Here is a 72,089-nt window from a genome sequence, read left to right as displayed (position 1 = left end):
GCGTAACAAATGTAGCGTAAAAATGCTTCGTAGACGGATGGTCTTAGCTGTCATACTACCGTCGCGGTCACATGCCAGTACCTCCCATTCCCCCCTGCTAACACATGGAAGCACTCTACGTAAGTAGCCAAAGATGAGATTGCAGCCAATAGAAGCTTTTAATCTGTATTATCTTCATCCATTGTACCAATGTTTCTAATACTATCGGACATGGATGTCTTTCTGAAAATGTTACGCAATTCGTTCGTGCTTGTAGTGCTACAATCAGAGTGAACAAAGTAAGAACTCATTGGCTGCTAGTGGATAGCATCAACAGACTTCAAATTAAAGTCTCTTACAGCGTTTGTGAAATGCTGCCGGACGTCCAGAGTCATCCGATGATGTAGGATTAATTCTGAGTACGTTTTGTATAACAAGAATAGTGTTTCGATCCGACATACCTCTATGAAGTTACATAGAGCTTTGAGATCAAAAAATTTCGGAAGAGACAGTTTGAGTACACAAAAGAGCTCATAATATTGCAGCACACTCGCAACGTTTTAATCGAGAAAGTGTCAAGAGAGAGTTGGAAAACTTTCGTCGTATTTCTATACCAATTGCAATTATTGCAACAAAGCCTTATCCATTTTCTGAAAACAAATCAGTTGTGGAAACGGCAATCGTTCTAGCGTGTTTCCTGCTTTTTTTTCCAAAAACGCTTTTCAGTGCTTCTGCCTTCTCGGTACTTTGTTACATGTCCGTAGGTTTGATCCAAGTAACAAACAAGCAAGAATGTCTTTCAGACATGCTTTAATAGGTAGCGCAAGGTCTTTGTGTCTAGCTGTGCTTCCCTCTAGTGTTCCAAAATTAAAGAGATGTGAAAAGTGGTTTATTCTTACTGCAGTTCTACTGGTTAAAAACCTAATGTTGTAATTCTGTATTTGTATTATCACACTTCATTATTAATAGCACATTCTTCCTGTGGTTTTTCTTTTTCTTTTTTTTTTTTTTTTTTTTTTTTTTTTTTTTTTTTTTTTTGTCGAAAACTAACATTTTTGAGTCCAATTGTTTCTTGATAAATTTAGAACCACACGTTTCCTGGTATGGGACTTAAAACTATCTTAATGCAGTATTTATTTCCTAATTTGTCTCACTATTTTTTGCGTTATTGCGGTGAGCTGCATAATTCAGTCGTACCCAAAAACTGTAGCAAATGCCTGAATACAAATCAGTTTTGTACACACAAAGATACACTATTTTCTTCATTATTGTCGCAATTGTCTCGATGAAGGAAACAGTGATCTGAAAGTCTTGCACTGTTATCCTGAAACATAGACGATTTCAGGAGGTATAACACATCTATATCCTCTTTACATGGTATAATTCCTTAGTATGTCGTAATGGCAGCCTTCGAAAACCAAATAAATATTCTCGTGAAATATTTGAAAAAATTGTATAAAAATGATTTAGAAGCAAGAAAAAGTACATTTGTTTAATAAATGACAAAAAATTTTAGCAGTAAATGTCAATGGATTTCAAATTTATTTACGTATTATACATAACGCTTTTCATTAGCAGATGACAAGTGCAGCTTTTGTTCGTGTAAACGAATAGCGTTTGGAATAAAGTTATACTTGTTGTGTGAGATAATAATTTTTATTTGGCATCGTTATTCGTCATTGGAACAAATTTTCGCCAACCCTGTTTCGGATGTGCTTGGCAACAAGAACACCGTAATTTATGATTATCAATTCCATTACCAGATGTAATGCGTACAGCATCGAATCGTTAAGATTGGTGCTACTTGCGCCACTATGAGGATACAAATCAAGTTTGCTTTAAATACGTGCTGTGATGGTAGTGAGCGTTGGTTACCTTTGAGATTGGAAGCGGTAAGTTGATGTTAGTCAAGAGTGCCTTTCAAGCAACAAAGACACCTTTATCAATACCTCGCCGAGTTTGAGCGTGGTCGTTTAAGAGGGATACGATAAGTTGGATGTTCCTTGTGCGATAGTGCAGAAAGACTTGGCAGGGATATGGCCACTGTATATGACTGTTGGAAGCGGTGGTCACGAGGTTGTACGGTTCAGAGAGACCGGACTCCGGACGGCCAAGTGTCACTACCGAGAAGAAAGACACTCGGTGTTCGGTGCATGGCAATTTGAGCAACCGTTGGCGCTACAGTGACACAACCAGCTGTTACTTCAACGAGAGCTCTGTACCAGAAGTCTTGTCTTGTTCCTTCCACTGACCCCAAATTACCCGCACGTGCGCCTTCAGTGATGTCAATTGAGATCTCATTGCAAGGCAGGGAGGAGGTCCGTTGTGTTTTCTGATGGAAGCTGGTTCTGCCTCGGAACCAGTGATCGCCGTATTTTGGTTAGAAGGAAGCCAGTTGAGAGCCTGCAATCAACCTTTCTGTGTGTTAGACACACTGGTTCTACACCTGGTGTTATGGTCTAGGATGTGGTTTCCTATGACAGCAAGTGCACTCTCGTGGTTATCTCATGCACCTTGCGTGCAAACTTGTACTCCAATCTGGTGATTCTACGTTTTATGCTGCCATTCATGAATAGTATTCCAGGCGGTGTTTTCCAAGAGAAAAACGCTCGCCCGCATGCTGCTATTGTAACCCACCACGCTCAACAGAGTGGTGACATGTTGCCTTGCCCTATTTGGTTGGCAGATCTGTCACCAATCGAGCATATATGGGACGTCACCGGACGACAGCTCCAACGTCATCCGCACCAACATTGACCGTCTCCATATTAACCGACCCAGGGCAACAGGCAAAGGACTCCATCCCACATAATGACATTCAACAGCTGTCAAACACGATGCATGCACGTGTTGTATTCATGTCGTGTCTCCAGCCGGGACATATCGTTATCTGGACACAATATTTCGGCCATCAATCTGGCCGCTAACTTCAGGTGAGTAGGCCGTCACTCGCAGGAACCGAAATCAGACACGCCATAACGCCACCCCATAACGACAGGCACAACAGCGCACCTGTGGTGAAATCTCGCGGAAACGATAAATCGCTGTCAAACAGTATTGACAGTTTTTGATGACCGAAACAAGGACCGTTATTTCTTAATATCAAACAGCACAGGGTTCCAACTCTTACTTAAAAGACACCCCTATATCTGTTTATAATATTGTAAGATAGCCGGATTTCGATAGTTTCTTTCACAATACAGTGCACATACCGCATCATACAACATTTTATGTCCTTCAGTAAGACAATGTTCAGCCACTGCTGCTTTTTCTGGCTGAAATAAATGCGTGTGGCGACCATGGTCCACGCAACAGTCCTGGAGCGTATGATTCGTTTGTCCAGTATAGGCTTCCCACAATGGCGGGCAATCTTGTAGACCCCGGGCTTTCTCAAACCCAAATCATCCTTCACTGAGCCCAGCACTGATCTGGTCTTAGCTGGCGGATGGAATACACTTTTAATACCAAATTTCTTTAACATTCTTCCTATTTTTGAAGATATGCTCCCCGCAAAAGGTAGGAAAGACACCGATTTGCTAGTATCTTCTGTTGGTTCCCGCGAAGATCCAATCTGTAGAGCACGACGGCTCTGACTATCCATATAACCATTCTGCTTGAACGCAGCTTTTAGATGATCGGGTTCTTGTGTCAAACTATCTGCAACATGAAATGTCACTCACAGAACATGCAGTTCTGTGCGAGTCGAATGCAGGTTATGTCACACAACTGATGCGTCTCGAAAAAACAAAGGAAAAAATGGCCAAATGAGCTACAGTGACATGTTCCTCTCTCTCTAGAATGCATCACCAGTCTACCATTAAATCCTACCTTGTTACAACTCCATCTCACCGAAACACTCCATCCACTCTCTATCACCCTTTAACGCATATGCAAGTAAGTTTAGAGAGAGATGGTTCTCTTTTTGCCACGAAAGGATCAATGACAGCAGTCAACTCGCGCGTTTCACTATTACCTCAGTTGACATACAGCATAATGACGGAAAATAAAAGATTGTATCCCCGGTTCAGGCTCGTTCCGTGTTTCAAAATTGCTTGTAAATGTAGTACAACTGCCAACACCTAGCGCAAATGCACTGTAACTGTTCACACTGTCGTTGTGTTGCAGGAGCAGGCTTCATTTGATGCTGACCTTACACATCGTACATAGGTGGCGGAGCTACGACAACATGTTCCCACTTCCATCGAGTGGTCAAAACACTCTCCTATAGCATTAACTCACCTCACTCTGTTTTTAAACAGGTTTCAGAATGTGTTGGATATTGCTCTCTCCGACTTCTGGGTAAAATTGCTGATACTGATCTCGCTATCAACTGTGGTGAGTATTACAGTACATCGCTCCATATCAATAGCCTCTTTCCAATCCCGACCGTTCACTCAGTACGCTGGTTATTACAGCATGATGATTGACTGACACCACTCCGTTGAGATGGAGAGAACCTTGACGGAAAACTGGATATCTGCCACTTGTCACTGTGGAACATGGGATTAAGTGTGGAGGTCGTCACCTTAATACAGACTTGTCCTATTTCCGTATGCTGCGATACCCTACACGTTTCTACTTTTATTTTTTTTTCAACAATAAGATTCAGTACCTCTTTTTATTTGTGCTACCTCACGCATGTTGTGAACGGCACCTTCCAGCAATGGTCAACATCGGAACAGTAATCACATACATGACTGGGAAATAAAGGAATAATGCTTTTCGAAACGGAGCAGCGAGACATCTGATACCCTGTCAACGCGATGATAAGATTAACTGTACAGATAATCACCTTCGAATAGTTGTTGGAAGCGCTCTACAACACCGCAAGCTCTTCCAGTTTCCATAGGTTGGAGTTCTTCCAAATTTTTGTGAATGACAAATATAGTGTCTATGTTTTATTTCTACCAGCCTGTGGTGTGGTAGCTGTATAGTTTATTCCATGTGATGTTCAGTTTTCTGTGGGAGCCAGAGGATCCAGACGTGTTAATGTCAGTTTAGCCGCATCTGACACGGGTCTCTGAGTCATGGTAGAAAAACAGTGTATGACGCTGTAAACTGATTGAGTGTGTTACAAAAAAAAAAACAATGTATTAAACTGCTTATGAAGGAGCAATACAGGAAACCTCTCGTCTGATTGATAGTCTGTGTGATATGGTCTTCCTACAGGACAGGTGATGAAACTTTACACCAGTCTGTGGGAGGGACTTTGATCACGAACCACCTTCTCCAACGGATAAATACCTGTATGTTTAATAGGATCGCCACTTATGAATGGGTGATAGACATGAATGCAACCTGAGAGACACAGATCTCCTTCGGACTACCTGTATGTTGTTTGGAGATGTGTCGGCAAATCTTCGTCCTACCTCCAAGCCATGTATGATGTGTAGTCTTCCTAATTTTCCCAACAAGAAACACCACCGTAACTCTCGTACTATCTCTTCTACCACATCATGTTGCAGGGGAAATCTTCATTTGGCGCTGGCCTTACACACTGTACAAGTTTGGCGAAGCTATGATACCATGTTCCTATTTCCACCTAGTGGTCAAAAAGCGCTCCTGTAGCATTAACTCAGCTGGTCCTGTTTCCGCACAGGATGCAGAAGGTCTTAGATATAGTGCTCTCCGACTTCCACACAGATCATACTTAAATTGAGACGATCACGTGGACTAAGCTGCTGAGAGGGCAGGGCAGAGGCTTAGGAGCTGTTACAAGATGCAAAGGCACTGTCTAAAAGCAGCACTGGAATTCATGATGTACGGGGTCCTTAGAGATCGGTTCGAAAAAAAAGGAAAATCGTTTCGAGACATGAGAGTGGCACGAATATGATTCACCAGTAGCTGTAGCCATTAAAAGACGTCTCTACAAGATACACCTTGCCTACGTGGTAGAAGGGATAGACTAGATTCCAAATCGCAGACAGCATTTCTACCTGAAAGCATAACTATCAGCGACTGGTGTGTGTGCCTGTAGACTCAAGACTGCTTTTTATGCAGGGTAACGGTAACATAGGCGTTATGATCGTGTTTTCATAGCGCAGTTATTGTGCGAAAGGTATGTTGTGGGCTGTAGAATCTCTCTGTGGCCAGCTTCAAATGTCATTTCTTAATAGTGTTCCTCGAAAGGAACATCGTCTTCCCTCCATGAATTGCCAGTTGTCCTAGCTGGTGAGTGGAATTCGACTGCTGGGAAAAAATATTCGCCAGGCAAAGTGACTCTCGTGATCAATTTAATCAATTAGCCTGTCGAACTTATAATAATGACGTGCCACTTGGCCAGTGGAGGATATGGCTAGGGCACCGCGGAATGATTCTTGACAAGCGTCCTTTTTTTTCGTTTTGGCGATATCTTATAACGAAATTTCAATCTTCCACCTACACGAGGTTTGTTTCGTAAACGCTAGTATGATTTAGCATCGCACTGGTAAAAGGGACCCTGTCATATTGAACAAAAAAGGTATGTTCTCTTGAATTATAGCCTCTAGCTGTTAAACGTAAACTGAATGTGTTTTTCTCCAACATGTGTGTAACACACACAGGCATGACAGTTTATTTACCGACACTGAAAACGAGAGACCTCTCAGGTCGTGTAATTTGTTTAACAAGCTGGAAGAAATTGCTTAATATAGATATTTTTCTTTGGAGTTAAAATTCTAGCTTTTTCTTTATTCCTAAGACGGTTTCGAAATAATGAGGACATTCTGTGGTGATCGGTAGTTTACGCATGAAAATAGTTTTTTTTCTTGATTTTACACGGGGTGGGCATGTCTCTACTGATAATTTGTGATCGGTGGCGGTACACTTCACTGGACATCACAAAATAATAGATGCGACTGCAGTCAAACGTAAAAACTCTACCAATTTGGCTCATAAAACTAAAAGAAAATGGTGGACTTAAGCTTTTTCGTGGAAAGAGGACATGTATTATGGTCGCAAATGTGCTTTGCTTTTTTTTTAAATACATGCTTGATTATAGATGCGTTGACGTCAAATACAATTGTTCTCCATTGCCGAGTGTTGGACTGCTAAGGGGGGGGAGGGGGGGGGGAGAGGAGGGGGGCGTGTCTGCTCGTCTGCTGTGGTGGTCGCCGGAAATACACTCCTGGAAATGGAAAAAAGAACACATTGACACCGGTGTGTCAGACCCACCATACTTGCTTCGGACACTGCGAGAGCGCTGTACAAGCAATGATCACACGCACGGCACAGCGGACACACCAGGAACCGCGGTGTTGGCCGTCGAATGGCGCTAGCTGCGCAGCATTTGTGCACCGCCGCCGTCAGTGTCAGCCAGTTTGCCGTGGCATACGGAGCTCCATCGCAGTCTTTAACACTGGTAGCATGCCGCGACAGCGTGGACGTGAACCGTATGTGCAGTTGACGGACTTTGAGCGAGGGCGTATAGTGGGCATGCGGGAGGCCGGATGGACGTACCGCCGAATTGCTCAACACGTGGGGCGTGAGGTCTCCACAGTACATCGATGTTGTCGCCAGTGGTCGGCGGAAGGTGCACGTGCCCGTCGACCTGGGACCGGACCGCAGCGACGCACGGATGCACGCCAAGACCGTAGGATCCTACGCAGTGCCGTAGGGGACCGCACCGCCACTTCCCAGCAAATTAGGGACACTGTTGCTCCTGGGGTATCGGCGAGGACCATTCGCAACCGTCTCCATGAAGCTGGGCTACGGTCCCGCACACCGTTAGGCCGTCTTCCGCTCACGCCCCAACATCGTGCAGCCCGCCTCCAGTGGTGTCGCGACAGGCGTGAATGGAGGGACGAATGGAGACGTGTCGTCTTCAGCGATGAGAGTCGCTTCTGCCTTGGTGCCAATGATGGTCGTATGCGTGTTTGGCGCCGTGCAGGTGAGCGCCACAATCAGGACTGCACACGACCGAGGCACACAGAGCCAACACCCGGCATCATGGTGTGGGGAGCGATCTCCTACACTGGCCGTACACCACTGGTGATCGTCGAGGGGACACTGAATAGTGCACGGTACATCCAAACCGTCATCGAACCCATCGTTCTACCATTCCTAGACCGGCAACGGAACTTGCTGTTCCAACAGGACAATGCACGTCCGCATGTATCCCGTGCCACCCAACGTGCTCTAGAAGGTGTAAGTCAACTACCCTGGCCAGCAAGATCTCCGGATCTGTCCCCCATTGAGCATGTTTGGGACTGGATGAAGCGTCGTCTCACGCGGTCTGCACGTCCAGCACGAACGCTGGTCCAACTGAGGCGCCAGGTGGAAATGGCATGGCAAGCCGTTCCACAGGACTACATCCAGCATCTCTACGATCGTCTCCATGGGAGAATAGCAGCCTGCATTGCTGCGAAAGGTGGATACACACTGTACTAGTACCGACATTGTGCATGCTCTGTTGCCTGTGTCTATGTGCCTGTGGTTCTGTCAGTGTGATCATGTGATGTATCTGACCCCAGGAATGTGTCAATAAAGTTTCCCCTTCCTGGGACAATGAATTCACGGTGTTCTTATTTCAATTTCCAGGAGTGTAGTTGCTCTCTGTCTGGGGGTGGCGTGTGGGGGCTCTGTCGCTATATTTTAGACGAGCAAGTTGCACTTGAGGCAGCCGTCCTTTTATGTCCTACTGCGTTGGCGTGGGAGCGTCGCCTTCAGGCAGTGGCCAGATGGTAGAAATCCGAGTTCTGTAGGCCATCTGGACCATGGGCTGGGTTATGCTACTTAATTTCCCTTTTGTGTTGTGTAGGATCAGATGGTGGCAGCAAAGACCAGACAGCGGCCTGCCCGCGCTGCGAGGCAGTCGGTGGGCAGCAGGCCATTTGTAGGAGCATGTGTCCCCTATTAGTTGGATAGAGGGAGGGAGGGCTGGACGGAGGGAGGAAGGGGGCTTCGATTTTCGGCAGTTTGTGGACGCCTGTCGTGGCCAACACACATTCAACTACTGCCTCTCTGCAGTCTTTTAGGACAACTATTTTCCCCAGTACTGCATTATGACCCATTCATTACGAGTGCTGGTTTTTCAATCAGTTATGGTAGCGTATATTGGCTTCGATTACCTGTGTGCAGGATGGTTTTTGAGCATGCATTTGCAGCGGATTCTGATGTAAAATAGTGATAGATACCATATGTTTACAGGTAATACACTTTTTAAAAAATCCTCTCTGTCCAACACCAACATCTCGTCAGCTGAACGTATTTCTCACCAAAAAGAATAAAGATAGTACCTTACACCCCAGCCTTTTTCCGGCCAGCTTGTAGGTGTAGGGTAGAGTTTGAGTGTATCTGTCGCTAGTTTCGAGTGGTATTGCGAAACTTTTCCCAGCAGGATAACAACAGTTGTATGGTATAGTCAGTTTTTGTGCTGTATAGCACTTTCATGCTATCCTTGTGTAGCGCTTTGCATATAGTTGCGTAATTAGGGGCGATCTTTGTGACTAAGTACATTATTAGGATCGATCTTTGCATCAGTTTCCCGACCAAAATAAATAAAGTACACTAACCTAACCTCCCTCTCCCGCATCTGGACAGTTTCCATGTGTTAGGGGGTGCACTTGGGCTTTCCATCCAGGAGCACCAGAGTTCAAGTCCCAGAAAGGGGACAGTCATTTTTAATTTACTGTCAGTTCCAACTGTCTCTGGTGCTTTAATTGTGTTAGGGGAGTGCACTTGGGCTTTCCACCCAGTAGCACCAGGGTTTGACTCCCAGAAAAGGTACTGCCAATTATAATTTCCCGTCAATTTCCGGGTGGGGGGTGGGGTAGGATGTCAGCACAGCCCTGGGACAAAGAAGTTCCCAAGAAATGTTGAAAGTCACGCCAAAATTTGAAATCCCGCCAGAATTGGAAATTCCTGCCAATAGGGTAGGATGGAGGAAGGAGTCTGGGGAGAGGGGAAGGGGGAGGGGAATGGAGGGGTATGAGGGGGTTGGGACTCACGTGTAGCTGAGAAAAGACATCATCCAGGGGGGGGGGGGGGATGGGCGTGATCGGGGCCTGGGGTGGGCAGGGGTCCGCGGTGGTGATTAATTGATCAATTAAATTAATTTTCATATCCATTTGATATCAAAAGTGTGCTACAAACCCCACTATACTACTACTCTTGTTGGCATTCAAGTAAGCTTTTAGTCGTCTCGGGGTTGTTAAATACACGTCCTAGATAAATACAGATCCTGTATGTTTTTCAGTGGTATCGTATACCATTCCTCCTGCAAACTAATGGCAAGTTCAGCTGACGATGGTGCAGGTGGATTGCAATAACGCGCCCTTCTCTTCAGAGTAAACAAAGGCCCTGTGGTTTTGAGATCTGGTGACTGTGGTCGCCAGAGGAAAAGCGATAATTCATCCTCGCGCTCATAAACACAGTCCTGGACGATGTGAGCGCTGTAAACAGGGATTCTGTTGCTCTGGAACACAGCATCACCATCTGGAGACAAATATTGTACCTGATCAGCCAGAATGGTGGCTCAATCCTTGGCAGTAACGCGACGTGCAGAGTAACAATGGAGCCTGTGGAATATCATGATAAGGCTGCTCATTTCATCACCGAAACCTGGTCTCGTTTCACGCCTTAAGACGGAGACACGGCCAGAATTTGGAAGCAGTGAGAAACAAGACTCAACTGAGCAAATGACATTCCGTCATTGCTCCACAGTCCAGTCCTATGGCTTCGGCACCATGCTTTCCTGTTACTGCAATCAGCATCAGTGATGATGGCTTTGGAATTCCACCTCTCCCTGTTATGGACGTCCATTCCTGTTGTTTCGGTGCTGATAGTGTTTGCAAGTGCGACATTCAGTTCTACAGTGACTTTTGCAGATTCCGTCCTCTTATTTTCCGTCTCAGTCCTCTTCGAAACCGTCTGTCACGATGACGTTTTTCCGCTTTCCCAGTATGGGATGTAAATCTCCAGTATGGTGCCTCTTGAAATACCAAACACTTCGGCTACCTTGGTTACCAAGCACCCAGCAAACGGGCACCAACAATTTGCCCAAGTTCGAATTGACTTAGCTCCCACGTTATGCACTCACAGCCACACAGAACACTATTATGACCAGGACTGACACTGTGTGATGTTACAAAATAGAAGTGATGTTGCTATTCAATGGAAAGTTGGAAATTAAGATTTAGCTTACTGTTTTATCAATCACAATTGGCGTAAGAATCATGGATTGACCATTGTCATAAAATATTGCATATTGAGATGTGATTAGTTTTTACTTGCAGTTTCGCGTGGCTTGAGGCAGTCTCAACTAGCGTGCTATTGATTAAGAAATTGTGTTATCGTCTTTCTAATTACTTCATGATCGTAGATACGGTCATACCCGGTTGTGAAGTTATTGTTATGACAAAACAATTTCCTAAGGGACCAGAAAGTTCTTAAGGGCGCAAAAACAACTGTAACATCACACAAAAGGGAAATTCGATATTAAAGCTGATGCAAGAAGACGATAAAACAGTTTTCTTTTTATCAATGTAACACGCACATTAGACTGCTGATCTTGGTGTCTGTAATATTAGCAAAATGCATAATTAAAATGAAAATAATACTGAGGAGATAATAGGAATGAGCACTGCTAAATGATTCAGTATTCCCAGAACAAATATTTATTATAACTAAAACATATATCGTACCTTAAGCTTAATACAACAATGACGGTAGATTTTTATGTCCATATCATGTCCATTGAGCGCTCTTTTATATAGCCATTGTCCTCTTGAGTCGCTCGTGCTTCGTCACGGTAAGTTACAACAGTTCTTCTTCCTACACTTCACTCAAAACTTAGACGGAACACGTTTTTAGTTATTTAGTAAAAATAATTAGATCAGACCGCCACAAATCTGCGTCCGTCTTACTTGAGAAAAACAGTACAAGTCTTTTTAGCGCTCAAGGCTTCATTTGTTCTCCCGCGAACAAAATAGTGAAGGATCGTATATCTATCCGTATTTTTCTGTTTTTATTGCCGCCCAAAGACGACGAATTACATTATCTAGAAAATTCCACCGTCGCCATGCGACGCCTTATTATATATTAATCATTCTTTATAAACAAGTATTTGCCTTCTGGCTGAATTTGCTGTTTTAATTAAGCCAAAAATAGCGAATATCACATTGCCTCCCATGAGGAGAGAGGGAATGCCGAAGGATTACCTCGATCCTCATGTCCTCATGAGATATTCGTGATTTTTGGTGTGACATTTACATAACGTTACTGGCGTACAAAGTACATAAATTGAAATCACATTTATAAACATATATCAGATATTTATCATTTTTCAAAATAAAGTTTTTCATTCTTTGTTCATCAGTCACTTCATTCCATAATACCAAGATTAACATTTATGTGCATATTTAAGTTTGGTCCATATTTGCTTATAACAATAAGTGAACGTTCATTTCGCACTTCAGGGGATAGAATTCAGGAATTACTTTCTCTTGAGCTTAACAACTAATACATGAGTACAGTGAGTGCTTATTTTCACTAAACTAGAGCGGACAATGTTCGAGCATCTGTTGACTCATTGTGGTTCAATTACAGTTTAATAACGTAGCACTACACTTCGTGATGCTTTCACTTTCTGTGTTAGCTGTCTACGGCGTTCATCATGCAGTACATCTGTCCTTTCCGCTGTGGTGCCAGGAATTCAAGTGGCTTCCCGGGTTTTTATTTACAATATGAAACAGAAGAAGTGGAAAATTATTAGTATGACTTACAAGCTACTGGATACATTTGTTAAGGATCGGGACTGGTCTGGAGTTTAGGGTCTTCCTATAGTGCACATTCATTTTCTTTGTCCATCAAGAGACAGGGTTATAATTCATTTTAGCAGTGTTCAGGAGTGCCGGTATTAATGGCTTTAAGGCCTGAGTAATCTATCAATCTACTTCTCACTCATCTTAACTTCAACTCAAGAAAATTGCTTAATTTACGTATGAAAATGTAGTCACACAAGTGTACAAATGTCTTTCCTCCAGCATGTACGATGGAAGTCATGGCGGTTAGCAGTTTAAAGTTTGGATTGTTTCGTCACCCACACGTCAGCCACTCACAGCGGCTGCACAGTGTTGCGTGAGCTCCAATACTCAGTATCCGTTCGCGCTAAGGCTGTAACAGAGCTGCTGGTCGTAGATTGCTCCTTCTTTTTGTGAACTTCGTATCACACGAGTGCATCGATACAAACACCTCGCGCGCGTTTTCCATCGGAGAAGCTGGACACTGACGCTGCCTCCATACTTCTCTGTCAACTGCCTCCCATGAGGCTCACAGGTAAGTGACGACGAATGTTTTAGCTGTCGCTGCACTTAGAACAACACTGAACTTTGCGTTGCACCTGTTGTCGTAGCCTTGACTTCTTTTTACACTTGCAGTACAACACTACCACTAATATACAGTGAACAGTTACTTTTATTATGCACGTCGCACTTTAGTGTGCATCTTCACACAGCATTCGTGCTTAGTTCCTTCGCCGATGGAGTTCATTTACAAAACAATTAATTTTGCAGGTTTCCTCCATTGGTACAGAAAGACTTATATTCTACTATTTACAAAAGATCACTTACGAGCTAATATTTACAATTAATGGTCACTCCTTTTCTTAAGTCCAGTGAACAACTGCTTTATGAATGGACTCTTTATATCTCAAGGTTTACTTTCACTAGTGAACCTAAAAATATTCTTTCAAACTTTCTTTTAAGGGCTCATCTCCTCATTATGAAAACTACAGGTTTCGCAACACTCGTTGCATTTATTCTTTAGTGCAGCCAAGATCATTTTCTACTGCCACGCAGCATATCTACTACTTAACGAGTACGCATTTAACGCTGAATCTTTTCTTTTTTTTTGTGCTTGCCAATTTTTTTTTTTTTATATTTGAGGGCAGACTGGATAACAATAGGTCTCCCTCTTCGCTTCATGTACTCAGCAATCGTTCTCTGTTAAAAAAAAATAGGGTAACGCGTGTCTACTATTTTTTTTTTGCATGAATGGAATTACCGACAGTTCACTGGGTTTACGCAACCGGTCCATAACAAACATTACCAAAGCTAGCGAAGTTCATCACGCTACGTGTCTCATTTCTCATAAGCACTGCTTTGCTTCGAAGCACACGTGCCTTTTACAAGTCGACCCTTGGTCTGGGTTAATGAACCAGGATCAAAAGGAACGGGCACAAGGAAAATGGATTTCATAAGAGGAGTGTCTTAGGAGACATTTTTGCAATAAAATCTGCATGTAAATAAAATTATCTTAATAAACATAGGCACATATATAAACTTCAACCTCCTTCCTTACAGCATGCTTTGCTACTTCTACGTCTTACTCAGGTTATAGTCAATATTAAGTTTAAATATCACTGCATTGCATGTTCTTTAGATTAGCCTTCAATTAGGGTATTGAATGGTCGCTAGATTACACTACAAATCTTCTGAAGATCTTTACTTGGACTTATTTATGATACAGGGGGCTTGCTGTGTGGTTATTTAGTACCTCGATTCTACTGAAATCAATTCGTCAGCTAACATTCCTCATATACTCTTTACATTGGGCTCAGATCACAGGGAAATAGTTTACTTTCATAGCAATTAGTGGCCTCGTGGAGTACTTACGCTACATTATTGATGCTTCATGGTTTACCTCTATTTGTACTGTATTTCACCTAACTTAGTTTACTACAGCTTATTGTCTCCTTGCGTGAACACATGTGGGTTACCACTTGTTTTTCCATTTAACAGCACGCTTTAACTGAACTTTAAGCTATTTCTTCTACTCCTGTCCACTGTCTGGAGTGTTTGAACATGTACCTTTTTTTTTAAGCAGGTAATTTGGGCTTTTACAACAGAACTTCAAGTACTTACATTACTAAAAATAAATCTATAAATATTCTTGTACCTTGAGAGAAGTGCTTATTTACGCATCCTCCTCCATTTCTCACCTTTACATATTTTATTTAGCTCCGGGCAATCGCCTCGCAAGCACTTTTTTTTTCTTAATACTAACTTAAAATTAAATTGAAATTCTTGGTGCAACCTCAATTTCCTGCTTCAGCTTGTTGAAGAAATATCAGTTCAATGTCCATCACTATAAACAATTTTTCCATACTTAACATTTAATACTTTAAAGTTTACATGTAATAGCCGTTACCATGTAGTCAGTGCGCTGTTCAACACAATACTTATCATTAACAGTTCACACAAGGAAATTTCCAGTACGCAAGAGGTAAGAAACCAAAACATATTCTATCTGCAGTTGAGGCTGTGTCTGTAAACTAACTCTTTGTTTCAATGGACCAGTCGCTCCCGATATAGAGCAGCCCTGAATCGGCAATGATAAAACTTTTGAAACAGAAGACACCTGTCTGAAAAGACATGATGACATCACATTGATGTTTGCTCCTGTATCAACAATGGCTGTGACAGGAATGTTAGTAATAGAAATCTTAATCGAAGCCTGGACCTGTTCATCATAAATGTCATTAATGTCTTGAGCTTCTAGGTCAGGTGCAAGGTCATCTCGTAAGTCGGTCTCATGGTCGTACCGTATCGCATTAACATACTCAGAATCAGAGTATTCGTTAGTACCCCCACTCAAAATCCGCAGCGACCTATAGGAGGCTGAAAGGTGCTGCCTCTAATTTTCCGCAGGATGTTTAACCTGTTTGTCATTCATGGCCTTAAGTGTTTGTTCCGTTTCAAATTGGTGCTGGTTATGTGGTACAAATGCCGGTGTAAAGGGGTCAAATCCACTGGGTGCATTCACTTGTGAATAAAATACTTGAGACGGCTGCTGTCGCCCGATCTTTTGGTTGCCGGCAGAATCATTTCCTTGTGAAGGAAAGTTCGCATTTGGTACCGTTTGAAAATTGTTCCGCGGTCCTCTATTCTGTGAAAAGTTGTTCTGATGTGCTGGGTGGCCTCCGCCTTGCCCATGCCACTTGCTATTTTTCGACCTATAACTTTGATTGTACACTGGTCCATTTGAAAAATTACCAATCGTTTGTGGAGAATTTCCATACTGCTCAGGCGCAGAATTAAAGGGTGGGTTTCCGTACTGATGTTGTTCCTGGTGGTTGTAAATTGGGTGGTATCTCTGCTGATTACTGTAATTGGTTTTCTGCTTCCATTTAAAGTTATTGCCATTTGCGTTTTCATAACGGCTGGCAGGTTGGCAACAGCGGTCGCAGTAGCTCGCTCTCTCCTTGGGCGCATTGTTGTCCGCGTGCGATGCATTCTGCTGGCTGCCAGGGAAGAATTTGCCGCTGCCAACCTTGGAGCGCACATCCTCGCTAATTAAATCTAAGGAATCCAGCACAGAAAGGAATACATCCGTGTCTTCTTCGGACACATTTACTAATTTCTATCTAATAGACACAGGGAGTTTGCTTTTGAGAATCATAATTACGTCCTTGGAAGGAATCGGAGAATCCCAGAATTTAATTTTTGCTAGATACTTCTCAAAGTATCGCCGGAGACTTCCATGCTTCTCATTGAAAATTTCCGCACCATACACCTCCTTCCTTAATCTTTGCTGTACCCCATTACTCCAAAATTTTGCCAAGAACATTTTCTCAAACTCTTCATAATTCCTACACTTGTCTACCATTTCCGTTCCCCATAATGCTGCATCACCAGAAATAAAGCCAGTGACGAACTGAATACGCTGTCTGTCTGTCCAGCTCCTGGGAAATATGCCGGAAAAATTCTTTAGGAACACGATGGGGTGTATTTCTCGCTTCTGCGGATGAAAAACAGGAAAAGTGCGATGCTTAATCACACTTTCCTCTTGCATTAAACTCACGATTGTGGGCGGATCATTTATTTTCCCTACTCGGGACTCAACAGGACTGTTGTTTTGCATGTAATCAGGCGGTGAACAATAAGGAGTTGACTGACATACGTCACCGTCTAAAGAGTTGTTCCCTATAGTTTGCGTATGCATGTGCGGATTTTCTACACAGTTTCTCAGCATTCTGACTTCGTCCACTACTTGCTGCTTCCACTCGGGAAGATCCCGTGTAAGTGTCCTCCGAATCTGTCCCAATTCAGAAACCACTGTGTCTCCAGACTTACCAGGAGCAGCTAAGATTTCATAAGTTACATCCTTGACAGTCTCCCTAAGCTCCTCCCTGACCTTCTTTTCGATAAAAATATCTTTACCCTTTATCCATTCACCGTAGTGTTCCGACAATGCCTCCGCGTGTGCTTTCACGGTGCTCTTAACCTGTTCTTCGATATTGATTGAGTCTATCTGCCTCGACAGATCCTCTACTACACCTTCAATGTCAGATAGTGCATTTCTAACTGAGTTTATTTCTTTGGTAGCTGCCTGAATTTTTGTGTTTAATGTTCCAGATACTTCAGCTATTTCACTTTTCACCTGTTTCTGCATTTTCTGAATTTGATCACTGATCTTAGTTTGCACCTCACCCAAATGGGTATTTAATTCAGCCGTAATTTCTTTATGCAGATCTGTTTTGATTGTGCCTAGCTGTGTTTTTAATGATTCGCTTACAGCATCTAATCGGGCGTTAACAGTCTCATTTTGTGTTTTTATAGTCTCATTTTGTGTTTTTACTGATTCGCTTACAGCCTCTAATCGGGCGTTAACAGTCTCATTTTGTGTTTTTATAGTCTCATTTACTGCGTCAAACTGTTGTTTCAGCATTTCCATTAACGCACCGAGGTCATTTGTAGCTGCAGCGGGAAGAATTTGGACTTTAGGGTCACTTTCCCCTGTTACAGACATGGTCAGTTCAGTTTCCACACGGGAACCTACCGTTCGCGATCGTAAAGGGTATGGAATACTACTAACGTCTTCACTCCCGTCTCCTGTTGTCACCTGTCTCTGTTTACTATCTGCCATTTTCGTTAGTAAATAAGGTGCTACGCAAGGCTTTCGTCGTTTGTCAGTGACGTGGTGAGTCCGCTAAGAACACCGCTCTCGCGTGAGCAACAAATGAAATTCTATCTGGCGAGAAGACAAGATGGAACCTAAACGTTTCAGACAAATGAATGAAGATGCTCTTCACTGCAAATTGCACACACTATCCACCATGTTGAAAATGTAATACAGCTATACTAACAATGGGGAGAAATAATTTCTATTATCAGACTACGAATAATTTTACTTTGAAAGATAAAATAAGCAGATTTTCTATAGCGGGAAGGAGATAGAAAGGATGTGGATCGACTTGGAAAAGCAACGTTGCTACTGAAGCACTACACTGCGTATGCAAAATTCTGACTTACTTTTTGATGGCTTGGTTACCGCTATGTTGTCTCAGCAAATTCGCGTCTCTTTTCTTTTCCTTTCTCTCGATAATTAAACTGCGTTATCGACCAGCGTATTTTCTGTCTTACTCACAGAGAGATGATGTGTACATGAAACGACAGAACATATATTAACACAAGCACATAGAAATTTTCCAAGAATTTGAACTAATTTTTGGTCAAGTCCCTGTTCGGGCGCCAAGTGTGATGTTACAAAATAGAAGTGATGTTGCTATTCAATGGAAAGTTGGAAATTAAGATTTAGCTTACTGTTTTATCAATCACAATTGGCGTAAGAATCATGGATTGACCATTGTCATAAAATATTGCATATTGAGATGTGATTAGTTTTTACTTGCAGTTTCGCGTGGCTTGAGGCAGTCTCAACTAGCGTGCTATTGATTAAGAAATTGTGTTATCGTCTTTCTAATTACTTCATGATCGTAGATACGGTCATACCCGGTTGTGAAGTTATTGTTATGACAAAACAATTTCCTAAGGGACCAGAAAGTTCTTAAGGGCGCAAAAACAACTGTAACATCACACAAAAGGGAAATTCGATATTAAAGCTGATGCAAGAAGACGATAAAACAGTTTTCTTTTTATCAATGTAACACGCACATTAGACTGCTGATCTTGGTGTCTGTAATATTAGCAAAATGCATAATTAAAATGAAAATAATACTGAGGAGATAATAGGAATGAGCACTGCTAAATGATTCAGTATTCCCAGAACAAATATTTATTATAACTAAAACATATATCGTACCTTAAGCTTAATACAACAATGACGGTAGATTTTTATGTCCATATCATGTCCATTGAGCGCTCTTTTATATAGCCATTGTCCTCTTGAGTCGCTCGTGCTTCGTCACGGTAAGTTACAACAGTTCTTCTTCCTACACTTCACTCAAAACTTAGACGGAACACGTTTTTAGTTATTTAGTAAAAATAATTAGATCAGACCGCCACAAATCTGCGTCCGTCTTACTTGAGAAAAACAGTACAAGTCTTTTTAGCGCTCAAGGCTTCATTTGTTCTCCCGCGAACAAAATAGTGAAGGATCGTATATCTATCCGTATTTTTCTGTTTTTATTGCCGCCCAAAGACGACGAATTACATTATCTAGAAAATTCCACCGTCGCCATGCGACACCTTATTATAATCATTCTTTATAAACAAGTATTTGCCTTCTGGCTGAATTTGCTGTTTTAATTAAGCCAAAAATAGCGAATATCACAACTTCCAATGTATTAAGAACGTTGCACACGTTCCGTTCCTGGTAAAATACAACAGCACAAACTGCAGGCTAAGTTAACATCCACATTTATGTTCGAGAATACATTTCTCGCTGTTTTTCAGTATTTTTGTCCAAACCCTATACTTCCAGCGTGACGGAGTTCCTGTTCATTCTTACATACAGGGCAATACTAGACTGTGATTCCCTACCGACAGATCGATGGTGACAGTATCGCTGTTTACCTACACTTACATGCTGTTTACCTCCAGCTTTTACACTGTCACATTTTTGTTTACAAAAGTCTACAAAACAAAGAAGCAGCGCTCCATGTTCCCCAGGTGGTACAAAATGTAGAGCGGGGTTTACTTGTATCACGCTCAGTCACGTCCACACAAACTCCGAGCAGGGTGGTGCAGTTAGCGTAATGCCTCGTTCGGTGCGCTCACAAAGGAGCGCGCAGAGCGAGTTTGGTGGGCTAAATCGCTGGGCAGCCGCCTCCGGTAAATCCAGGCACGCCGCCGCCGTGCCGTAGAGAGGCAGCGGTCTCCAGCAGCACACAAAGCCTTCAGCAAGCGCCTCCATTTACCGTGACCTAACTCTACCGCATCTATACTCTCTCTATATATTCCCTCCTGAATCTGAGTACAGAAAACTGCAACCAATCACTTTTCCTAAACGTTCTTTACTCCATACATCTGCTTTCGATCCTTTTCAGGTTCATCTTCAGTTAGTACATAGGAGGTTATATGACTGTTTCATAGCTAATGCTGGGTGCTGGCTCTGTGACAAGAAGATGGAACATGCTTTGATGTATCGGCATGAATATTGTTTAGAAGGCGATTTGGATCCTAAATTGAATTCTGTACTTACTGCGACAGAATGAGCGGCTTCGTTATTACTATCCATTTATTAGTTTCCTTTGTGATTGTCAGATGGTAACACAACACTCACTTCATACGAAGACACAACGTAGTTTGCTGAGAGACACTATTTGTTTTTGTTTGCATCTAATGCAGTTGACGTATGGGTAAACGTAATAATCAAAGTTGACGTTAATATGAATGCCCAAAAAGACAATAAAATATTTACAACTTTTGTAGAGAATTGCTTATTTCATTTTTGTGCACACTATTCACGTATTCTTTTGGTCATTGCAACTTGCATTTATACGTTAAAGCTAGTTGTGTAGCATATCATTCATTTCCGTATCTTTTTCGAAGACTGCTGCAAATTTATTTAAGTAATTAATCCCCATTCAAAGAACACACTTCATCCCCGTGTCATGTTTTCTAGTAATGACGTCAGACGCTCGATAACCTGCCCCAAGGGCGTATACATCAATGTAACTGTTAGACATTCCCTAAGTAGATATTAAATACTAAATCACATTTAAAGCAGCCTTAGAAATAGTTTTACACATATACTAATATATTATACAAGGTGGTTCAAATGGCTCTGAGCTCTATGGGACTTAACTGCTGTGGTTATCAGTCCCCTAGAACTTAGAACTTCTTAAACCTAACTAACCTAGGGACATCACACACATCCATGCCCGAGGCAGGATTCGAACCTGCGACTGTAGCGGTCGCGCCGTTTCGGACTGTAACGCCTAGAACCGCTCGGCCACTCCGGTCGGCTACAAGGCGGTGAGAAACAGTCTCGAAAGCTTGTAACAGTGTTTCAGGATAGGTTGTGCAGAGAAAAAAAGAAAAAAATTAGATACCTTTCGCCGTTTTCTCGTTAATTAGCAATGAAGGTAGCCAGTTAGGCCGTTGCGCGCGCAAATTCAGGTGGACCGCCAAATTCAATTAGTGTAGGTAGTTTTCATAGCGTACACGAGACTGCTCAGCTGTAAGAGGTCCATGATTAAAGAATTTGTTGCTAGCGCACTCGAGCAGATGTAATTTCGATGGATTGCTCACGCGCTGCCTGCGATATGTAAGCTGTAAGAGAATCTCAGACCAGAGAGCAGTGTTGTATGCAGTAGGAACTGTGTAGTTGCTAGCGAGCAGTCTGGTGTATCGTGTTGGCTGGGCCGGTCGTGTGGAGAGCGATGGCGGTGCCTGAGCGTTGTAGTATAAGGTAAAAGCATCCTCGCGCATATGTAGTATTGTTATATCAAGTCCCATGTAAGTGTTTAAAAAATCTCTTAGTAATAATCTTCTATATAAAACTTAACTTTTGACAATCATTCATCTTAATTTAAAGAATTTACTAATTTCTCCAATCCTTGGTCATCCTGATTATTGTAAAGAAAAATCAGTTCTTTCTTTTTATACATGACAAATCTATCGGCCAGCATTGCACTGAGCTGTGCCAGAAAAATTTCTTATAGCAGCAGATATATGCGCGTTATCCGGCGACCTTATTGAGGTAAGAATTTTCTATTTATTCAGAATGATCTTTCAGGGCCATGACGCAGCACTGCTGACGTCCAAAATTCACCAGTTTAAATTCACAGTCGTTGTTGAAAAGTTATATGTGAGCGATAATTTTTTATTGAGAGATTAGTCACATTTTATTATTGGTAGGTTATGGAATTTATTTATTGGGAGGTTACGCTAAATGTCAATGTTATAATTATATTTTCTACTGTTGGGAGGTTTCGGAATTTTTCTGTTGGGAGGTTACACAGCCTTTGTCTCGCGTTCGATCTTTACTACTGTGTCATCGCCAGTTTTGCATCATTCTTGGCAACTCCTTGTTCAACTGTCTTATTCGCTAACTTCAGTGATATTTAAGGGGAGGTTTACTATCTTTTGGTTCAAAAAATCGATTATTTAATTGCATTTTTGGATCCATAAAGGTGTTTAGAATCTACCCTTGAAACGGTTTCTCCGAATACGGAACGGAAATATTCGTTATTCGCGGCTGAACAAAAAAATGCACCTGCCTGAAATTGGCCTTATTAACGCACCAGTTCGTTTCTTTCGGAGGACAAGTTATTCTACCGGTGCTTTGGAGGAAACACACAAAATTCAAATGAAAGTTTGAGCGCGTGTGTTTGGAAGTTAACCCACAAGCATTTGCATTCTGGTGCGGAGACTGTGGAGAATGCGACTTTCCTGGCAATTAGCAGCTTCAACGAAGCGTATTGAGCAATTCTGAAGACCATGACAACGATGGACGTCACCCTGGGACTCCGTTCGACGCAGTTCGCCAAGCATTCGGACTGCCACCGGATTCAAGCGGCCGAAAACCGCTTGTCACCGGGCGCACGAGCGGCACTGGAGCAGCGCAGGCTGGCCCAGATCGAGAAGAATGCCCTCTATGAGGAAGAGCCAGGACTAGTTTATGGACCCGGAATAGCATATTGAACGTAAGTTGCATAATATTGCATTTATATGTAGTCAAAACTTCAAACGCGTTTTTCTCATAAGGACTTTTTTTTTTAACGCGTGGTATGGTAACTTCGAATCTACTGAACCGTTTGGCATGATTCCTTGTTTCCGACGAAGCTAACTAAATTGTCTGGGAGTTGCACCACTTTTATTCCGATCCATCAACTATAAATATTTTTACTTGGCCGACGAACTCGAAAAATCGATGAAAAAACCCTATTTCTTTCAAACTGCCGCCATTTTGTTTCCTATGGTCCAAATAACTGAAGCGAAGTACAACTCCTAAAGAATCGTATATACTTCGCTAACGTCAGCTCAGTTTTTATTTCAGACGATCCGGCTGATCTGTGACGTACCGCGCGTGGAGGCCCACATCGAAATATTGTTGCGTTCCGACGGCACTTCCGCCTTTGCTCTTCGACATTTCCGGTGGAAAAAAAGTAGAGGAAATATCAGTAAACTGTTTGACTAAATTTGACGTTGATATCTATAACACATCCGGAGAAAAAAATTCTCAAACAACATGCTTTTTTCGGGCCAAAGATAATAAACCTCCTCTTAACTCGGAAACCACGCAACGTATCGAATTTTTTTCTTAGTTATTTCTCAACACGACATACTCTTGAACACGTTTACAAGCTTTTCATACTGCTTCTGACGATACTACATAATAGGTCAAAGCCATATCCTCAAGCCATTAGGTCATAAAGGATTTAGAAAATGCTCATGTAAGTCCATCAGATATTCTTAACAGAAACTCATTTCGACAGAATATTAGCTAATAGAACTACTGTCAGGGGATGAAGTCACCGTCAGACCAGGAACAAAGTGGACTGAAGAAAGAAAAGGAATCAACGGAGAAAAAAATGAGAGCTGCTTGGAAACTCAAAAAGATTTAAATACGATCCAGTAGGGTAATTGTATTCGTGCTTAATAATCGTCATGCACAACGATTGCTACCGTAGTAGCAATCCTATGAATCCGTGGTTATACTTGCAAACCCTTGAACTCAGTCTCTTTCCTGCGCTGGCAGAGCCCACTTGTACCTGACAAGTGAAGAGCTTACGTTTAAATGGGCAATGGCAAGTCGAGTCTCCGAGCGTGTGGATACGGATAGTTCGGAGATGACATCATAGGACCCGCTGGCCAGTTTAAAGAGACTATATGGACAACTCCGAAGAATGTTAGGGCAGACAAGTGCGAGAATTACCGCACAATCAGCTTAACATCTCATGCATCCAAGTTGGTGACAATAATAATGTACAGAAGAATGGAAAAAATTGAGGATGCGTTAGATAATTACGAGTTTGGCTCTAGGGAAAGTAAAGGCACCAAAGAGGCCAATCTGACGTTGCGGCTGATAATGGAAGCAACGCTAAAGAAAAATCAAGACATTTTCATAGGATTTGTCACCCTGGAAATAGTGTTTCACAATGTAAAATGGTGCAACATGTTCGAAATTCTGAGTAAAATACGGGTAAGCTATATGGAGAGACGGGTAATATACAATATGTACTAGAGTCAAGAGGGAACAAAGAGCGGAAGCTCAAGAACGAAGCGCTCGGATTAAAAACGGTGTGAGGCAGGGATGTTGCCTGTCGGCCCTACGGCTCAATTTTTACATCGAAGAAGCAGTTATGGAAATAAAGGTTCAGGAGTGGAATTAAAATTCAAGTTAAAGGATATCAATGACATGATTCGCTGATGACATTGCTATGCTGAGTGAAAGTGACGAACAATTACATGATCTGCTGAATTGAATGAACAGTCTAATGAGTACAGAATGTGGATTGAGAGTAAATCGAGGAAATACGTAAGTAATGAGAAGTAGCAAGAATGAGAGCAGCGAGAAAGTTAGCATCAGGATTCATGGTAAGAAGCAGATGAAGTTAAGGACTTCTACTACCTAGGCAGCAAATAACCAGTGATGGATGGAGCAAGGAGGGCATCAAAAGCAGACTAGCAGTGGCAAAAAGTGGCATTCCTGTTCAAAAGAAGGCTACTAGTATCAAACATAGGCCTTAATTTGAGGAGGAAATGTCTGAGAATGTACGTTTAGAGCACAGCATTGCTTGGCAGTGAAACGTGGACTATGGGGAACAGAAGAGAATCGAAGCATTTGAAATGTGATCTTACAGACCAATGTTGAAAATGTTGACTGATAAGATAAGGAATGTGTAGGTTCTGTGCAGTATCGGAGAAGAAAGGAATATGTGAAAAACACTGACAAAGAGAAGGGACAGGATGGTGGGACATCTGTTAAGACATCAGGAAATGTGGTACAAATTGGAGCTATAGAGGGCAAAAACTGTAGAGGAAGAGAGAGGTTGGAATGCATCCTGCAAATAATGAGGACATAAGCTGCAAGTGGTACTCTGGGAAGAAGTGGTCGGAACAGGAGAGGAGCCCCCCGGAGTGGCCGAGCGGTTCTAAGCGCTACAGTCTGGAACCGCGCGACCGCTACAGTCGCAGGTTCGAATCCTGCCTCGGGCATGGATGTGTGTGATGTCCTTAGGTTAGTTAGGTTTAAGTAGTTCTAAGTTCTAGGGGACTGATGACCTCAGAAGTTAAGTCCCATAGTGCTCAGAGCCAACAGGAGAGGAATTCGTGGTGGGCCGCATCAGACCAGTCGGAAGTCTGATGATTCAAAACAAAAATAAGGACTAAGGCTGTTAACAAAATATCGATAGATAGATGTTTCGAAGTTCTTTCCCAAATACCTCGACTTACGTAGGCGCCATTTTCTCATCGATTCATCGCTACATCGATACCGATATGACAATTTCGAGGGCCGATGTTTTTATCTTATATTTCTTTCGCAATTTTCGATACATTTTTGCTTTCTTTTGAAGCAGTAGTGGAACATACGGTTCAGGCGCTCAGTCCGGAACCGCGCGACTGCTACGGTCGCAGATTCGAATCCTGCCTCGGGCATGGATGTGTGTGATGTCCTTAGGTTAGTTAGGTTTAAGTAGTTCTAAGTTCAAGGGGACTGATGACCACAGATGTTAAGTCCCATAGTGCTCAGAGCCATTTGAACCATTTAGTGGAACATAATTTTACTTTCACTGGGTGAGGGAGACGTACTACGTTTTGAGCTTTCATAAAGTCCAGTCTTTCTCTTTGACTGTGTGAACCATGTATACATAACACAAAGAGCAAGTCCGATTCCACTGGGTATGAATGGAATAACGGCGGTACAAATGGAATAAGAAGACATCCTATGTGAAGAAATAGCATATTAGTTTCGTTAAGAAACAATTTTAACGCAACTAGTGTGCTATTTCTTCACACTGGACTTCTTCAAAAACAGTTGCTGAAACTGATGAACAAAAATCTGAATCACAAATTGGTCTCTGCGGTGGAGGGAGTCGTGTAAGCGTAAATGCTGACATAATCAGCACTCGGTCCTATTAATAGAAACTGCAACGTTTACCTTCAAATGGTTCAAGTGGCTCTAAGTACTATCGGACTCAACATCTGAGGTCATGAGCCCCTAGACTTAGAACTGCTTAAACCTGACTAACCTAAGGACATTACACACATCCATGCCCGAGGCAGGATTCGAACCTGCGACCGTAGCAGCCGCGTGGCACTTTTATCTTTTGACAATGAAACTGTTGTTAGGTAGTTCACATGCCACAGGTGTAGGCCAACTTTTGCAGGACCAGTTAGGATCCGAATACCAGGTCACAAATTTTTTTAAACCTAGTACTGGTCTGGGTCTGGTGACAGAGGATTTAGGTTCACTCTGTAAAGATTTTACCAAGGAAGACGCCGTGATTACTGTGGGTGGGCCAGGCAAAAGTATTGACAGAGATCCTGTGTAGAATATAGAGTGTGACCTGACAAAGTTGCATCAGCAACGAGACATACCAGTGATGAATTTGTGTCTGTTCTAAGACGCCATGACCGACCTCATTTAAATTCTTCTGTTGGGAGAGTTAATTTGGAGTTGGAACAGTTACTTGAGATGGGTGTGAGGTCACATATTGGTTTGGTTCCTGTTGATTCTCTCAGTAGGTGGGATTGTACTAGACATGGCCTACACCTCAACAGGAAAGGGAAGGGCAACTGGCTCTGCTAATTGCAGGAAATGTAAGGGGGGAGGCACTGCCATGAGTGGTAATATATCAGTGGTCCTAGGTGATGGAGCATCACCTTTTTCTAGGATAGGTAAGACAGAACGAAGTCAAGTTCTCAGAGAAGTAAAGACTGCAGCAAGCCTTCAGTTCGAGAAAGAAATCAAACAACAGAATCCTGGCACATTGGATCAGTGAACACAGCTGGTGGTTAAAAATTTACAGCAATCAGCAGAAAATTTAATTTCACCCGATTTCATCTCAGTAAATGTGAAATGCCAACTATCTTTAGTGCATCAAAATATTCTAGGGCTTAGAAGTAAAATTAATGAACTACTTATGTGCATTGGTGACTCAGAGTCGTCGGATCCAGTTGATATAATCTGCCTCTCTGAATATCATGTGACCATTGGTACAGATATGTTAAACCTTACAGAATTTAAGTTAGCCTCTTACTTCTGTAGACAAAATATGGAGAAAGGAGGATTTGCCACATTTGTTAAAAACAGTTTTAAATTTAAGAATACTGACATTAATAAATTTTACTTAGAGCAGCAATTAGAACCATGTACAACAGAGATAGAATTTCATAATAGGTCCTTTATAATAGTAGCCATAAACAGAGCACCTTCAGGAAATTTCAACCTGTTTATAAACGGTCTTGAAGATTTACTATCTCATCTAAAATTAAAAAACCATGAACTAGTGGTTGCTGGTGATTTTAATATAGATGTCCTGCAAAACACTGTCGGTGAACAGATACTGAAATGAGTTGCATTGTCATTCAATTTAATTTCTACTGTAAATTTCCCAACGAGTGTACACAAATGTTCTAAGACTGCCATTGATAATATCTTTATAGACAATTCTAGGCAACTAAGCCACATTACAAAACCAGTAGTAAATGGGCTATCTGAACATGACATGGAACACCTAACATAAAATTTTGAAAATTGACAGGGTTAAACATCTATCAGAACTGAGTACAAAAGTCCAATAAAACAGTCAAAAACTGAGAAATTTAGGAGATTGCTCAAAGAAATTAATTGGATGGACGTTTACAGCATCCAAGACACAAATGGAAAATACAAAAGATTCATTAATAAAGTTAGCACCTTATTTGAGAAATGTTTTTCCCTGAAGGTAACTCAAATTAAGCATAAGTCTAATAAGAAACCATGGATCACACAAGGGATAAAGATATCATGTGAGACCAAAAGGAAACTCTATCTGATATGTAGGGACACCTTTGATACTAGCATTATAGCTCATTACAAAAATTACTACAAAATATTGAAGAAGGTTATCCAGAAATCTAAACACCTGCATTACGACAAGAAGATAAATACATTCAGCAATAAAACAAAAACAATATGGGATATATTTAAGTCAGAGACAGGCAGGACCAGAAATGAGGAGGAACAAAAAATAAATGAAACCCTAGTAACAAACGCATGTTGTGTTGCAAACCATTTAAACGAGTATTTTGTTTCTGTTACTGATAGCATGGGGTTGTCAGGTTCAGTAAATAATGCAATGGAATATCTGAGTAGTCCAGGGCACAAAAGCAATCTCAGTAAAATGGAATTGACACTTACTTCACCCAAAGAAGTAGAATCCATCATAAAGTCCTTGGAATCAAAGCATTATAGTGGTTATGATAACATATCAACAAAGTTAATAAAAAAGTGTTATGTGAGCTTAGTCATATCTTGAGTTATTTGTGTAATCAATCACTTATCACAGGAACATAACAGGACTGGCTTAAATATGCTTAAGTTATACCTCTCCACAAGAAAGGGGACAAAGAAATTCCATCAAATTACCGACTGATCTCACTTTTGCCATATTTTTCAAAAATCTTTGAAAAGGTTATGTTCAATAGTCTACTTAAGCACCTTAGTGAAAATAACGTGCTGTCAAAGTCGCAGTTTGGGGTTCTTAAGGGTTCTGATATTGAGAACACTATTTACACTTACAGTGAAAATATCCTTAATTCATTAAACAACAAATTAGAGGCAACTGGCATATTCTGTGACCTGTCAAAGGCTTTTGACTGTGTGAATCACAGCATTCTCTTAAAGAAATTAAAATATTATGGAATCACTGGTAGTGCAACAAAGTGGTTTCAGTCATATCTTACTAATAGAAAACAAAGGGTGTCACTATGTAACACTTCAGCAGTAGGCAATCGGACATCATCTGACTGGGAAGAAGTTACATGTGGTGTTCCCCAAGGTTCCATACTAGCTCCACTACTTTTTCTTGCATATATTAATGACCTGTCATCTGTTACATTCGAGATGCCAAATACGTCTTATTTGCAGATGACAAAAACATTGGAATAAATAGTAAATCAAATACAAATTTAGAAAGAGCAGCTAATCAAATTTTTACTGACATTAGTAAGTGGTTCATAGTCAATTCACTGTCATTAATCTTTGAAAAGACCCACTATATGGAATTCAGAACTTCCAAGAGATTTCCTCCTAGTGTGTGTATAACATATGATGACATGGAAATAGGAGAAGTTGAGAGTGTAAAATTCTTGGGATTACAACTTGGCAATAAACTCAGTTCAGAGGGACATACTAACGAACTGCTAAAGCGCCTAAACAAGTCTGTGTTTGCAATTCGAATTATGTCAGACATAGGAGATATAAATATAAAAAAGCTGGCATATTTTGCTTATTTTCACTCCATTATGTTATATGGTAGCATATTTTGGGGTAATTCCACAAACAGAGAAACAATTTTTAGAGTACAGAAGTGTATAATAAGAGTAATGTGTAGTGTAGATCCAAGAACATTATGTCGAAACCTATTCAAAGAACTTTTCAGTATATTTATTCCTTAATGAAGTGTGTTGTAAATAGTACATCTCTTTTTCCAACTAACTGCTTAGGACACAGTATCAATAGTAGGAATAAGAACAATACACATAAAGATTAAAATCACTTACTCTTGCCCACAAAGGAGTCCAGTATTCAGCAACACTATTTACAGTAAGTTACCAGCAACCATTAAAAGTTTAGTTTCAGACAAGGCACAATTTGAACATAATTTAAAAGAATTTTTGATGGCCAAATCCTTCTATTCCATCCATGAATTTCTCAACAAGTGCAGTTGACCATTTTAATGAAAATTTATTTTACTCTAATTTTTGAAAATATTTGGTTATAACGGCCAAGTAACTACCTATTGTGTGAATGATGGATGTATGGAAAGCAGATGTAAGTCTTAACTCTGCAAATAGTGGAAGTTTAATTTTAAATCTTGTACATAATCTGACTGTTCTTAGCTGAGGATCATTGAAATGAATAATTTACTCTAATTGTTGACAATACTTGGTTGTAATAGCCAAGTAACTAGTTACTGTGTGAGTGATGGATTTAATGAAAGCAGCCGGTACGTCGATATTCTTTGCGTCGATACAACGAATATTGGTAATTTTTAATATCGATATATCGGACTTCCGATATTTTGTTACGACTAGGGACTATGGACAGTGACTGTGTTCTGTGTCATTAAACTTTGTTCAGACAGACTATTGCTCTGCTTTGTGCAGAGATTTTCAGATCACGTTCTGAATATGTTGACAGAGGACAATACACAGATCCCTGGCCATCTAATAAGCTGCTCTTCATGAAATAGCATTTTATTTGAGTGCATTGCTTCATTAACTTTAATTCCTAGGCTTCTTCAGAGCTTTCATTCTTGATTTATATCATTGTTGTAGAAATAAAAAATTATGGTTGAAAAGCTACAGGTGGTAGTTACTTCCCAGCTGATACAATTTCTTCATACAGTAGGTTTTCAGTTTTCTCTATTATTTGTTTCCCATGGTAGAATAATTTTATGAGCAGCAGTATCGAGAAGATTTAATTTAATGTCCCATAGCAGGGATATTGTAATTCTGTCAAACGCTTTTCTGTAATTAATGAACGTTGGATGTATTTCGAAGTTAAATTCTCCTCTTCTTCCAAGCAGTATTTTCACACAAAATGCATTGTCTATGTATGATCGACTACTTTTGAAACCCCCTTGATCTTCAAGCAACAGCAGCAACTTCAAATATTTTCCGTTATACTTAACATATACTGTATGATAAACTTGTCCTTCTGTAGTTTGTGGTCATACTTCCATTACAATTTTTAACAATACTTCAGATATAACCTGAATTAGTACCAAGTCATCCAGAATTTTACAGAATGGCTAGCACATATTAATTAGGTGCAACAAACTTAGTTTAAATGATTCATTGACATATAATTCAGTAGTTTTGGTTTAATAACTAAACAGAAAAATAACACCTAACATTGAGGGTAATTAACATTCACAAGTGCTTGTCTTAGAAACAGCTAGAAGTACTGCGCAGCACAAACACTCAGCGTCGTCAGAGCAAAATCCCTTCTGCCCCACTCCATCACTCAGTGGCTCTCTCAAAAGCCTCTCTAGTAAATGGAACCCAGTTCTACACAATCTCTCTCATTGTACCAATCACATCTGTAGCTTCAAAAACCTGTTCACTCCATATCGAATAAGACAACAGTAATGTCTGCCTTTATCCTGTAACACATCCCTCACCACATAACAACTAAAATCCCCACTTCCTAAACAGACATCTCTCATTTCTCAGAGCCATGTACCTAGAATTCCTCTGCGTACGAACTCACTGCATGAGGAAATATCATTTTTGCAGTCACATAAATACGTTTCTTATTGGCTATTATTATTATTATTATTATTATTATTACTAGCAGCACAGCAGGACCTTTAGTAGCACCTTTAGTATTAGCTATTCGTTAGCTATTAGCTGTCAGTAATTATTTCTTATTGAATACTTCTTTGCAGATTAAAACTGTATGTCAAAAATGGGACTCGAACCTAGGATCTTTGCATTTCGCTGACAAGTTCTCTTCTGCCTGAGCTACCCAATTCCATTAATATCATTTCATCAAATCAAATTAATATTGTGATCTTTTACAGTAATTATGATGTAAAAAGTTCTCTATGTGGAAAAATTTGAGCTAGTGTTGTTTGGTTTAGTTAATCGCTCCTGGAACCCTCTGTACAAAGGACGAATGGGTATAAGTGCAGATATTTTTATTGATGACTGAGAACAATGAATGAACAACATTACATCAGATTTACTTCATTTGCAGACTAATAATTATACACAATTACAATTATTATACAGAGGGGTCCAAAAAATGTATCCACTGTTTAAAAGTCTGTAACCGGCAAACTAATTGACGGAGTTGTCTCATTTTTGGTGAAAGTGTAGCTTAAAGTCCAACTTAAGGATATCACTGTAGATGTTCGAAATGGTCACCATTAACATCCATACACAAACGATGCCGCCGAACAGCAGCACGAACTACTGACTGCAACGTGTTCAGTTGGATATTTGCACATGAATGTACGACGGATTCTCAAAGTTCATCCAATGTGCGTGGCTTTTGTCGATAAACAACGTACTTTAGTGTTCCCCACAGGTAAAAGTCCAGAGGAGTTAGGTCTGGGGAACGCGGTGGATTCTCCACAGCACCTCTACGGCCTCTGTATTTTAGGTTGGATAGCACCTCCAAGTACGAGTGACAAGAGCAAGCCATTAATGCTTATTTTCCCCTGGGCAGCAGGTTAGGTGTCGAAGCGCGGACGCATAGTCGCAAAATCGTTAACCTATACCGACAAGTATAATACACCTAGTCGTGCAGTTATGACGATGCGGAAAACATTAACTGGTAAATAATGTGATGGGGTTTGGCAAGACTGTTCAATCCGAGGAAAAAACAGCCAATTCGCTGATGTGTGTGCATACGCTCAGGTGACATAAATCATGAGACACCTCCTAGTATCGTGTCGGACCTCCTTTTGCCTGGCATAGTGCAGCAGCTCGGTATGGACTCAACAAGTTACCGGAAATCCCCTACAGAAATACTGACCCATGCTGACTCTATAGCTTCCCACAATTCTTGAAGCGTTGCCAGTGCAGCATTTTCTATACGAGCAGACCTCTAGAATATGTACCATAAATGTTCGATAGGATTCATGTCAGGTGAACTGGGTGGCCAAACCATTTTGTATAGAACGGTCTTCAAACCAGTCATGAATAACAGTGGCCTACAGAGATGGTGCGTCGTCATCCATAAAAGTTCCACCGTTGTTTGAGAACATGAAGTCCACGAATGGCTGAAAATGGTCTACAAGTAGCCGAATATCTAAATGACCCAGTTCATTCTATGTAAACTCAATCCACACCATTATGGAGCCAACACCAGCTTGCACAGTGTCTTGTTGACTAACTGTATCCACGGCATCGTTGGGTCTGCACCTCTCTCGAATCCTACCATCTGCTCCTACCAACTGAAATCTGGGCTCATTTGACCAGGCCACGGTTTTCCAGTCGTCTAGGTTCCAACCGACATGTCACGATGCCAGAAGAGGCGCTGCAGTCGATGTCGCGCTGTTGGAAAAGGCTCTCGCGTCGGTCGTCTGATACCATAACCCATTAACGTCAAATTTTGCCGCATTGACCTAATGGGAACATTGGTCGTACCTCCCACATTTCCCACATTTATTTCTCTGGCTATTTTATGCCGTGTTACTTGTCGGTTAGCACAGACACCTCTACGCAAACGTCGTTGTTCTCGGTCGTTAAGTGAAGACCGCTCGCCAGTGCGGTATTCGTGGTGAAAGGTAATGCCCGTAATGCCTGAAATGCCTGGTATTCTCGACACACTCTTGACATTGTGGCAGCGTAATATTGAATTCCCTAACTATTTCCAAAATGGGATGTCCCATCGGCTGTCTCCAACTGCCATTTCGCGTTCAGAGTTTGCTAATTCCTGTCGTGCAGCAATAATCACGGCAGAAATATTTTACGTGAACGAGTACAGTAAAAATGACAGCTCCACCAATGCACTGCCCTTTTATAGATAGATGGTTCAAATGGCTCTGAGCACTATGGGAATTAACATTTGAGGTCATCAGTCCTCTAGAACTACTTAAACCTAACTAACCTAAGGACATCACACACATCCATGCCCGAGGCAGGATTCGAACCTGCGACCGTAGCGGTCACGCGGTTCCAGACTGAAACGCCTAGAACCGCACGGCCACACAGGCCGGCCGACTACAGGACGATCTTAAGACAGCGGCCTTCAACTTAGTCAGGCTTGGAACCCTGCAGTCAGCCTGGAGAGAAAGATGCGGTCCCAGAGATCGAGGACCGCCCCCTCGGCGGCAGCGGGGAGACTGCAGACTCCAGTTCAGACCCAGGCGCCGCTTCTCCCACGACCTCCAGCAGCCGCCGCGCCAGCCGTACCGAAGACACCAGGAGAGGAACGGTGGAGGGGGTGACGGCTAGTATATATAGGGCGCCGAGAGGAACTGCACAGCATTCGTCAGGAACCACCTGAAGATGGCAGCGTGTACGTCTGCCGAAATATTGTTCAAAATGGTTCAAATGGCTCTGAGCACTATGGGACTTAACATCTATGGTCATCAGTCCCCTAGAACTTAGAACAACTTAAACCTAACTAACCTAAGGACATCACACAACACCCAGTCATCACTAGGCAGAGAAAATCCCTGACCCCGCCGGGAATCGAACCCGGGAACCCGGGCGCGGGAAGCGACCGAAATATTGTGGAGAAATTACGACGCTACCCGGTCGGATACCCGAGAACTGTTCAAATTGTCCTGCACAGTGTTACCTCTAACGCTCGGCTGGGGCACAATAATGCATTAGAAAAAGAATGCCTCTTGTAATATCCCGTTCTTTGTCGCAGTAATACTGAAATAAAGGTACCCTGCATTTTTTTGAGGCGTGCTCCACGCGTCGCCGGGGTGAATCTGTGCAGGCAGTACAGTAGCGGATTGGTGGGGTCAAGCGCCTCGCAGATAAACGCCGTCCCCCGCAGTGTGTGGCACGCAGCTTACAGGGCCCTAAATTTCGTCGCGAGTCCCCAGTAACCCGGCCGTCGGTCGCGTCGCAATAGCGTCCAGAGCACAGAGCGCCGGACGCACACAGCGAGTGACGGCTGGCACGCAGCCGACGCCGGCTCTATTTATGCGGCTCGCTGACAGATACGGCGGCCGCGACTGCGTTCCGCGGGGCGCGATGTACGGCCCGCCCGAACGCTAATGCCGACCATAAAAATACCGCGGTCTTCGGCCACCCACTCAATCTATGCGCGAGGCGCGACTGCGGCAGCGGACGCCGAATACCTGCGGGACGTGCGTATCGCGCCACTCCACTGTCCGCTGGCGCACAGTGCTGCCAGCGCCGAGATTCGGCCATTGTGCGCGTCGCGTAATCATCCCATTAGTGGAGCCGTCTACACCAGTGCATATTGCTGCGCTCACTGTTAGGCGAATAAAAAGCCACGACTGTTCACTATTGCGTGGAAATTGTTCCTCCTGTTGAACAGCGAGTTCTGTATTCGCGCGGAATCCACCGAAATATCACACACACGATTTGTGAAAGTATCGCAATCTCTGACAATGTTCTCGTTCGTATTTTCTCTTCATTAGATAATAGTTCCATTTGTGGAATGCTGTTGGAAGTCTGTTAGATTGCTTCGGTTGTAACCTACACGAATTTTAGACCGACGACGTTATTAACGTTTGACCTCGTCGTATGAGATTGCCGAGGAATCAAGTGACCTAAACTTATGACAGTGTAATTCAACTAAACATAAATAACAAATGTATAACTTCGAGGAGTCCGTTTATGTGACACACCCATAAATTAAGACACCCAGCACCAATAATACTTTTCATTATCCTTCAAACCTTCCTTGTTGGATTAATAAAAGGAACAATAATGGAAAGTTATTGATTGTCATATTAACGTGAGATATTGTTACCGTGTTTAATCATTTTCATGATTGACTTTGGACGCACACTGCATAGGACTAAGAAGACCGTATTTAGTGCAGTAGTCAAATTAATCAACTCACAACGAATTTCGTCACTAGAATCTCTAGGATTAATTATTAATTCAGAAATGCATTAGATGCTTATGTTTCAAGAACACAGCGTCTAACATGTCTCATGAGTCTGATATTTCTATCGAATCGAAAGAAGAAAATCCATACAGCATCCTAACATCCCCGACCAGTTAAACAATTTCCGGCGGGTGTACTTTAGCACCACAACTTTCGTAAATGTATATCCAATTAACGCTGAAGTTCACTTCGAATTAATTTCGAGCTAATTCAGATTTAATCTGCTATGATTCTGAGAAAAGCATTTACACTGATAGCCAAAACACTATGATCACCGGCTTAATAACTTATTTATCCATCTTTGGAAGGAACTAAATTACTGATTATGTGTATTAGGGATCCGACAGGCCGGCCGCGGTGGCCGAGCAGTTCTAGGCGCTTCAGTCCGGAACTGTGCGACTGCTACTGTCGCAGGCTCGAATCCTGCCTCGGGCATGGATGTGTGTGATGGCCTTAGGTTAGTTAGGTTTAACTCGTTCTAAGTTCTAGGGGACTGATGACCTCCGATGGTAAGTCTCATAGTGCTCTGAGCCATTTGAACCATTTGGATCCGACAGTTTGTTGGTAGGTTTTGGCGATTGTTGGTTTATATCTATACCACAGGGCATGCAATTCGCGTAAATAAAGGGCCGCTGAACTGCGTGTTTTGTGATGACACCAGATAGCTACCCAGATAGGTTCCTTACGATTGCATCAGGTGAATTTGGTCGCCGAAACATTAACGTTAGTCCACAATAATGCTCCTCAAACTACTTTAGCACGGTGCTGGCTCGGAGACAAGGACGACCATACTGCTGAAAGATGACATCGCCATCGGGGAATACTACCACAGGTCCCATGCAAGCGCAGGGCAATATCATCCTTAGCATAATACTGCTCCCACCAGCCTGCGTCCTTGGTGCGCTGCACGTTTCGAGCCACCGTTCACTTCGATGACGGCGTTTGTGGAGATGGCCATCGACCTGGTGTAGCAAAAATGTGATCCACCCGAAGAGCCGACACGTTTGCATTGAACAACGGTGCAATCCCGATGGTCCCATGCCCACTGCAATAGCAATCGGTAATGTCGTTGGGTCAAAATTTATACAAGTAGGGGTGGCCTCCTGCGTCTCTCCATATTGAACAAGAAATGCAACAGACCACCATCTATTCTACTGTACACGGCAGACAATCGTCCGAACCCCAAGTTCCGTGAAGAGTCGTGGACTCCTATCATTTAGCACCGCATGGTAGTTTCAACGTTCTTCTACCTGTTTCCGTAGATGCACACGACAGTAGCACGTGAATATTCGACCAGCACCGCCGTTTCCGAGATATTCCTTCACAGGCTCTGCGTAATAATAATCTTATCGCATATCTCAATTGATTCCCTCAGTTGCAGCCCATATCTTTGATAAGGTGATCCCCCGCCCGTGTCTGATCAGCTCACACACTTTTGGCTACCGCTTCACGTGCCCGCAACGCCACGAGGCGGTATCCGATTTCGCGGTGGTCAGTGGTCATAATGTTTTGGCTCATCCTTGTATAATATGCATTAAAAGGGCAAATTTATTCACGAGTTCAAAGGAGGTGCAGTGCAGATGATGACTGACAACTTACATGAATCTTGTGTGTTCTTTAATCTGGAAACAGTTCAAGTGTTCGCGATCTCACGTAAGGCAAGATTTAGCTGAGGACTGAAGGAGAAGGCATGAGAAAGAATTTGTGCCCGATTTGTTCAGTTAGTTTTGGAGTATTACGAAGATGACCTTAGGTGGAAATCTTTGGAAGAAAGAAGGCGTTCTTTTGGTCAACGCATTCATGAAGTACAGGGCTATTACAAATGATTGAAGCGATTTTATAAATTCACTGTAGCTCCATTCATTGACATATGGTCACGACACAGTACAGATACGTAGAAAAACTCATAAAGTTTTGTTTGGCTGAAGCCGCACTTCAGGTTTCTGCCGCCAGAGCGCTCGAGAGCGCAGTGAGACAAAATGGCGACAGGAGCCGAGAAAGCGTATGTCGTGCTTGAAATGCACTCACATCAGTCAGTCATAACAGTGCAACGACACTTCAGCACGAAGTTCAACAAAGATCGACCAACTGCTAACTCCATTCGGCGATGGTATGCGCAGTTTAAAGCTTCTGGATGCGTCTGTAAGGGGAAATCAACGGGTCGGCCTGCAGTGAGCGGAGAAACGGTAGAACGCGTGCGGGCAAGTTTCACGCGTAGCCCGCGGAAGTCGACAAATAAAGGAAGCAGGGAGCTAAATGTACCACAGCCGACGGTTTGGAAAATCTTATGGAAAAGGCTAAAGCAGAAGCCTTACCGTTTACAATTGCTACAAGCCCTGACACCCGATGACAAAGTCAAACGCTTTGAATTTTCGGCGCGGTTGCAACAGCTCATGGAAGGGGATGCGTTCAGTGCGAAACTTGTTTTCAGTGATGAAGCAACATTTTTTCTTAGTGGTGAAGTGAACAGACACAATGTGCGAATCTGGGCGGTAGAGAATCCTCACGCATTCGTGCAGCAAATTCGCAATTCATCAAAAGTTAACGGTTTAAAGTTTACAGCCCCTTTTTCTTCTGCGAAAAAAACGTTACAGGACACGTGTATCTGGATATGCTGGAAAATTGGCTCATGCCACAACTGGAGACCGACAGCGCCGACTTCATCTTTCAACAGGATGCTGCTCCACCGCACTTCCATCATGATGTTCGGCATTTCTTAAACAGGAGATTGGAAAACCGATAGATCGGTCGTGGTGGAGATCGTGATCAGCAATTCATGTCATGGTCTCCATGCTCTCCCGACTTAACCCCATGCGATTTCTTTCTGTGGGGTTATGTGAAAGATTCAGTGTTTAAACCTCCTCTACCAAGAAAGGTGCCAGAACTGCAAGCTCGCATCAACGATGCTTTCGAACTCATTGATGGGGACATGCTGCGCCGAGTGTGGGAGGACCTTGATTATCGGCTTGATGTCTGCCGAATCACTAAAGGGGCACATATCGAACATTTGTGAATGCCTAAAAAAACTTTTTGAGTTTTTGTATGTGTGTGCAAAGCATTGTGAAAATATCTCAAATAATAAAGTTATTGTAGAGCTGTGAATTCGCTTCAATCATTTGTAATAACCCTGTATATTAACCAATATACAAAGACCGTAAAATCATGCTACTCCCTCCACCACCCAACTTTCTGAGGTACCGTAATAGCAAGGCAAGAGAGTTTCCAGTTTGTACGTACGGAGGCAAACTGTCACTTACTTTAGCCGCTTTTTTAACGAATGTAACTGGAAACGCCGCATCAATAAGTATGCTAACTGTGTCACATGCGCCCAATAGTACGTTGGAATCTATAGTTATACCACAAAATAGCTGACATGCAGCGTGTGCTGAAGAAGAATTTCTCTTGCTGAACCACTCTAATTAATACATCGATCACCGAAGGAGTTACTGGCGCTAGAACATGGTTATATTTCATAGGAACTATTTCCATTGTTATTTTTGGTTGCAGGGGCACAATTCTATAGACAAGTTACAGTCTGATAGCCTTTGAAAAGAGCCACCAACTGTTATTTAAATATGTCCTACCTGTTTAGTCAGCCGAAAAGAATACACTGCACTAATTACAGAATGTACATGTAATCAACGACAATACGTAGTACGCGCAGCAACATGTGTTAGTTCAAATGGTTCAAATGGCTCTAAGCACTGTGGGACTTAACATCTGAAGTCATCAGTCCCCTAGACTTAGAACTACTTAAACCTAGCTAACCTAAGAACGTCACATACATCTATGCCCGAGGCAGGATTCAAACCTGCGACTGTAGGAGCAGCGCAGTTCCGGACTGAAGCGCCTAGAACCACGGGGCCACAGCTGCCGGCTATGTGTTAGTTTGAAGGTTATTTTATCTCAGGGCGTAGAATTATTACTTTCTTTTTAGACGTCAGTTTTCTAGCTGGTTTCATGCAGCCCACCACGAATCCAGCCCCTGCACTGATCTCTCCATCTCCGGGTTGCACTCATACCACGCGTCCTCGACATTTTACTGAATATATTCCAATATCTGTCTTCGGATACAGTTTTTACCCTCTGCAATTTCCTCAAGTATCATGAATACTTGAAGTTTCACCATACGTCTTGTCATATGTCTGTTCTTCTTGTCAATATTTTCTACCTGTTCGTCACCTAGCCATTTCTGCGAAGAACCTCCTCATTTCTTCCCAGTCCACTCAGTTTTCAACATCCTTGTTTAGCATCAGATCTCGAACTTTTCGATTCTCTTCTTCTCCAGCTTTCCGGTAGTCCGTGATTCACTACCATACCATTTTGTAATCGAAACTTTCATTCTCAGATATTTATTCCTCAAATATGGTAAATGCCTATATCCAAGAATGATCAGTTTCCCTGTGTTACTCTGTTTTCTCTTCTGTTCTCCTTGCTTCGTCCACCATATGTTACTTTACTTCAAGGGAGAAAAATTCCTTCACTTTAAAGGCCCTAAATGTTAGGTCAAGATTACCGCTAATCTCGTTTCCGTTACTCCTCTTTACTGTCACGCTTCTGTGATGTATTCTCAATCCATATTTTGTTCTCACTAGATTGATCATTTAATTCAACAAGTCCTGTCACTCTTCTTACTTTTATCAAGGATAGGAATGCCAACGGTGAACCTTATCATTGATATCCTCCAGTTTGAATCTCAACTTCACTCTTGTACCTTTGTATTATTTCCGCCATTGCTTCTTCGATGTATAAATTGCGCAAACACTTTTTCCGCCTACGCGTACACCATAATTACTCTACCACGCAAACATTGGCATTAGACTCGTCTGGTGTGAGACGTTCCCGAGGGAGGGGGGTGGGGGGGGGGGATTCCACTGGTGGGCCGAACCACACAATAACCCTGGGTTCGGTGTGGGGTGGCGGTGGGGTGAGTGGACTCCTGTAGCCTGTTGTGGGGTTGTGAAACACTGAGGGCTATGGCGGGGACGAAGCCTCTCCGTCGTTTCATACAATACGATACAAGTCGAAGCACCCACCGATAGCTTGTCAGCAGGACTTCCATTGTCCAGGAGCTGCTACTCTCCTTCTGGTGAGGTGCAGCATCACCAGGTCTCTCTTCCAAGACACGCATTCCCCTATGCAAACTGAGAGAAAGGACCCTTTATCACTATCTCCATCTCCCTTCAGGAGGTGAGGTTACCCAGACGGGACTATACAGCCGCTATACACAAAAACGATAGTGTATCGATCCCTCGATAATGAAAAATAAGCAAACACTTAAAAACATACAATTGGTCACATAGTGGTGCCCGATAATCGATAAATTTCGATACACATATCACACCACAATTGCATCCTGTCTTCAGTCTCATAAAAATCATTTTAAGACAATTTAAAAATGATTTATTGTATCGTAGATTTAAAATAACATTATCTTTCTTTAGAAAAGTGAAATTCACAATGAAACATACATTACCATCTATTACATGTAAATTTACAATAAACAGTCATTTTCTAAAATAATTTTACAGTAAACATAGTTCGGATTATTCATCAACGTAGAGCCACATCAAAAGTCTCGACAAAAAAAAATTCATCGAGGTAACTACATTCAAGACAAATATAGGCCACAGCCGTGGGCCATACAAAATCACTCCATGAAACACTATCAGCTTCACACAACTACTGGTGGCACGATATAAAATGAACTACACTAAGTCATATACGCCACTGGTGTGGTGCTCATGGTTTAAGTACACCGCATTCATTAAAAAATTATGGGTTAACGTGTAAATGTAACCGCATACCGGATTACTGAAAAAATTTGTGAAGTTCGCAGTGTAGTTCCCGAACTTTTCATGAGAGCATATGGACACACTCCGAAAAAATTTGGCGTGTGTTGTGGTATTCTAAGCTTACTTATACTGAAGTGCTCATGGTTTACACCTTCTAATATTTAGTTTAAGCAGGCACAAAGTACATCCGAAAATCAGATGTGATATGGTACTAAATTTCGATATCTTTTATATAATAACTTTTTTATACATGAATGAAATTTCTATATGTAAATGACGCGATGCACGATCCGTATGTTTATTAAAGTACTCAAGATTTAGTTCAAATAGCCACAACTATAATCACATCGCGTAGGCATAAGTGTGACAGTGAATTAAAAGTTCATATGAAACTGATGTACCACCAATGACAATACCCCAAGCATAATAATATCTTAGTCCATGAATAAGAATTCTATATGTAAATGACGAAGTGCTCGATGTATCAATCTCGAGCACCGACTTATATTATAACCTGGGACTGAAGAAACTCATCTGCTTTTCTCAGTGAATGAAAGCATGTGCTACATCCACATGGAATATGTATGCTCTTTTGCAGATCCAGTGAATCATGCTCTGATTTGGTTTGATTGTCGAGGACCTCCTGAAAGACACGCTTTCATATAGACCTCAACCGCCATATCATTTGTATATATAATTTAAATTTAACTTAACAAATTATGAATGTAATTAACTAAAAATAATTATGTACTGTAACTCGCCTGTCTGCTATGATCTATTTACTGTTGGGTCTACTTGAACTAATTCTCAGTTCCGTAATAATTATAAACATCGATCACCGCAAAAGTTAGATTCGATTTTTCGTTCATGGAGTAAGATGTTATTATGCGTGAAATATTATCATTGGTGCTATATCATTCTCATGCGATCCTTAGTACTTTATGGTCACACTTCTGCTGACCATGATGCATTTACTGTTGTTTCTACTTGAACAAAATCTGGAGTACTGTAATAAACATAAACATTGAGCTCTTCATCATTTATGTACAGAAATTTCATTCATGCATTAAGAAGTTACTGTATAAAAGATGTTGCCATTTGGTACTGTATCATTTTATTTATCATATCTGATTTCTGCATATAGTTTGTGCCTATTAAACTAAAAACTGAAAGGTATAAAACATATGTACTTTAGTACAAATAAGTTTTGATATGCTCAATACAGGTCGAATTATTTTGTAGGTGAGTACATATGCACTCTTGAAAAGTTCTGAAACAATACCATGAGCTCCACAATGTTTTTCATTAATCCAGTGTGTGGTTACACCGAAACGTTAAGCCATAATTCTGTAATGAATACGTTGTACTTAGATCACGAGCATCACACCACTGGTGCATATGACTTAGTATAGTTCATTTTATATGGTGCGAAAAATACAATTATGTGAAGCTGATGGTATTTCATGGAGTTATTTTGTACAGTCCACAGCTATGGTCTACATTTGTCTTGCATACAATTACCTTTGTGAACTTTTTCTGTCAGGACTTTGATGAATAATCTGAGTTATGTTTATTGTAAATTTATCTTTTAAAAAATTACCGTTTATGTATATGTAGTGGATGACAACGTATATTTCATTGTAAATTTTACTTTTCTAAAAAATGACGTTATGTATTTTCAAAACTTAATGTTATTTTAAATCGTATGATACATGTATTGAAGTTGAGCGATTATCGGACACCAATGTGTAAACAATTGTATACTTACTTATCTATGATGTTAAGCGATTAGTGTATTCTGGGACATCAGCACAAAATCTTGTTGGTTTTTTAACTTGTGTTATTTTATTTGTGACACGTTGATACTTCCTTCCACTTTTTATTACAGTCTGACGCAACATCTCTATATGACTTTCAGTGTTTCTGAATCAGTGTTGGCTACTTGTCAATAAATCATTTCGTTCTATGTAATTCATAATGTTCGAACATATTAGTGATGCGGGTCTGTAATTCTACGGATTGGATCTGTTTCCTCCTTCCTTGGGTAGATGTGAGTTCTGAAACTTTCCAAACTTTAGGTAAAGACCTTTCGACGAGCGAAACGTTGTATATCAGTTCTAAGTATGAAGCCATTTTTTCAGCGTAATCTGAGAGAATAACTTTCTTATGCCTATGTATTTTTAAATATTATTTAATATGAACTACAGACCATATATTAACTACGCATTTTCGGACGGAAACAGGCTTATGGTTTCAACCATGAATTCTTCGACCTGGTGAGTAGATCCAAGTGTTGGGGTAGGGAGAGGAATAGCGGACAGGTAAATCCGCAATTTGAAGGCATGTTATTGTGGTCATCTGTGTACTAGCTGGAGGTGGTGGCTGAAACAATTGTGGCAATAAGGGTGCTGGACAGCTGACTACGATGATACAAATAATATCCAGCAAAAACAGTTTGTTTAATGAAGAAGACACAGCAGAAGTAGTAGTACCTGCCAGGATGGCCGTGTGTTACCCCGCCCCTTCTGGATTGGGATATGGTCTGTGGCCAACGATAGAGTCCGCTTGGCGGATTAAAAGTCTAGCTCAGTGAACACTGGGTTCCTAACCACGTCCTTCCTCAGCTATACGATCTGTAAAAATTTGGAAAAATTTCGCACACTTCCACAAGTATTCTCTCCAGATGCAGATAAATGGGGTACTCACATTTCGCGAGTGGAGGGAAATGGATAGCGACAGAAGGGCATCTAGCCACCTTCTACTCTAACAGAAAGGTATGGGCCACCCTCTAACACTGGCAAAACCAATTCGTGTCTACCGCATGAACATAAGCGATAAAGGCCACGAGAAAGAAGAACAAGAAGATAGCAGAATTAGTAGTCTTCAAGTTGTATTCATCAATAAGGACGAAAAACATTATCCAATCACATTATTGTAACCAACTGTCAAAGGAATGAATAACTGCCTTTTGCAGCGCAGACTTGCGGGATGTGCAGGAAGATTCACTGAGGGTGTGGAAGGTACCGACAGGATTGTAAATACATCCCACCTCCAGTGGCGCGGCCAGCTGCGATAGTCCTCTCGGTCGAGAACCTATGGCGCAAACAGCCCGATCGAGGTAGTCCCACATGTTCTCTACAGGTATTTAGATGGCAAGGGAGTACGATAAACTCTTCATGGTGCTCTTCGGAACACGCACGTTGCACTATCCTGTTGATAGATGCCATCATTCCAAGAAAAACAAACTGCATGTAGGGGTAGACATGGTCCCCAAGGATAGATGATTCCCTGTGTTGATCCATTGTGTCTTCCAGAACGACGGAATTACCCAGGGACTGCAATAAAAATGTTACCCCCACCATAATGCTCCCTCAGGCTTGGACTCTTCAGTCGATTATTACAGGGCGTTTGGTTTCAGTCGTTTCATTCCCTAATGGAGTATAAAAAGTGGTTCTTCTGGGAAAGGCCACGTGTCGCCACTTGCTGGACGTCCACTTGCGGTACATACGTGCAGGTTTCAGACTTCGTCGTCGATAAACAACAGTCAGCATGAGTGCAGCAATATTCGCTGAGTGGTTATGGAGGAGACCCTGTTGATAGACCCGTGGTTCATCTGGACAGTCAGTTGCTCAACAGTCGCACATCCATTTAGCCGTATACGTCACCGCAGCCGTCGCGCATCCTATCATCTCAGGTGCAGTGAGTATTACAGTTGCCCGTGGACGGTTTTGGATAGTGCTATTTTGCCTGTACGGAACATTTTACCCACAGTTGCACATGAACAATTTACAAACTTAGACGTTTCGCAGATGCTTCCATCTTAGTTCATCTGAATACAAAAAAGCACTCCGTCTTCAGACCACAAGTGGCCCATTGAAACCATCCGACCGCCGTGTCATCCTGAGGATGCTGATATGAGGAGTGTGTGGTCAGCACTCCGATCTGTCGGTCGTTTTGATGGTTTTCTTGGACCGGAGCCGCTACTATTCGGTCGAGTAGCTCCTCAATTAGCATCACGAGGCTGAGTTCACCCCGAAAAATGGCAGCTGCGCATGGCAGCCGGGATGAGCTGAATACAAAGCTGTGCTCCAAATTTCTTTATCAAACTAAGGCCGATTTTTTATATTAGTAGACTATTAGTAAGAAATGCCCTCTTGGCCTTGTGCTAGTCTTCTATTTATGCCCTGCTCGTTTCGTCCGTCTCGTTATGTTGCATCCAAGATAACAGCATTCCTTCATTTCGCGTACTTCGTAGACCTTAAATTTTGTGTTAAATTCATAGCTAATCTCATTTCATTTCAACTACTCCTCATTACCTTTCGTCTTTCATCAGTTTACTCAGTTCATATTCTGTACTCACTAGACCATTACATTCAAAAGCTCCTCTAATTCTTATCACTTCCACTCAGTATAACAATGCCATCAGCAAATCTTATTAGTGCTATCCTTCCAGTTTGAATTGTATTTCTACTCTTGAACCTTTCCTTTATTTCCGCCGATGCTTTTTACATGTATATATTTAACAATATTGGCAAAAGACTACGTAACTAACACTCTATTTAAACCTAGGACTTCGTTCATGAAATGCCATTCCTATTAACCCTTCTCGCTTCTTGGATATTACACGTCTTTCCTTATAACTTACTCCTATTCTTTCAGAATTTCGAACAACTTTCACCATTATAAGTTGTGGAACGTTATTTTCAGATAGACAAATCCTATGAACGTATCTCGATTTTTCTGAAGTACTGCTTCCGTTATCGATCGCAACGTTAGAAATGTGCTCTGGTGTCCTTACCATCCGGAAAGTAAAACTGATCGTCATCTAACAATCCTCAATTTTCTTCTCGAAGATTTAAACGTAGTCAATTGGCAGGAAACAGCAACGGACAAGATGCAGAGGAGACATGGTTGACGCAGGGCATGGTCTAAACCGGACATGTCGAACTAAAGGCCCGCAACCAAATACTCGTAGTTTGGGCGCATCATTAAATGAGGGATTAAGGTAGGCTTTCTAGTCAGAATAATTCATTTGTTCGATCGCATTTGAAGTCATAGTACCCAGTTCATTGTGAGCTAACTGTACGAGCTGAGATATCTAGAAGTTGTAGATGACAGATATTCGCTCACGTTCACTCACGAAAATGAACTAGTAGTAATAATACTTCATCCGCTGTTAAATTGCTTAGGTTGGCTACTGTTTCAACAACGACGACTTCTGAGCTGTACCCATGAGCACCGTACGGCTAAACTATCGCGGTGAAACTTTGTTCACCTGTTTGTTTTTGTTTGTTGTGTGCTTGCAACTTGTGCTGCATACTTAGTACCATTTTCAAAGTTGTTAGTATTATTCAACGTGACTAGTTTGGCAAAGAAAAAAAATTGCAAGGTAAGTTTAATAGAGAATTTCAAACTTGGTCGTCTGAAAAATATCGCGTAGTTAATGAAGTCAGTAAAGCGGTGTGTGTTATATGCTACGAGAGAATGGTACGTAGAACACCGTCTGCAGAACGCTACTACGAAACATATCTCTTTGTCAAAAAAGTGAATCACGGGAAAAGCAATTCATTAAAGTGCTATTAAAGACATGAAGAGATAGTCGACATCCATGATTATGTTAGCAAGGATTGTCATACCAGTGGCGCAAGTTTCTAGCTTGCATATGTCATTGTCCAGCATGCTAAAACTTTTGGTGACGGGGAGTTTTGGAAGAAAGCCTCGTCAACAAGTGCATTATTACTTTCTGAAGATTTTGAAAATAAGGGTAAGATCATCGAGCGTATGAGAGATACAGCTTAATCTAGAAAGACAATAAAAGACATAATCCTGAAACTGGTGGAAAACTTAACCTAACAACGAATAAATGACACGAAATCCTGTCCTTACATTTCGCTGTGTTTTCACGAATGAACGGGGGTAACAAAATCTAACCGTTCAGCCGTGTTTCTTCGGTATTGTGTTGTAAACGCCGTCGAAGAAAAACTGACTGCACTAATATGGTTAGCAGCAACTACCAAAGGCACAAATATTTTTACAGCTGTTAAAAATTCGGTTAATGAAAGAGAAATACATGTATGCAAAAGTGTTTCGACAGCAACTCATGATGCTCACAATGTGATGGGGAAAAAAAGGCTTTATCAGTTTTTCCAAGCACAAATTGAATATTATTTTCTTGATTTTCACTGCATCATACATCAACAAGCCTTACGTACAATGCATGGTTTCCGCTTCCCTTGATAATATAGTGGGCATAGTCCCAAAACTAGCAAACCTTGTATTGTCGCAAGCATCTAATATAAGGAAGTTCGAAAGGTTGTTAGATGAAGTCAACTAGGTGTACGATGGCTTACTGATGTGTAACAATGCTCGTTGATTGAGCTGTGGCAACATACTTCAATGATTTGTACATTATTTGAAAGAAATAAGGCTGTTTTTGCAAAATTACGGAAAAATTATGCAAAATTCACAGTTGATGTATTACGTGCCTTACAAAATTGATGTTTTTACGGACGTCGCCCAGAATTTCAGTAACGTGAACGTAAAGCTTCAAGGCACAAGAAACAGTTATTCTTATGATAGATCTTATTCCCACTTTCCAGGTTGACTGCAAGTTTTTAATGACGGTATTGTTTCCAAAAACTATAAGTATTTCCCAAATATGAAAAAAATTACCAGCGACAGCCAGACCAAGAAAGTCACTAAGGAATTTTCTTCGGTAATACATTCTTCGATTGAAGAATTTTCTTCTAGGTTGTTTCGTTTCAAAGACAGTAAAATTTATTTTGTACCCAGGTGTGATTTTACTGCCTAAACTGAACTTATCTAAATTTGACGGGTTGTAAATTGAAGCAACCGAAATGCAGCTGATTTATTTCCAGTCTAGTCCAGTAAGGACTGAAAAATATATCTAAACAAGATACGAATTTGAAGTACATGAATTATGAAGAGTATCGGGCAATACGTGCAAAGACGCCACCATTAAAATTATGGAAACGTGCAACTCAGTTCCAGATACTTATAGCTGTCTGAAGAAGCTAGCGTTTGCTATACTGACAATATTTTCATCTACTGTACCAGTGAATCATTATTTTTCTGAAATGAATATCATTAAAGACTCGCTAAGAAAACGTTTGTCAGATGACTCGAGTTCATCTTGCATTCTGCTAAAAGGTACAAAATATGCACCTAAATTAAATTATTTGTCATGGACTTTGTAATTTTTCTTTCATTTAGGTACACTAAAAATATTTATTTTGAGGTTGCTGTACAAAAAGTCTGTTACTGGTTGCAGATGAAAAGTATTAATGTGGAAGTCCACTATGTGATCAAAAGTATCAGGACAGCTGACATAATGACTTACAAGTTCGTGGCTCCCTTCATCGGCAATGCTGGAATTCAATATGATGTTGGCCCACCCTTAGTCTTGGTGACAGCTTTCACTCTCTCAGGCATGCATTCAATCAAGTGCTGGAAGACTTCTTGGGGAATGGCAGCCCATTCTTCACGGAGTGCTGCACTGAGGAGAGGTATCGACGTTGGTCCTTCAGGCCTAGCACGAAGTCGGCGTTCAAAAACATCACAAAGGTGTTCTATAGGATTGAGGTCAGGACATTGTGCAGACCAGTCCATTACAGGGATGTTATTGTCGTGTAACCACTTAGCCACAGGCCGTGCATTATGAACAGGTGCTCGATCGTGTTAAAAGATGCAATCGCCATCCCCGAATTGCTCTTCAACATTGGAAGGCAAGAAGGGGCTTAAAATATCAGTGTATCCTGTGCTGTGACAGTTCCACACAAAACAAAAAAGGGTGCAAGCCCGCTTCATGAAAAACACGACCATACCATAACACCACCGCCTCCGAATTTTGCTGTTGGCAATAACAACGATGGCAGATGACGTTCAACAGGCATTCGCTATACCCACACCCTGCCGTCGAATCGCCACATTGTGTACCGTGATTTGTCGCTCCACACAACGTTTTTCCACTGTTCAAACGTCCAATGTTTACGCTTCTTACACCAAGCGAGGCGTCGTTTGGCATTTACTGGCGTGATGTGTGACTTATGAGCAGCCGCTCGGCCAAGAATTCAAAGTTTTCTCACCTCCCGCCTGTCATAGCACTTGCAGTGGATCCTGATGCAGCTTGGAATTCATATGTGATGGTTTGGATAGATGTCTGCCTATTACACATTGCGACCCTCTTAATTGTCGGCGGTCTCTGTCATTCAACAAACGAGGTCTGCCTGTACGCTTTTGTGCTGTGCGTGTCCCTTCACGTTTCCACTTCACTATCACATCGGAAACAGTGGACCTATGGATGTTTAGGAGTGCGGAAATCTCGCGTACAGACGTATAATACATGTGACACCCAATCACTTGACCACGTTCGAAGTCCATGAGTTCCGCGGAGAGCCCCATTCTGCTCTCTGGCGATGTCTAATGACTAATGGAGCACCTGGCAGCAGATGGTGGCACAATGCACCTAATATGAAAGACGTAAGTTTTTGGGGGTGTCTGGATACTTTTGATCACTTAGTGTGTTTGTAAGTAGAGCCCGAATTTCTGTGCACTAACAAATCTTAAAATATGTATGCATTCAAACAGTTTCATGTGCCTAAACATGCATAAAATAGACAATACCAAAAGAGTCATATGCGGTATAAAAATTTAGTTCTACGATTCGCTGGATGGCACGCCATGGCGGAACTAAATAATTCTTTAGAAAAAGTGGCAAGTAGATGTACAAAGGTTTGCCGTCGCTGGTCTAGATTCTAGCGGGTCGTTGATCGCAGAAGTAAGTAATTCTTGTGCGTATTGTTCTCGTCAGTAACATGAATGCAATAGCCGCTAACCTGAGTGCCCGCTAGTTTTGGCACTTACCTACCCATTCAATCTCCGGGATTGTATCTATGATATTTTTCCGAAATTCTGACAGTACGGCACCAACTCCTAGATTCTACAGACCAACTTGAGTGGTCGCTTGGTTGGCGGTTCTACCAATGATATTAGAAATTCCGTTGGAACGTCATGAATGTCTCCCGCCTCATTTGATCGCAAGACTTTCAAAGATCAGTTCGACTTTTATACTGAATCTCTTATGTTTTCACATGGCTACCAGTTCTTCTTCTATGATGTCATAAGACGGTTCTTCATACCGGCAGGGACTCTTCCCATGTCTCTGTTCTCTTCTGCCCGCTTCGCAGTAGAATTCTCAATTAATCTCACTTTTGATGTCTGTTCTTTCAGTTTCACGGGACGTTGTTTTGATTTGCTTTACATATTTCCTGCAACTATTGCTCTCTAGTTCAATTGCGTGCGACTGATTTTAAACTAACTTCCGGCTCAGATAAAAACTTGAAATGTTTAATTCAGCACATAACTAGTTGTCTTGCAATATTACCTCTGTTTCTTGTCAGGTGTACGGCAGAGTGTTCTTTGTGTACCATTGCCATTCCCCCACTTACTTGTACCACTCGCAGATGCTCCGCGAGAAGAACTATTGCTGATAAGCCGATGTCTGAGCTCGAATCTCTCAATTTTTTTCTTTCCAGGTCTTTTGGTTAGCTGATCGTAAGAGGAAACAGTTTATTGGTTGTCTCAGGTGAAGATAAACTGAAGTAAGTCACAAATTTACCACATGTCTATGTTGTAATCTCGTCAAAAATTTGAAATAGACAGAAAAATTTCACATGTGGAAGACTAGAAAGCAGAATATACACTAAGGTAACAAAAGTCATGGGATAGCGATATGCACATATACATATGCGGGTAGGGTCGCGTACACTAGGTATAAAAGGGCAGTGCATCGGCGGAGGTATCATTTGTACCCAGGTGATTCGCGTTTACGGCCGCACTATGAGAATTAAGACTTTGAACGCAGAATGGTAGTGGGAGCTAGACGCATGAGACATTCCATTTCGGAAATCGTTAGGAAATTCAGTATTCAGAAATTCTCTGTCTCGAGAATGTGCCGAGAATACCCAATTTAAGGCATTACCTCTCACCACGGACAACGCAGTGGTCAACGGCCTTCACTCAGTGACTGAGAGCAGCGACGTTTGTCAGTGCTAACAGACAAGCAATACTGCGTGAAATAACAACGAACGTATGCGTTAGAATAGTGCGCCGAAATCTGGCGTTAGTGGGCTATGGCTGCAGACGACTGATCGTCTGCAGCGCCTCTCTTGGGCCCTTGATAATATCGGTTGGCCCTAGACGACTAGAAAGCCGTGGCCAGGTCACATGAGTTCCGATTTCAGTTCTTATAGCTGACGGTATGGTTCGAAAGTGGCGTGGACGCCACCAAGCCATGGACCCAAATTGTCATAAAGGCACTGTGCAAGCAGGTAATGACTCCATAGTGGCGAGGGCTGTGTTTGGATGGAATTGACTGGGTTCTCTGGTCCAGTGAACCATCATGGTATAATAAGCATGGTTACGTTCGGCTACTTTGAGACCATTTGCAGTCATTCATGGAGTTCGTGTTATGAATGACAATGCACCATGTCACCGTATCACAGTTGTTCACGATTTGTTTGAAGAAAATTGTAGACAACTCGAGCAAATGATTTGACCACAAACATCGCCCGACGTGAATCCCATCAATCATTAAGGGGACGTAATCGAGAGGTCAGTTCTTGGAGAAAATCCTGCACCAGTAACATTTTTGCAATTATGGACCGCTATAGGGCAACATGGCTCAGTATGTCTTCAGGGGACTTCCAATGACATGTTGAGTCCACGCCACGTCGACCCTGGTAAAAGGATGTCCGATACGATATTAGGAGGTATCTCATGACTTCGGTTACCTCTCTGTGATTATATACATAAACACGAATTTTTTATATACCAAGTTCTCAAACCGTACTAAAAGGTACCATTTAATTTCTCGTAGTACCATTCTTGACCTCATACACATAGTCCTCAAAATTTGTGTGAATTTTTAGTAGCTTGCAAATACGCTCTAAGATTAAGTAAACGACGCACCAAGAAGGACTTATCAGAATGGAGCGAAAATCGGTAGATATGTGAGATACATGTACAGACAAACAAATGATTACAATTTCAGAAAAATTTCATGATTTATTCAAGAGAGCGAGTTTCACAAATTGATCAAGTCAATAAAGCGTTGGTCCACCTCTGGCCCTTATGCAAGCAGTTATTCGCCTTGCAAGTGATTGGATGAGTTGCCTGATATCCTCCAGAGGGATATAGTACCAGATTCAGTCCAGAATCCCGAGCTGGTTCGGGGGGGGGGGGGGGGGGGGGGGGGCTGTCCATAATGCTCCAAACTTATCAATTGGGGTGAGATCTGGCGATCTTGTGGGCCGAGTTAGGCTTTGGCAAGCACGAAGCAGTAGAAATTCTCGCATTATCTTGTTGAAATGTAAGATCAGAATGGCTTGCCGTGAAGGGCAACAGGACAGAGCGTAGAATATTGTCGACGTACAGCTGTGCGGTAAGGGTGCTGCGTATGATAACCAAAGGGGTCTTGCTATGAAATGAAATGAAATGGAACCAAATGGGGCTTTCTATGAAAGGAAATGGCACCACAGATCATCACTAGTCGTTTTCGGGTCGGTATCCACCGTAGTCTGTGCCGACTCCAGACTCGTTTTCGCTGGTCATCATGGCTCAGTTCGAGGTGGTACTCATCACTGAAAACATTTCTATGCCAATCAGTGAGATTGCAGACCAGTCAAGAAGTGTCTGGAGACACCCCAGGCTGCGGAGGGATACCATCCTGCCAGTCACCCGCCAAATGGCCTGACAGCCAAGAGTGATGATCTGCAGTGCCATTGCATTTCGTAGCAGTATACCTTTGATTGTCATTTACAGCACCTTCACAGCACAGCGGTACATCGACGATATTCTACGTACTGTTTTGTTACCCTTCATGGTAAGCTATCCTGGGCCTAAATTTCAGCAAGCTAATGCATGTCCGCATACGGAGAGATTTCCTACTGCTTGTCTCCGTGCTTGCCAAACCCTCCATTCGCTATCGTGGTCGCCGAATCTTTACGCAACTGATAAAGTTTGTAGCATTATTGGCAGGGCTCTCCAACAAAGTCAGGATTTTAACGATCTGGCGCACGAAATGGACAGAATATGGTACGACATCCCTCAGGAGGACATTCTACAATTGTACCAATGCAGAGCCGAATAACTGCTTGAATGAGGGCCAGAGGTCGACCAGTGCCTTATTGAATTGCCCAATGTGTGAAGCTCTTGAAGAAATCATCGATTCTTTCTGAAATTGCAACAATTTGTTTGTCTGTACATATACGTCACAACTATAGATTTCCGCCCCGTTCGAAATTCCCTCGTAGTGCGTCAATTTTTTTTTTTCCTGGGAGTGTAAGATTTAAAAAGAAACACCTGTTGAACGCAACCAACGATTCTCTTTTTAAAATTTTGCAAGTTTTTTTATAGGTAATAAAAATCCACTACAAATTTTCAGTAGTATGTGTGTGGGGTTCGGAGTCTGTATTGTGGTAGGAGAAATTATTTTACACCTTCTAATCCGATTTACAAGCGTGATATATTACAAATTCAGTTTTATTTAAATAATTATGTGCTTCCTTCATTCGTCTGACAATTGTGGTATTTCTCCTGCTACCCAAAGTTTCATCGCAGTTGCCTGTTTTGTACCCGTATTAGTCCGTCCAACTTCTCTAACTGCCGTTTTTTGACATTTCTGTTCCTCTTCAGCTGAACTGCCTATCGTCTCTTCGCGGTATCTACTCAGTTAGACGACTTTACACATCATCGTACCTCAGTATTTCGGCATTTCACATCTTTCCACCGTTATTCTTCCGGAAAATTTTCTTAAACTTCAACATACTCACTGTAGAGAAATCCCCCGTTATGCAAGGTACCAATCGATAGTTTGGCTTTGCCCAAACGTGTTTCAACACTTTCTGTGCTATCGTCAATGGTTTTTATTTATTTATGATCTGCAATGGTTATTACATTTTAACGTAGGTATACTTGGAAGGAGAGACAGCATTGGTCGTATATTTTGTTTATTATCGCAAAATCGATTTTCGGTCACTTAGTGACCATCTTCAGTGCTAGAAGTTAAAAATTTTTCCCATTACGATCAGAGAGTATAAAACAGAAAACCACAATTACATCTGCATATGAACATAACACTTGTTAGGAACATACCTGTAATGTATAACTTAAATTAGTAAGCACTGGTGTCAATAAGCTTACGGCGATCACATAGACTGAGGTCGCTGTTTACATGCACTTGTTCAGCAGACCTCGGTGTGACGGGGCTTGACACGCCCTCTATGTGACATGTGTCACGTGAAGACATAGTATTACTGGTTTTGCGAGATATTAACACTAAATAACTCTTGTGCATTTGTGAATCGTGCAGTAATTCAAATTTAAAATGTACGTACAACACATAGCAGACGAAGGGGGAAGGAAATATCTAAAATACATTGGCGCATTGTTTTTTTAAAAAACAAACTTATAAAACATAAAACAGATCGATGATAAGTTGTCAGAGTACAGGACATATAAAAGAGCAAAAAATAATGAAAAAGAATAATAAATGAATAACATGAATGAGGTGTAACACAGGTTTTAAAAAAAACATAATACCCACCATCTGGCGTGGGAAGTTAGAAGTACATCGTTCTTGATTTACGTAAATATTACGTTAAAACTGAGAAGTCAAATATATAAAATAGTAATAGTCCGAAAAAGCCACTAAGTAGCAATTCATATGCCATTAAATAATATTAAAAAAAGTTTTGAGGGTGTAGAGTATCAATTTTGTTATCATATTTAACGGCGTGATAATGTACATATCATTCGTCCCATCACTGGTTGTACGCTTCCACATAAGCACTGGGTCAGAACCCATATGTACATTCACAGGTTGATGAAACAGTAATGAAGTTGCCAAGCAACCGGTTTTGAATATTAATAAACTAATTTGATTTTACATAACTTATAGTAGTAGTGGGACCCATATGAAATACAAGCAGACTTAAGAAGTACCTATAATTCTAATTGTGTATTTGAAATACATTTGAAAATATAAGGTGCGAACAGTTAGTATACATCAAACATCGAGAAACCATCATGAGGAAGGACAGGTAATAGTGCCACTTATACCAAAAATATACATCGTACTTTAGAGAAATTAAACTTAGGCTATGCACGATATCCAGCACTTATTCAAACAGCAAAGGAATTGTTAACATACATTAAAAATAATTACGTAAAGTGATAATCGGTTCGTATTACTTTGTGTCAACGCCTACGAGATGTCGATTTTTTATATATTTGACTCCTTAGTCTTAACGTAACATTTTACGTAAATCACGAACGTTGTACTTCTAACTTCCCACGCCAGATGGTGGGTATTATGTTTTTTTTAAAACCTGTGTTACACCTCATTCATGTTATTCATTTATTATTCTTTTTCATTATCTTTTGCTCTTTTATATGTCCTGTTCTCTGACAACTTATCATCGATCTGTTTTATGTTTTATAAGTTTGTTTTTAAAAAACAATACGCCAATGTATTTTAGATATTTCCTTCCCCCTTCGTCTGCTATGTGTTGTACGTACATTTTAAATTTGAATTACTGCACGATTCACAAATGCACAAGAGTTATTTAGTGTTAATATCTCGCAAAACCAGTAATACTATGTCTTCACGTGACACATGTCACATAGAGGGCGTGTCAAGCCGCGTCACACGGAGGTCTGCTGAACAAGTGCATGTAAACAACGACCTCAGTCTATGTGATCGCCGTAAGCTTATTGACACCAGTGCTTACTAATTTAAGTTATATATTACAGGTATGTTCCTAACAAGTGTTATGTTCATATGCAGATGTAATTGTGATTGTCTGTTTTATACTCTCTGATCGTAATGTGAAAAAATTTTTAACTTCTAGCACTGAAGATGGTCACTAAGTGACCGAAAATTGATTTTGCGATAGTAAACAAAAATATACGACCAATGCTGTCTCTCCTTCCAAGTATACCCATTTTCTGGTCGTAGTGCACAGGACACTATGGAGTCGCCAATCATTTTAACGTAGTGTGGACGTCATATGAATTTTTAGCACGATGCTATTTACATACGAGGGCTATTCAGAAAGTAGGAACGTTTCTGTCTGACGCCGCTAGGCGCGCGCCGATCACGTATATTTTGGTATGTGCGTGCTCGGCAGCTCAGTCGGCATCCTTCTGTGACAATGGGAACGTCTCTGTGCGTCTGGTTTTTTTCGATATTCGAATTTGAAATGTGCGCTGCAATAGAAAATCCCGCCAGTTGTGAGGTGCGGTCTGTGATATGGTTTTTGTTGGCAAAAAACCTAAAACCTATAGAAATTTATCGTGAAATGTGCAAAGTGTACGGAAACAACGTAATGAGTGAATGTTACGTCCGGAAATGGTGCATGTAGTTTAAAAATGGCCGAACCAACGTTCATGATAAAGAGAAGAGTGGACGCCCGAGCATTGTGACTGACGATCTTGTCGCTAAAGTTGATGAAAGAATTCGTGAAAACCGTTGCTTCACAAAAACGGAGCTTTCGCTTTCTTTTCCACAAGTTTCACGGACTTTGTTGTTTGAAATTATCACTCAAAAGCTAGGTTACCGCAAATTTTGTGCACGATGGGTGCCCAAAATGCTTACAGAGCACGATAAAGAACTGCGAATGGGGGCAACGTTGACATTTCTGGAGGCCTACCACAAACATGGTGATTCATTATTGGATCGAATCGTAACAGTTGACGAGACTTGGGTGAAACACGTCAATTGCAAGACAGAATTACAGTCCATGGAGTTGGGGCACACAAGGTCCCCCCAAAAACCAAGAAAATGTTTGCAAACCTTGTCAACAAGGAAGTTGATGGCGACAGTGTTTTGGGCTAGGCAAGGTGTGGTTCTTATTGATTTTCTCGAACGTGGAGCAACCATAAACTCTGCCCGGTACTGTGAAACTTTGCACAGCCTTAGAAGAGCAGTTCAAAACAAACGCCGAAGAAAGCTGACGTCCGAAATTTTGTTTTTGCCTGACACACGGTAAACCGCATTAAAGAACTCCTTAATTCATTCAAATGGGCAATTTTCCCTCATCCGCCCTACAGCCCCGATCTTGCACCAAGTGACTTCCACTTGTTCCCCAAGATGAGGAACTCGCTTGTAATGCAACGCTTTGACGACGACGTGGAACTCCAGGCGTGCGTGATTCACTGGCTGAAGTCTCAGGTGGCAGAATTTTATGACTAAGGTCTTTCAAGCTTGACCACCGCTATGATAAGTGCCTCAATGTGTTTGGTGACTACGTGGAAAAGTAGTATGTCAGTCGCTCTTTCAGATATTTATATAATAAAATGTAATTCTTGTACTTAGCTTTTTTCAATGCCAAAACGTTCCCTACTTTCTGAACAGCCCTCGTATACAACGGAGCGATAATTAGGCATCCACTCTTATCTTATCTTACGGCTCCTTGAGGCAGTATTTGTTTTACGCTTACGCTATGATAAAAATTTAGATTTAACCTTTTAATGCGGAAATTAAATGGTTGTACATTTGTCCACATAACTCACAGACGCTATTTATTATTTAAAGATTTTTACCTACGCGTACAAAGCATTCTACAGCTTACCATCTGCGAAAAGTTTTCCCTTCTGTTTTTCGTCCAGACTATATTTTATGGCTCTATTTAGCGGTTACGTACGGTTGTTTGATGCTGTGGACTTATTTTCATTTTTTGGCCTACACGGAAAATATAAGGAGCTATAGTATGCAAGAGCGATAATTTCAGCGCAAAGTCAGGTATCTTCAGTCACTGCTCGTCATTACTAAAGTGTGTCATTAATCTACTTCCACTGCTTGGTATGCCTTGCAATTTACTTCTGATGTCGATATTTCTGTCTCACCTGTATGTAATTCAGTTGGAATCTTCCGTGTCTCCAGGTGGTTTCCAAGTACACCTCCTCCTCTTGTGATTTTTGAACAGTTTATTCACTATTACTAGCTGAAATGTATTGCAGACCTTCATTGATCTTTCTCTTTCATTCCTACTACTAATAACATAATCTTCCGTTACTCTTTCTTCTATTCCCTACCCTGACACATCGTTCCAATCCCCCATGGTTATAATACACTTTGTAATCCTGCTGTGTAAGTACTTACGAAGCCCTACACTTCAAATTGGTGAGTTGTAAACCAATGGTCCTATGCTTCTAGGAGCTTTAAAGAGCAGAAAATGCGTTGCTGTCCCGAAAGAGTCGTTTCGTAAATGCGGTAACCTTTGTTAAGCGTTACAGTCTATCCAAGCACTGTAAAAACGTTTAATTAAACAGTCATGAGTTAACTTTTTTAAAATTCCACCTGCAGTTAATGCAATTACTTTACAGTAATTTAAATGTTGGTAAATGTTTGATATTATAAGAGTTTGTAAATAACTGTCCTTGCTTGTGGAAATGAACTCATGATATTAACTTAAATTCGCTGGATTAATTTAAAGATAATTAGATTTTATTTCAGTACTCTTTTTCAAATGTAGCACGAAATAATTTTTCTGGTAAAGGTACTTTTGTTTATTTTTGCCTAGTTTATCTCGCGAAAATTGCGATGGAGTATTAATACGTATAATTTATAAGCGGAATGTAAATGACTGTGTGCTCTTAAGGACAAAATTCTACAGGGGTGCCAATTCACTTCTTTTTTCTTACGCAATTTTGTAATATGTTTATTTCGTTATACCTATTAATAGTGCTCCAGTACTTTTAGGTTAGGGAGCAATAAAGGGTTGTGAAGAACGTATTAAAAAATTGTGATGCCCTCATTGGCTCTGAGCACTATGGGACTTAACAGCTATGGTCATCAGTACCCTAGAACTTAGAACTACTTAAACCTAACTAACCTAAGGACATCACACAACACCCAGTCATCACGAGGCAGAGAAAATCCCTGACCCCGCCGGGAGTCGAACCCGGAACACGGGCGTGGGAAGCGAGAACGCTACCGCACGACCACGAGCTGCGATGCCCTCATTGTCTTCATCTTCCTAACAGCGAACAATTTTTCGTAGATCTTGGCCTATCAGGCCATAATGAGCACGTTACATGTAATAGTCATTCGCGCACTTAATCTACGAATCCCGGTGCAATATAATGCTGCATGTAGTGACTATCACAGATCACTTAGTTAAACCTGTGCATAGTACGTAATGAGAAGGGGAGGGGAATGAGATCGTAACTGCAATGATCGTCTTTATACTAGCTGGGACTCTGAGAGGATTATGAACAGGCAGTCACACTATACGATGAGACACTCAGTGACATTTTTGGCAAGAATAACATATGCAGAATACACGCCGCAAGGCAATCGCATTGTACAGAAGGTACATTGTTTGCCTCTGCAGCTGATGTCTGCAAGAACCAATCTTTAGCAAAATAATCGGAAACAGTTAATATTATGTCTACATAACGAGGTGCCAGTAATAACAAACGGCGCTGGTAAAGTTTCCACATAAATGTACTCTGTAGTATGAAAAATTACGTAATAATAAAATTTAAAAGTATGGAAACATTATTAACTTTCACTGACTTCGACACTGCTGGAGTTCACATTATTTTTATAACTCATACTGTTATTTTTATTCTACTATAGTTATTGTAGCTTCATTACACACATACGACACGCCTTCAGGTAAGCTTCACTTCAGCACAATCATCATTATCTCCAATCGTAAGGCAGTACACTTTGTAACTTTAATATTTATCAAAACGGACATAATTATTTGTGGAATTTTGATTCAAAACAATGAAAAGGGTACCAATTTTGTTGTGATTGTTTGGAACAGCAATGAGCACAAGCTTACTAAAGTCTTAATACATTATCCTTACAAGTAATCAGACTGCCTACAGAAAGAATTCGACATTATGAATCTATAGTCATTCATTTTGGGCCACGAGGTACGTAGTTACTGAAATTGTCGTTAACCACATCGTAAGACACCAGATGAGTTTCTTATCAGCTCTCTTTCTTACTGCTTCCACCATTTAGAAATACTATCAGCAACCCCATAACTTTGTTTCTTTAAAGATTCGACCTCCTATGTATAAAACGTCTTCAAATGTCTGATTTCTTTAAAATGAGTTTGTCTGTTAAATATATGACGGTAAGCATGTAAAACATTGATACCTGAAGACACAGGACCACAATTATTTTAAAGACGTCCTATGTCATGAAATATATGTCATATGACAACATTATTTCGCAGATTTATTCAGTGGTATATGTGGATACTGTCTGCAAAATGTGTTGCGAATGGAGTTAGTAGTAAACAACTGATTAAACGTTATGTCTGATGCTGAAGGTTTATTGCATGAACAACGGAGATGTAGCAAGCCAGGGGTGACCGAGAATTCTACTTCTGTGCCGTGACTTCTGAAGAGTGCGTAGCGTTCAATCTACTGCACGTTTCCTTCAGCGCCACGGCTCGCTGTCTGAGGGTAAGAGGGGGAAACTGCGAAAACGCCGGATTTAAGAGGCAATGTAGTCGCACTGCATGCGACTTAGTTTCGTATTTCACGTTTTTCAACAACAATTACCATAAAGGAAACAAATTTTCAGTACTATTTAATTATTTTTGGCGTGCTGAAGGCATAATGTACGTATTATTTTGCATAAACTGTCGCCATGCGGACAGACGCTGACAGTTTCACAGATTTTAGTTCTCAGGTTGCCACGTCGGTGTGATTTATTTTATTTTCATTTTCTAAATTAATTGTTTTTTAGTTCGGTTTTCATGCCTCATTTTTTTTTAACTACTGCAGGTGTATACGTTTTGTAACTGCTCTTTAGAGTGTGGTTATACAGAAAGGAGTATTAGATTAAACTCTGTAATAAGAAATGACCTAGAGCCAAAACAACGGTAGTAGTAAATCGAAGTAATAGTTAGTTAAAATTTTACAAAGATTAGATATTCGAAATAGAGTAACTCAAAGTAGTGCAGAGGGAATCCAAGGAAGACGTAACAGAGCTGCGTTTAGTTTTGAATGTAATATATAAACCAATTCGTAGCATTTTTAGGTCTCTCAAGTTTTTGTTTTCAGCGGTGACGAATGTGTTCGTAGTTCTTCCGTGGTACTCGGAATTTTGGGATTATAAGCCTAATTAAATTTTACTCTCAGAACTGGATTAGACATTGGAGTAGTGGAGAATAGATTATTTTGGTATAAATTCAGAACGGAGTGAATTAGAGGTGATAGGGTGTACGAACATTGATATTCAAATGAATGGTGATTGTACGTGTTACACGAAACCCTTCGACCGTATACTTACGATTGTGAAGAGATTTATTGACAATACGGAAACTTTTATGTTGAATAAGGGCTTTATTCGCTGTATGCGAATTACTAAAGAGTATTGGTACCGAAAATAGTTTGGGCCTTATCTTAGCCGCTCGTTGTCAAGGTGATACCGCTTATAAACGAGAAGTGAAAAATAGTGGCCGTTAAAAGACTAAACTTGTGCTGAACAGACATTGGAAGGATTCGAACCCATAATTAATATCGTGTCGTGAGAATTGAGAAGCTTGGACATTGTAAGGCCCAGAGACATATCTACAATTTATCGGACATTAATGGCAAAGGACAGATTCATGGGTAATCATATCTTTGGTGATAGGTACACGAAGGAATGTGGTATTGACTGACTGTCATCATGCCGAAACAATACACACTAAGATCAACTTTCCTTTCATTGATCCCCCAGTGCTATCTCTCATTAATTTAACAACTTAATTGTGTCAATCAAACAGAAATATACGAGACATTCCCAGTGTTTACTAAATTCCATAATCAGCTAATATATAGAAAATAATATCTGTGAACTTTCAAGGGTTATCGAAGGAAGCGCATAAACTTTTTACAAACATATTTAATGGGACTCAACGAATGCATACGGCGGGGTCAGGGATTTTCTCTGCCTCGTGATGTCTGGGTGTTGTGCGATGTCCTTAGGTTAGTTAGGTTTAAGTAGTTCTAAGTTCTAGGGGACTGATGACCATAGATGTTAAGTCCCATAGTGCTCAGAGCCATTTGAACCATTTTTTTTTTTCGAATGGATACTGACTGCTAAAGTAACTAAATCAAATTACTCATGGAAACAAATTAGTAAAAATAGACTGGAACTCAATTGATATTATTCTCCATAGTAATAAAAAACAAAACTGTCTTTGGATCTGTCGTGGTTGAAAGTATATGAATTACCTCTGGAAAAACACAATCGATTTTCAACTACTAGTTGACACGACTAGACTCACAACGTGATTCAGAGATGTTTCATGCCCGACCCACACGACAGGGAATGGTTCTTAACTAGCCGGGACAATATATTCACAAACTTTTGAGATCAGCTCCACTGGTGGGAGGGGGGGGGGGGAGGGAGAGGAGAGGGAGGACGGGGAGGGGGGGGCGCAGTCACGACGACGGTGGGTGTGTGGGCATAGTTTCTTACCCTAACTGCTAATAGATAAGCTCTCCATTACGGGTTGCTGCATCCCAACAGTTTATTTACTAGGGTGGATTGAAATGTTCTCGGAATCACCACGAGAGGTGAGCGCTAGCGCAATGAGTTGTTCAAGTGATATTCATTGGACTGTTGCCTGTAAACACGTGTCACGTCAGTGCTCTTGGAAGGGATCTGTGGAGGTGATGTGGCTCTGTTGTTGTTCCCGCGTAGTGATTTGCGAAGACGGAAAAAATTGAGATTCGAGCAGTGATTAAGTACTTCGTAAAGAAAGGTATGAAAGCAAAGGACATTCAAACACTGAGGGACTCTGCTTCTTCATATTCAACTATTGCCAAGTGGACAAATGAACATAATTTGGTCAGGAGTGCTTAGATAATGATCCTCGCAGTGGTCGGCCAAGATGTGTCCCTACTCCAGAAATCATTGCAAAACTGCACAAAACGGTCATGGAGGATCGCCAATTGAAAGTGCATAAAATTGCTCGCGCTTGCAAGATGTGTTTATTCTATGTTTTTTAATGTTCCTCCGGAAATTTTTGCTGGGATGGACGTGCTTTATAAGGATGATATTCCGATGACGAACTCTTAAGCGCTTGACGATGGTCGGAATTTAGGGTATAGTTTTTATGATCTCACCTTAATTTTTCTTTATGCTGTGTCTTGCTATGGTCGTACATAAGGCGGCTTCCGTTTTTGCAAGGAAGATGCAATTTATTCGTCAAAGTACACTAAAAATTTTGACAGGTTGAGATTTCAGTTTGTCTTACCTTCTGTGGATCAGACTCCCAGTTATAACTATTGTCGTGAACTTAATGGTTTGGTGGCATTGTTGAGTCTACAGGAATTTTCAGATATTCAACATTAGTGCGGTTTGCGTATTTTACAGCTATTTCTAGCAGTCGACTGGACTGTATTTATTTGTGTGCTTCCCTCTGAAGCCAGCTTTTATCAGCTGACATTATTCCTGCTAGCTTCAATGATCAATGCGCTGTATCAATGACTCTTAATCAGGTGTCACAGCGGGTACACCTTTCTCGGCCTGTCTGGAAGCTAAATATTTTACATCTGGTGGATCCTCTTTGGATGACATCATCGCTGCCGTATGGGGCTGGGCAAGTCGTTCCCAAGTGTTTCCACTCACTTATGGGATGGTGGGCTGCCATCGCGAAACCTCATCTTCGCACTGCATTTATGCAATTTAGCACTGGTAAAGCGGCTCAAATGAGGAGAGCTCGGGAATTTTATTGTGCTGTCCTTTGTGATCTGTATGATTGTGCTTGATAAGTCCCTTTGGTAATTATGGATGTTCACGGAGTGAAGGCGAAACACCTGCAACTTTTTTGACTCCAATGGGATGGTCTTAGTTTGAGTTCCCAGTCACGTTCGATTCTCCAATGAGTCGGCTTTTCTGTATCGTCTAATTCGGCTTCGAGCCCGATCTCAAAGGGCCTGTCTCACTACCACTCGTTCTATAGATTGACATGATTGATCGTCCCAAACACATATAACCCGTTAACTTGGTCGTTATTTCTTTGACATGTGCAGTGGAATGGAATCAGAGGGTACACCGTCTGTTGATTTTACTTCCCTCTTGATAGTGTTGTTACACCAGTTCAACATGAGGAGTTTTTGGTAGCTTCTCACTATAATGAGGTATCAAACATTGTAGTTCGTGTCCGTCTTGCAAATCACTAGGTTTGGATGGTCTTTACAAAGAATGTTATGATCGATTTTGGCTTCTAATAGAAGATGCAATAACATCTACGGTGTATAAAATGGTGCAATGGAACACATCCCAGTCGGAAAAATTGTTTTAATTCCCAAAAACAGTCTGTCTATGGATCAGGCCCGACCGATAACGCCACTCAGTTTTGATTATAAAATCGTAGCGCCGGCGATGAATAGCCGTTTGTCGATTTTGTGTGCTGTCATTGTCGCTCGTTGTCTCCAAGGTTGTACTCTCCTGACTCCCGTTGCTGAATGTCGTGATTTCATCTCGATTGCTTTCACTGTTCATGTGTCGGGAGCTTTACTTTCTATTGATTTTAACATCCGTTTGACCGCGTTAGATCTGATTTTCTGTTTCTTGATGCCTCTTAGTTTTAGTGGTGCTGCACCACGGATCTTCACCTCTCTAATTACTGGTATTCAGGTGTCTATTGACGTGAATAGTCGTCTTACTGCCCTCCATGGAAGTGTGCCGAGGTGTCCTGCATGGGAGACCCCTGTTTATGTCGTTTTAGTGCTCTTTCTGGAATCCTTATTGTTGTCCAAAGCTGCTCGATTCGATGGCTTTTCGTTATTGGCAGAAAGGTTAATCATCTGCGAATATGCCGATGACGTTAAGGTACTTCTTCGTACTCATGACGACATACCAGTGCTCAAGGACATTTTTGATACATTTTGTCGTTTTATGGGAGCACAGATTAACGACAGGAAATATCAGTCATTCAATCTGCGGGGATTTGAAGCGATTGAGATTCCATGGGCTCTGGCGGTCGCCCGACATCGATCGTCATGTGTTATTATTGATCGTTTTCCTGTGAAGATAACGGCTTGAAATTGGAAGTTCGTGTCCGCCCCGTTAGCTGAATGGTCAGCGTGACAGAATGCCGTCCTAAGCGATCCGGGTTTGATTCCCGACTGGGTCGGGGATTTTGTCCGCTCAGGGACAGGGTGTTGTGTTGACTTTATCATCATTTCATCCCCATCTGGCGCGCAGGCCGCCCAATGTGGCGTCGAATGTAATAAGACCTGCACCAAGGCGGCCAGACTTGCCCCGCAAGGGGACTCCTGGTTAATGACGCCAAACGCACATTTCCATTTTCATTGGAAATTCGTCACGGATAGAATTCAAGGAGCGATCCTTCAACACGAGCGTTGCTCCCTCTCGTTACTTCATAACGTTCAGACCTTTAAAAAATATGTGTTGAGTAAAGCCTATTTTGTTGCACAAATTTTCCCCATTCCTGCGATTGTGTCCCGAAAGTGACAACGATTATCGGGGAACTTTGTCTGACGAAACTCCATTTTCCGGGTGCGCTATGAGGCTACTGCGAGACCCCAGCTGATGGGAGGTTTGGGTCTACCTGATCTTCGGGCCAAGGTTTCGCCTCTATTTCCCTGACGCACCATTTTAACGTGTCTTCCCATCCCCTAGTCACATTCAGTTCGGCTTTTTCCAGCCGGCTAGCTTAACCTCTCTAGACGTTGATGGCAGGATAAATAATAAATTGAGGTAAACTCCGGTGAGATTCTCGTGCGAAACTGTTCATCCTTCTTTCCCAGAATGAAGAACAGTGTAGTTACGTCGCTTGTCGGGCATTATGTTCACTCCGTGGAGGGGAGCGAGTAAGACCCGGACTTCAAAAATGGCTCTGAGGACTATGGGACTTAACATCTATGGTCATCAGTCCCCTAGAACTTAGAACTACTTAAACCTAACTAACCTAAGGACATCACACAACACCCAGCCATCACGAGGCAGAGAAAATCCCTGACCCCGACGGGAATCGAACCCGGGAACCCGGGCGTGGGAAGCGAGAACGCTACCGCAAGGACCCGGACTCTTGTGGCTTTTACCAGAATGGAGTTACGTCTCATTGGATGTGGCAAAGGATGCCACGCCATCGTACGTTTTTTGCGAATATGCGGTATCTCGTATCTAATCGTCGAGGAGTTGGATGACGTGTAAAATCCCGTTCTGTTGAATGTTTCATTCATGCTACCTTGCTTTCAGTGAAACTGACAAAAAAGGGTTATGGCGGGGCCTTTATGTGTAGAAACAGGTAGGTTCCATTCTCGTGAGGTGCTTCAACTTACTTTTTGTTTTTAAAACATTTATCGCAATGACTTTGACGATTATTTGTGTCCAAAAAAAAAAAAAAGTAAGATGACCGTGCACAGAAAGTAGGAAATCCGGGTGCGAGTCCCAGTCCAGAACTATTTTTCATTGTCGTCATTCCATTGTAGAGCTGATGATTGTCCACTTTCGCAGCAGCGGGTAAACATTATAGAACTGATGGTTGTCCATGTTCGCAACTGCGGATAAATTTAATGTATTTCATGACAGCTGTAGTCTGAAGGAACGTTGCATCGTATTTCTGAACAACACAGGCACTGTACATCGTATTTATCCGCGGACATCGGGCAAGTGACTTTCAATTAAAAATGTCTCCCCTGTACGACTGTAGGTTGTAGACACATGGTTGCTGACATATGAAAGTTTGGGTCTAGCCGCCGGCACGGTAGCTCAGCGTGTTCGGTCAGAGGGTTAGCAGCCCTCTGTAATAAAAAAAATAAAAAAAACTGAGTTAACCGATCAAAGACGAATTTAAACGTATGTCTTACGACGTCCGCCCCGAGCACATACAACGAACGAAAACGAACAAAATAAGAATTAAAAAAAAAAAAAAAAGCCTTGAGTTGTGCTCTCACAACCTGTTGATAAGCTGACCGCTCACAAAAAGTGAGAAATCCGGGTTCGAGTCCCGGTCAATGACAAATTTTAACTGCCGTCACTCCATTGTATGGCTGATGGTTCTCCATATTCTTAACTGAGAAGGTATTTCATGCATACCACAACGGATGCGCTCACCACAGTGTCTGTTCCTTCCGACATGCATGCATGCATGCCTGAAGGAACATTGCATCGTATCCCGAAAGAACAGATACCATTTATGACTGCGCAGCTTCTCTAGAATGAAATGATAAGTAAATCGAAACCTTTAACTGCCGACAGGTGTTGTTGATATACATCAATGTGGATAGCTAAAAATGTGTACCCCGATCGAGACTCGAACCCGGGATCTCCTGCTTACATGGCAACCGAGGTCACAGAGGATAGTGCGACTGCAGGGACCTATCCCTTGCACGCTTCCCGCGAGACTCACCAACTGTCCACAACCTACAGAAGAATACTGAAGATTAGATGGGTGGATCACTTAACTAATGAGGAGGTATAGAATTGGGGAGACTTGAAATTTGTGACTAAATGAAGGGATCGGCTGACAGGACACGTTCTATGACATGAAAGGATCACCAGTTTAGCATTGGACGGAAGCGCGGAGGGTAAAAATCGTAGAAGGAGCCCGAGAGACGAATACAGTAAGCAAATTCAGGATGTAGGTTGCAGAAATTATTCGGAGATGAAGAGGCTTGCGCGGGATATGGTAGCATATAGAGCTGCATCAAACCAGCCTTTGGACTGAATACCACAACAACAATAACAACAACGATGTATTCTATAAAACAAACAGTTTATTTACACGACACTTTTTAGCAGAGATGGCCACAATGCTTTCCCCAATGCAGTGCACTTATTGTCGACTTGGCAATGCCTTGAATGTTTTGTAACTAATTAAGACAGTTGCGAAAAGACTATGGTACTATATCATTCGCTCATCTTAAATTTCTGAAGAAAATTCATGTTCATTTCGTGATCGAAGGTTAGTTATGTAATATGTCTTACCTCGCTCAACAAATAAATAGCAAATTTTATGATACAAAGACAATAAACACACATTTTTATTACTGGGATATCAGTTTGCTATTGCTTAGGATGGCTATCTCGTTTTACTACCAATTATGTAGCTGTCACAAGATGTAGAGTTTGTGCCTACTGGAACTGCAAAAAGTCTCACCCTCCTGCTATCGAATTCCAGTCTAGCATCAATTTTTTGGCTCTCTTAAGGAACTGACTAATTTCTGTTATCTCGCAATACGTTCTTCGCTATCTTTTCCTCATCTTTTGGGCCATTACACAAGTATAATTTTTCCACAGTAGCAGATGTCTGTCTTGGCTGTAACAATCTGTTCACAATGTTGTTCATAGTAATTCACTAGCATTCCTATTTTCCTATACATTATCAGATATACTCCTGCATTTCTCCTATTTGATTTTTTGTTTATAGCCCTGACCTGAAAATCTAGTATTCTTACCACCGTACTTCACTAATTCCCGGTACTCAGACTCACAAAACGCCTGTTTTGATTTTCCTGATGAAAACATCTTCCTGAGTAGCCTGGCTTTATTTTTCTTCCTGAATATCTTAGACAGGACGATGCCGTCATTATTAAACCAAGCGGCAGAGTTTATTTATTTGAGAAATTGTTGTAGTTTTCCCCTGCTCTCAGCCGTGCCACAATACCAACATAGTATAACGATGCTGGTTAGTGTTACAAGGGAATATCAGTCAATCATCCAAACTGGAAAAGCCTGCAGCACCCCTGCAGGAATCACAGTTAATCTTTCCTCTCCACGGATAGTCCTTCGTTGTGGTTGCACCAACGGTACTGCTATCACCATCGCTGCTACACGCAAACCACCCCACCGCAGCCACATCCATGGTTCGTGGGCTAAGGTAGAGACAGTAGACATGCTAACTCATCCTTCTCGTTTCTTGGAAGAAAAACTTCATAATAATAAATGGAAATCACCAAACTGCTTATGTTCTAAAGAATTAATTTACTTTCTTAATCGGTTTTCGGCTTACATGCGTTTAGCCTGACACTAAATCTGACGTTCACCTTGTAAGCCTAAATCCGGTTAACAAAAGAAATTAATCCTATACAACATGAACAATACTGCGTTTATTATTTAGAAGTAGAAGTCAACATAGTTGGGTACAACTGATGTGATGCACCGATAAAATAGAAGATTGTCAGTCACTGAATTGTTTCAGGGACTCATTCACGTCTATCGGTTTGCGTCAAACACAAAGGAATTTTTTCGAAAAAAGTCATATCAGTGTCGTCAACAAGTAATGGTGGAGGACTGTACCGCTACTAATCGTATCTGCGATTCGCATCTAAGGACTGTTTCACAGTCACCTCTCTTTGTTATTTAGAACCTTTGTATTGCCCCTTTGAATTGTGGAAAAATGTCTATGAGGAAGTCAATTATAAAGTCAACGAATCTGTGTTTGGCAGGTGCAAAAAATACTTGGTGGTAATAGACGTTGCTGCTTATTTTAGCTTTTCGTATATTAATTCTTATGTAATTAATCCATGGTGCAGCCTACAAAGAGAAACTGGTGGAAGATTGTTCTCTGATGTTTTAAACTACATATACAGGAATCACAGAAGTTGGGAAGGAAGACATAGGTACAAAGAAGGTAACTGCGAAGAAACCATGAGTAACAGAAGAAATACTTCAATTGATTGATGTAAGGAGGAAGTACAAAAATGTTCCGGAGAACTCGGGAATACAAAAATACAAGTCGCTGAGGAATGAAACAAATAGGAAACCCAGGGAAGCTAAGACGAAATGGCTGCAAGAAAAATGTGAAGACATCGAAAAAGGAATGATTGTCGGAAGGACAGACTCAGCATACAGGAAAGTCAACACTACCTTCGGTGACATTAAAAGCAAGAGTGGCAACATTAAGAGTGCAACGGGAATTCCACTGTTAAATGCAGAGGAGAGAGCGGATAGGTGGAAAGAATACATTGAAAGCCTCTCTGAGGGGGAATATTTGTCTGATGTGATAGAGGAAGAAATAGGAGTCCATTTAGAAGAGGTAGGTGGTCTAGTACTAGAATCAGAATTTAAAAGAACTTTGGAGAACTTAAGATCAAATAAGGCAGAAGGGATAGACAACATTCCATCAGAATTTCTAAAATCACTGGGGGAAATTGTAACAACACGACTATTCACGTTGGTGTGTAGAATGTATGAGTCTCGCGACATATCATCTGACTTCCGGAAAAGCATCGTCCACACAATTCCGAAGACGGCAAGAGCTGACAAGTTCGAGAATTACCGCACAAATAGCTTAACAGCTCATGCATCCGTAAGTTGCTTACAAGAATAATATACAGAAGAATGGAAAAGAAAATTGAGGATGCGCTAGATGACGATCCGTTTGGCTTTCGGAAAAGTAAAGGCACGAATGAGGCAATTCTGACGTTGCGGTTAATAATGGAAGTAAGACTAAAGAGAAATCAAGACATATTCATAGGATTTGTTGACCTGGAAAAAGCGTTCGACAATGTTAAGTGGTGCATGATATTCGAAATTCTGAAAAAATTAGGAGTAAGTAATGGAGAGAGACGGGTCATGTACAATATGTAGTTATATAAAATATATACAGCCAATAGGGAATAATAAGAGTGGACGACCAAGAACGAAGTCCTCGTATTAAAAAGGGTGTAAGGCAAGCATGTAGCCCTTCGCCCCTACTGTTCAACCTGTACATCGAGGAAGCAATGATGGTAATAAAAGAAAGGTTCAGGAGTGGAATTAAAATACAAGGTGAAAGGATACCAATGATACGAATCCCTGATGACTTTGCTATCCTGAGTGAAAGTGTTGAAGAAGTGCGTCATCTGCTGAACGGAATGAACAGTCTAATGAGTACAGAGTATGGACCACGAGTAAATCGAAGAAAGACGAAGGTAATGAGAAGTAATAGAAATGAGAGCATCGAGAGACTTAACATGGATTAATGGTCACGAAGTAGATGAAATTCTGCTACCTAGATAGTAAAATAACCAATGACGGACGGAGCAAGGAGGACATCAAAAGGAGACAAGCAATGGCAAAATGGCATTCATGGCCAAGAGAAGTCTACTAATATCAAACATCGGCCTTAATTTGAGGAAGAAATTTCAGAGAATGTACGTCTGGAGTACGGCATTGTATGGTAGGGAAAGATGGACTGTGGGAAAACCGGAACAGAAGAGAATAGAAGCATTTGAGATGTGGTGCTACAGACGAATGTTGAAAATTAGGTTGACTGATAAGGTAAGGAATGAGGAGGTTCTACGCAGAATCGGAAAGGAATATGTGGAAAACACCGATAAGAAGAAGGGACAGGATGATAGGGCATCTGTTAAGACATGTGGGAATGA

This window comes from Schistocerca americana, chromosome 4 (genome assembly GCF_021461395.2).
Source record: "Schistocerca americana isolate TAMUIC-IGC-003095 chromosome 4, iqSchAmer2.1, whole genome shotgun sequence".
NCBI classification, from domain to species: domain Eukaryota; kingdom Metazoa; phylum Arthropoda; class Insecta; order Orthoptera; family Acrididae; genus Schistocerca; species Schistocerca americana.
This window is presented reverse-complemented; position numbering follows the sequence as displayed.